Consider the following 72,089-nt stretch of genomic DNA (forward strand, 5'->3'; position numbering starts at 1 on the left):
CAGGGCCCTATTTCATTGCAGTAAGGCGTCTTTACTCTTGTACTCAAATGCTCTTGTAATAAAGGCCAACATATCATTTGCTTTCCTAATTTCTTGCTGTATCTGCATGTTAACATTCAATGATTCATGTACAAGGAAACCCAGGTCCCTCTGAACAGTAACATTTTCCAATCTCTCACCATTTAACAATAATCTGCTTTGCTATTTTTCCTACCTTCACATTGCTCTACATTATATTCCATTTGACATGTACTTGCTCAATCAGTTAGCCTGTCTATATCTCCTTGAAGCCTCCTTGCATGTTCCTCACAACTTACATTCCCACCCAGCTTTGTATCATCAGCAAACTTGCATATATTACATTTGGTCCCTTCATCACATTCATTGATATAGACTGTGAAAAGCTGAGGCCCAAGCACTGATCCTTGTGGTACCGCACTTGTTACAACCTGCCAACCCGAAAAAGACCCGGTTATTGCGACTCTCTGTTTTCTGTCCGTTAACCAATCCACAACCCATGCTAGTATATTGCCGCCAATTCCACGACCCCTGATTTTGTTTAATAACCTTTTGTGTAGCACTTAATCGAATGAATTCTGAAAATCCAAATTCACCACATCTACTGGCTCCCCGTTATCTATTCTGCTACTTACAATATCAAAAAACTTTAACAGATTCGTCAAACATAATTTTCCTTTCATAAATCCGTGTTTTGACTCTGCCCAATCCTATTATAATTTTCTAAGTGCCCTGTTACCATTACCTTAATAATAGATACCAGCATTTTCCCTACAACTGATGTCAGGATAACTGGTCTGCATTTCCCGGTTGTCTCGTTCCCACCTTTCTTAAATAGTGGGGTTAAATTTGCTACATTCCATTCGCTGGGAACCGTTATATAATCTATTGAATTTATTTAATTTATCATCTGCCATATATATTGTTTTTCATTATTATTCATTAATGGGATGTGACCATTGCTGGCAAGGCCAGCATTTATTGCCCATCTCTAGTTTCCCTTCAGAAGGTGGTGGTGAGCCGCCTTCCAGACCCACTGCAGTTTGTGAGGTGAAGGTGCTCCCACATTGCTGTTACGGAGGGAGTTGCTGGATTTTGACCCAGCGGCAATGAAGAAATGGCGATATACTTCCAAGTCAGCATGTTATGTGACTTGGAGGTAAACTTACAGGTGGTGGTTTTCCCATGCTCCTGCTACCCTTGTCCTTCTTGGTGGTAGAGTCCGCGCTTTTGGGAAGTGCTGCCGAAGAAGCCTTGGCAAGTGGTTGCAGTGCACATTTTAGACGCAACACACTGCAGCCACAGTGCGCTGCTGGTGAAGGGAATGACATTTTAAGATGGTGGATGAGGTACCAATCAAGTGGGCTGCTTTGTCCTGGATGAAGTCGACCTTCTTGAGTGTTGTTGGAGCTGCACTCATCCAGTCCCGCGGAGAGTAGTCCATCACAATCCTGACTTGTGCCTTGTGTGTTGTGGAAAGGCTTTGGGGAGTCAGGAGGTGACACAATCTCCGCAGAACACCCAGCCTTGACCTGCTTTTTTAGACACAGTATCTATGTGTTTGGTCCAGTTAAGGTTCTGGTCAATAGCAACCCCCAGAATATTGATCGTGGCGATGGTAATTCCATTTAATGTCAAGCAGATGTGACTCTTGTTTGAGATAGTTATTGCCTGGCACTTGTGTGGTGCGATTTGTACTTGCCACGTATCAGACCAAGTCTGAACATAAGAACATAAGAAGTAGGAGCAGCAATATGTCATACGGCTCCTCGGGCCTCCTCTGCCATTCAATAGGATCATGGCTAATCCGAATCTAGACTCACGTCCACTTCCCTGCCCTCCCCCCATAACCCCTAATTCCCTTGTCTGCTATGAAACTGTCTATCTCTGTTTTAAATTGTTTTAATGTTGCAGCTTCCACAGCTCTCTGGGGTAGCAAATTCCATAGATTTACGACCCTCTGAGTGAAGAAGTTTCTCCTCATCTCAGTTTTGAAAGGGCAGCCCCTTATTCTAAGATTATGCCCCCTAGTTCGAGACTCACCCATCAGCGGAAACATCCTCACCGCATTCACCCGATCAAGACCCCTCACAATCTTATATGTTTCGATAAGATCTCCTCTCATTCTTCTGAACTCCAATGAGTAGAGGCCCAAACTACTCAATCTTTCCTCATATGCCAACCCCCTCATCTGTGGAGTCAACCGAGTGAACCTTCTCTGAACCGCCTCGAGAGCAAGTATATCTTTTCTTAAATATGGAACCCAAAACAGCACGCAGTATTCCAGGTGTGGCCTCACCAATACCCTGTATAACTGCAGAAAGACCTCCCTGTTTTTATACTCCATTCCCCTTGCAATAAAAGCCAAGATTCCATTGGCCTTCCTGATCACCTGCTGCACCTGCCTACTAACTTTTTGTGTTTCATGCACCAGGATCCCCAGATCCCTTTTTAATGTAGCACTTTGCATTTTCTCTCCATTTAGATAATAACTTGCTCTTTGATTTTTTCTGCCAAAGTGCATAATCTCACACTTTCCAATATTATATTCCATCTGCCAAATCTCTGCCCACTCACGTAGCCTGTCTATGTCCTTTTGCAGGTTTTTTATGTCCTCCTCACTCACTGCTTTCCCTCCCATCTTTGTATCGTCGGCAAACTTGGATACATTGCACTTGGTCCCTTGTTCCAAATCGTTAATATAGATCGTAAAGAGTTGGGTTCTCAGCACTGACCCCTGCGGAACACCACTAGTTACTGATTGCCATCCTGAGAATGAACCATTTATCCCAACTCTTTGTTTTCTGTTAGATAGCCAATCTTCCACCCATGCCAGAATATTACCACCAAACCCGTGACTTTTTATCTTCATCAGTAATCTTTTGTGTGGAACCTTGTCAAATGCCTTTTGGAAGTCCAAATACATTACATCCACTGGTTCCCCTTTATCCAACCTGTATGTTACGTCCTCAAATAATTCGAGTTAATTTGTCAAACATGACTTCCCCTTCATAAAACCATGTTGAGTCTGTCCTATTAAATTATGTTTATCCAAATGTTCTGTTACTGTTTCCTTAATAATGGACTCCAACATTTTGCCAACCACAGATGTTAGGCTAACTGGTCTATAGTTTCCAGCTTTTTGTCAACTTCCCTTCTTAAATAAGGGCGTTAAATTAACAGTTTTCCAATCTGCCGGGACCTTTCCTGAGTCCAGGGATTTTTGGAAAATAATCACCCATGCATCCACAATCCCTACCGCCACTGCTCTCAAGACTCTAAGATGTAGGCCATCAGGTCCGGGGGACTTATCCGCCTTAAGACCCATTATTTTCCCGAGTACCATCTCGTTAGTGATTTCAATCGTGTTTAGTGATATCCTGGGGCTGTGATGATTGACATCGAAAAACCACAAGAATCTTCCTTTGTGCTGGGTATGACTCGAGCCAGTGGAGAGTTTCCCCCCCCCTGCTTCCCATTGACTTCAATGTTGCTAGGGCTCCTTGATGCCACACTCAGTCTAATGCAGCCTTGATGTCAAAGGCGGTCACTCTCAGCTCACCTCTGGAATTCAGCTCTTTTGTCCATTTTTGGACAAAGGCTCTAATGCGGTCTGGAGCCAAGTGGACCTGTTGGAACTCAAAGTGAGCATCGGTGAGTAGGTTATTGGTGAATAAGTGCCACGTAATAGCACTTTCGATGACACATTTCATCACATTGCTCATTTCACCAGACTGTCTATGTCCTCCTGACACCTACTACTATCCCACTCAGTGTTTACTATTTTTCCGAGTTTCGTGTCTTCTGCAAACTTTCAATATATGCTATATATATATGTATATGTATAAGTCTATGGCCTAGAAATTGGGTTTCGGCGCCCCAGCATGTTTGCACCGGAAATTTACCGCCCGCCGCAAAGCCAGTTGTGGCCGCCCCTTATTCACTTTCAGCGCCCCAAAGCAGAACCGGGCGCTGGAACAGGGTGTGCCCACCCCGCTTGGGGCGCTGAAAGTGAATTTCAGTGCTCCCGGTCCCGGTGCGCCACCCGACGCGAAGCGGCAGGCTGCTGTACTGCAGGCCTCCCCCTTCTCTTAAGGGGGAGGTGCCTGCAACGGCCGGAGCCCCGTTTGCAGGTGCCGGCAAAAGAGCCCGGCACAACGGAGAAGTGCCGGGCTCCACGGGAACCAGCCGGCAATGCCGCGGTGGGGGGGTGGAGGAGGCCGGGGAAGGAGGTGCGGGCAGGCGGCCGCCGAAAAGCGGCCGGCCGCACCGCCGCTTTAAACAGCGCCACTTAAGCTCCAGCACGGCCCGGTTTACAAAACCTTATTAGCGGCATCCAGGGAAGAGGCGGCCGCTACTGAAGATGGGGATGGGTGCTGTTTCGGCCGGTACCGGGGCACTGCGCACACCGATGTCATCATCGATGCCGGCGCAGCGCTACCGGCTTAAGCCAATTTAAAGACCCACCTAATTTCAGCGGCGGCGCAACTTCAGGTGCAACCCACTCTTGCGCCCCTAAATGGGCGCATACCCAAGGGAATTTCTAGGCCTATATGTCTATATATAATGTCTATATGTCTATATCATTAATATATATCAAAATGTGCTGTGGTCCGAATAGCGACCCCTGGGGTGCACCACTCTACAGTATCCTCCAGTCTGAACAACAACCGTTCACCACTACTCTCTCTTTTATGTCGCTTAGCCAATGTCCGATCCCCAATATCACTGTCCCTTTGGTCCGAACAAGTCTATTCAATTGCACTTCATCAAATGCATTTTAAAGACCATATAGACAACATCAACCACACTACCCTCATCAAACCTCCCTGTTATTCATCACAGACCTCAATCAAGTTTGTCAGACAAACTTTGCCGTTAACGTATCGTGCAGGTTGTCATTTATTAATCCTTGTTTTTTTCAAGTGACACATAATTTTCTCTGGAAATATGGCCTCTCGAAGTTTCTCCACCAATGACGTTAGGCTGGCTGGCCTGTAGCTACTTGGGTTATCCCTCAATCATTTTTTTAGAGAAGGTTTAACATTTGCAACCCTCCAATCGTCTGGTACCAATTCCATATCCGAGGAGGATTGAAATATTCTGGACAGAGCCTGCGCTATTTCCACCATTCCTTCCCTGATCAACCCTCATACATCCCATCCAGACCGGGGAAATGTTCTACTTTACTGTGGTACAAAAAGTGCTGGATTGAAAGTGGTTAACTGAATCTGTTTGTTCAGTGACTGTAATTAATGTCAGTCTCCACGGGGTTAACTGAATCTGTTTGTTCAGTGACTGTAATTAATGTCAGTCTGCACGTGTTAACTGAATTTGTTTGTTCAGTGACTGTAATTAATGTCAGTCTCTATGGACCCTAATTGTATCAGTGCAGGATTTTCCCTCTTCTATTATTAAGGGACTCCTTTCAATGTGTTATCCCATAGTTTCAGTGAGAGCATCGCCTCCGGCAACAACAGGGATCAGCGCGCTGCATCACAGAGCGGCAGCCGGAATCTGAGAACAGTAGATTGGAATGTTACAACAATGGTTCAGAAACTGAGAACAGTAGATTGGAATGTTACAAGAATGGGTTGGAATCTGAGAACAGTAGATTGGAATGTTACAACAATGGGCAGGTTTTTCAGCTGGCAGTTTGACTATCTTTTAGATCATTATAAATATCTATCATTAGCTGATCGGATAAATATGGCACTTCTGCTTATTCAATACATTTACTATCCGCTCCTTGCTGCTGTTGGTGTTCCTGGTAAGTCTCTCTATCCAGCTATTCTATAAACCATGTTTTACTGTATTACTGTGCTTGTCATTTACTCTCCCCTCCTGACGGTGGTTGTTGTTCCAGGTCAGTCTCTCTCTCCAGCTATTAACTATGCAATCCTTTGCTAACTGTATTACTATTCTTCCTTCTGTGCTGCTGTTGGTGTCCTTGGTAAGTCCCTATATACAGAAATTGGAACTGTAAACCACATTTCACTGTATTACTCTTTGTTACTTAAATCTTGGGAAGAGCAAGCCATTTTCTTCGGTCCTCATCCTTAAGATCAAAACCCACCATGGCCTCACCCCTACAATTAGTCCCAGTCCCTGCTCTTTTCCCATAGTCCTGCAATTTGTTCCCCTTCAAGTGTTTGTCCAATTCCCATTTTAAAGTTAATTTATTTCCCTCTGTAACTCTCCCAATCATTCTGTCTCTATTTTTCTTTCTCGGTTTTGTCCTCCCACATCTCGCTCTCCATCTCTTGCTCAAAGACTCATACAATGGCACAGCACAGGAGGAGACCATTCGGCCCATCATGTCTGTGCCAGCTCTTTGAAAGAGCTATCTATATAGCCCTACCCTTTAGCCAGAGCCCTGTAAAACTTCCCCTTCTACTAATTATCCAATTCCCTTTCAAAAGTTACTGTTGAATCTGTTTCCACCACGTTCTCAAACAGTGCATTGCAAATCCAAGCAACTCTGTGTAAAGAAAATTCTCCTCATCTCTCTTCCGGTTCTTTTTCCAATTACCTTAAATATGTGCCCTCTGGTTACCCTCCATTCTGCTACTGGAAACTGACTCACTCTATCAAAAGCCAGCATGGTTTTCAACATCTCTATTGAATCGCCCCTTATGGAAAAGGACATAGATAGACCAGGTGTAAAAGTTCTCAATTGGGGAAGTGCCACTTTTACTAAGCTGAGACGTGATTTTACAAATGTGGACTGGAAACAGCAACTTTAAGGGAAATCAGTGTCAGAGGCAGCCAAAGTTGAGATAGTCAGGGTTCAGAGCAAATTTGTTCCCAATACCTGAAAAGGAAGGGTCTCCCAAACCTAGAGCCCCCTGAATGGCAAGGGGCAGACAGAGTAGGGTAAGGCAAAAAAAGGGATGCTTTAGAGAGATACCAAGAGCTTAATAATATGGAAAGCCAAGAGGAGTATAGAAAGTGTAGGGGTGAAATTTGTAAAAAGGTAACTAGGAAAGCACAGCGAGGGCATCCAAAATATTGGCAAGGAAAACCGAAAGATATTTTACAAATAAATAAAGGACAAAAGGATAACTAAGGAAAGATAGGTCCTTTCAGAGTCCAAAAAGGTAACCAGAGTGTGAAGGCGGAAGACGTGGGCATGGATCTAAATAAATACTTTGTGTCAGTCTTCACAAAAAGAGGGATGATGTAGACATTGTAGTTAAGGAGAAGGAGTGTGAAATATTAGATGAGATAAACATAGTGAGAGATGAAACATTAAGGGGTTTAGCATCTTTGAAAGTAGATAAATCATGAGGCCTGGATGAAATGTATCCCATGCTGTTAAGAGAGGCGAAGGCGGAAATAGCGGAGGCTCAGACCATCATTTTCCAAACCTCTCTGGCTACTGACATGGTCAAGAGGACTGGAGGACTCCTAACATTGTACCGTTGTTTAAAAAGGGAGAAAGAGATAGACCAAGTAATTACAGGCCAGTCAGCCTACATCGGCGTTAAAAAAAATATTGGAATAATTCTAATGGTCAGTATAAATCGGCATTTAGAAAGTCAAGGATTACTCAAGGACAGATGGCATGGATTTATTAAGGGAAGGTCGTGCCTGAGTAAATTGATTGATTTTTTTGAGAACATAACGAGGAGGGTCGATGAGGGTAGAGCATTTGATGTAGTTCACATAGATATTAGCAAAGGTCCCAAATGACAGGTTGGTCAAAAATGTAAAAACCCATGGCATTCAAGGGAACGTGGCAAGTTGGTCCCAAAATAGGCTCAGTATCAGGAAGCAAAGGGTAATGGTCGACGGATGTTTATGTGATTGGAAGGCTGTTTTCAGTGGGCTTCCGCAGGGCTCAGTACTAGGTCACTTTCTTTTTGTGGTATACATCAATAACTTAGACTTCAATGTTGGGGCCACGATTAATAAGTTTGCATATGATACAAAATTGGCTGTGTGGCTGCTAATGAAGAAGAAAGCTGCAGACTGCAGGAAGATATGAATGGATTGGACAGGTGGGCAGAATATTGTCAAATGGAATTCAATCCAGAGAAGTGAGAGATAAGGCATTTGGGGAGGATTAAGAAGACAAGGGAATACACAATAAATGGTAGGGTAATGAGAAATATAGAGCAACAGATAGATATTGGATGTCATGTCCATAGATCCCTGAAGGTATCAGGACAGGTAGATCAATTGGTTCAGAAGGCATACAGGATACTTTGAGTTAAATATCCGAGGCACAGAATAAAAGAGCAGGGAGGTTATGCTAGAACTGTATAAAACAAAAGTTTAACCACAGCTACAGTACTGTGTACTGTTCTGGTCATCACATTGCAGGAAATACATGATTGCACGAGAGAGGGTACAGGAGTGGGGAATTTTAACTACGAGGAAGAATTGGATAGGCTGGGGTTGTTGTTTTCTTTGGAACAGAGCAGGTTGAGGGGAGATTTAATTGAGGTGTATAAAGTTATGAAAGGCCTCGATAGATGTATTTCCCTTCGCAGAGAGGTCAATAACCAGGGGGCATAGATTTAAAGTAACTGGTAGAATCATTAGAGGGCAGACGAGGCGAATGTTTTCACCCAGAGGGAGGTGTGGCTCTGGAACTCACTGCCTGAAAGGTTGGTAAAGGCAGAAAACATCATCACATTTAAAAAGTACTTGGATATTCACTTGACGTGCCGTACTCTACAGGACTACGAACCAAGAGCTGGAAAGTGGGATAAGGGTGGATAGCACTTATGTGACCAGCACAGACTCGATGGGCCGAATGGCCTCCTTCTGTGCCATAAATTTCTATGATTGTATAATTCTATGTTTATGAAACATCTCTGCTCTAAAATGAACATAAACTACATCCATTGATTGCCCTGCTAGTTACATCCACAAAAAACTCTAATAAATTTGTCAAACACGATTTCCCTTTCATAAAACCATGTTGACTCTGCCTAATCATGTTATGATTTTCTAAATGACTTGATGCCACTTCATTAACATTTTCCCGATGACTGATGTCAGGCTAAATGGCCTGAAGGTCCCTGTGTGTTCTCACCCTCCTTTGCGACCTTTCAATCTGCTGGGACCATTCTAGAATCTAGGGACTTTTGGAAGATCAAAACCAATGCATCCACTATCTCTTCAGCCACATCTTCTAGAACCCTAGGATGTAGGCCGTTGGATTCAGGAGATTTTTCGACTTTTAGTCCCATTAGTTGCGATAGTACCTTTTCTTTACTTATTTTAATTTGGTTAGGTTCCTCACACTCATTACACCCTTGGTGGTTCCCCAACATTTTGGCATGCCTTTTCTGTCTTTTTTTTAATTCATTGATGGGATGTGGGCATCGCTGGCTGGCTAGGCCTGCATTTAGTGCCCATCCCTAATTACCCTTGAGAAGATGGTGGTGAGCCACTTTCTTGAACCGCTGCAGTCCATATGGTGGAGGTACACCCTCAATGCTGTTAGGAAGGGAGTTCCAGGATTTTGGCCCAGCGACAGTGAAGGAACGGCGATACAGGTCCAAGTCAGGATGGTGTGTGGCTTGGAGGGGAACTTGTCGGTGGTGATGTACCCATGAATCTGGTGCCCTTTTCCTTCTAAGTGGTAGAGGCCGCGGGTTTGGAAGGTACTGTTGAAGGAGCTTTTTTCGAGTTGCTGCAGTGCATCTTGTAGATGGTACACACTGCAGCCACAGTGCGCCGGTGGTGGAGGGAGACAATGTTGAAGGTGGATGGAGTGCCAATCAAGCGGGCTGCTTTATCCTGAATAATGTCGAGCTTCTTGAGTGTTGTTGGAGCTGCATTCATTCAGACAAGTGGAGATTATTCAATCACACTCCTGACTTGTGCCTTGTAGATGGTGGAAAGGCTTCGGGCAGTCAGGAGGTGAGACACTCGCCGCAGAATCCCCAGCCTCTATCCTGCTCTTGTAGCCAAAATATTTATGCGGCTGGTCCAGTTCAGGTTCTGATCAATGGTAACCCCTAGGATGTTGATAGTGGGGGATTCAGCGATGGTAATGCCATTGAATGTCAAGGGGAGATGGACAGAGTCTCGCTTGTTGGAGATGGTCATTGCCTGGCACTTGTCTGGTGTGAATGTTACTTGCCACTTGTCAGCCCAAGTCTGAATGTTGTCCAGGTCTTGCTGCATATGGACACGGAATGCGTCAGTATCTGAAGAGGCTTGAATGGTGCTGAACAGTGTGCATATCATCAGCGAACATCCCCACTTCTGACCTTATGATGGAGGGAAGGTCATTGAAGAAACAGCTGAAGATGGTTGGGCCTAGGACACTGCCCTGAGGAACTCCTGCAGTGATGTCATGTGATTGAGATGATTGACCTCCAACAACCACAGCCAACTTCCTTTGTGCTAGGTATGATTCCAACCAATGTCTTCTACTGTGAAGACAAATACAAAATAGTTGTTTTACGTATCTTCAATTTTTTTATTCCCCATTATAATTTCTCCTGTCTCAGCCTCTGAGGGAGCAATGTCTACTTTTGCTTCTTTTTTCCTTTTTACATACTTGTAGAAACTCTTATGTTCTGCTTTTATATTTCTTGCTAGTTTTCACTCGTAATCTATTTCTTCCCTTTTTATTAATGATGGTACGTCCGAGCCACGTTTGGTGATGGACATTGAAGTTTCCCCCTCCCGACCCAGAGAATAATTTGTGTCCTTCATGCTTTCGGTGCTCCCATCAACTGGTGTTCATCATGAAGATGAGCTGATTCATCAGCTGATGGAGGGTGGTAGATGGTAATCGGCAGGAAGTTGCCTTGCCCATATATGAGTGGAAGCCATGAGACTTCATTATATCCTTAGGCAATGTTGAGGATACGCAGGGTCTCGCCCACGTGACTGTATAACACTGTGCCCCCACCACTGGTTGGCCTGTGCTGACGGAGGAACAGGACACAGCCTGGGATGGTGATGGAAGATTCGCGAATGTTGACTTATAGTTATGGTTCTGTGTGTATGATGATCACAGAATCACAGAATCACAGAAACCCCACAGTGCAGATAAAGGCCATTTCGGCCCATCGAGCCTGCACCGACACATATCCCACCCGATCCCCGTAACCCCTACACCAACACATATCCCACCCTATCCCCGTAACCCCACGTATTTAATCCCTCTAACACTAAGGGTCAATTTATTATAGCCAATCAACCTAACCTAACCAATCAACCTAATGCGAGAATTCAATGGCAAAGAAATTCGGGACCCCACGTATGAGTACACGTTGAGTACTCACGTGTAGGCCCAGCGAAAGTGCCAGTTTCGTGCATGCACTGCACATGCATGGGAAACTAGAACTTCCGTTCTCTTTAAAGAAAGGGTTCAGATGTGGAAGACATGCGCTGTAGAGGCAGTGCGTGTATATTGAACTTATGTTTTTTTCCCCATGTTTTTCCGGGAGGGTAAGTCTCCAGGAGTTACACATGTAAAAACCTGGAGCAAGTCCTGTTTTTAACAAAGTAAATGGTGAATTAATTTAAATTAAAACATTTTTTCACAGGTTTATTATTTTTAAATACTTTAAAGAAAGGTAAGTTTATTGTTAGCACCGTTATAAAATGTAATTAATTCTTTCAAAAGTTTAAATTATTGTTTAAAATAGTTATTTTATGTAATTTAGAGATATTTTTAAAATGTGATCTTTTGTTAAGTTTATTTGAAGTTTTAGTGTTGTTTTGGTCCTTGTAGTATTTATAGTTCTGACAGCTCGTCTTGTCAATTTTATGAATGGGCATTCCCTGCTACCATTGGCTCTCCATGGCCCACGTGAACCCAGGGGACGTTTTGAACTAACTGCACTCCTGGGATAACAAGCACTGCGTGCCTGCAGTTGGAGCATGCCCAGGATCGGAATCCCATACGAGCCCACAGCTCAATGGCCGGCGCAGTAGGTAAGTGCAGTTGGGAGGCTTGCACCTGTGGGCAGCCTCCTACCCGAATTTCAGGGCCATCCAGAGCGTTTCATGGAGTATTGAGAAGCTTACAGGTTATTAATCTCATTGATTCATATTTTAAACGTTTTGCTTTGATTCCTTGGTACCAACCCCTTGCTCCTTTAAATTTTTCTTCCCCTCGGTCAAACACCATGACAGATTAGTCTGGGTAAGGTCAATCTTTCTAAATATGTTCTTCTTATTCTTGTTCTCGATTCAGGCAGTACAGAAATGAACTGGGAATTGAATTCCAGCTCTGGGGCTGGAGCAGTGTATTCTAGGCATCCCTAGGAACTGAATTCATGGAGAGAGGTGCGAGCAGTGTAAACGCGATGGACCTAGGAATGAAATTCCTGGACTGAGGCGGGAGCAGTGTAATCAAGGCAGCCCTGGGAATCAAATTCCTGGACTGAGGCGGGAGCAGTTTTTTCTAGGTGGCCGCGGGAATGAAATCCCTGGACAGAGGCAGGAGCAGTGTAATCTAGGCAGACTTCGGAATGAAATTCCTGGACTGAGGTGGGAGCAGGGTAATCTAGGCAGCCCTGGGAATGGAATTCCTCGACTGAGGAGGGAGCAGTCTAATCGAGGCGGCCCTGGATATGAAATTCCTGGATTTAGGCGGGAGCAGTGTACTCTAGGGTGCATGGGAATGAAGTTCCTGGATTGAGGCGGGAGTAGTGTAATTTAGGGACCTGGGAATTAAGTTCCTGGATTGAGGCGGGAGCAGTGTAATCAAGGTGGCCCTGGGAATGAAATTCCTGGATTGAGGCAGGAGCAGTGTAATCAAGGCCGCCCTGGGAATTGCATTTTTGGATTTAGAACGGAGCAGTGTAATCTAGGCGGCCCTGGGAATTAAATTCCTGGAGCGAGGCCAGAGCAGTTTAATCTAGGCAGCCCTGGGGATGAAGTTCCTGGATTAATGTGGGAGCTGTGTAATCTAGGTGTCCCTGGGAATGAAATTCTTGGACTGAGGCGGGAGCAGCATAATCTACGCGGGCATGGGAATGAAATTCCTGGACTGAGGCGGGAGAAGCATAATCTAGGCAGACGTGGGAATTAAATTCCTGGACTGAAGTGGGAGCAATGTAATCTCGGCAGACAAGGGAATGAAATTCCTGGATTGAGGCACGGGCAGTGTAATCTAGGCAGCCCTGGGAATTAAATCCCTTCACTCCACTTGGCCAGTGCTGGGACTAGAGTCCTGGCGAATCATATAACTAGGGCTGTAGAGAGGGCTTTAAACTAATTAGTGGGGGGGAGGTTTCTAGAGAGCAAATAATAGAAATGACAACAGAGATGGTCATAGATTTAGGTAGCAGTGGGGGAATTAAAAAACAGAACGTGTCTGGAAGCGACAGAAGGTATGGAGTAAAAAGTAAAGTACTAAAAAGGGAAAAAACAGGAATGTTACAATCCATATTTGAAAGTTCTTTATCTGAATGCACGTAGCATTCGTAACAAAATGATTGAGTTAACAGCACAAATTACGACATATGGGTATGATCTTGTGGCCATTACAGCAACATGGCTGCAGGGTGACCATGACAGGGAATTAAACATACCAGGTTATTTAACAATCAGGAAGGACAGGCAGGAAGGGAGAGGAAGTGGGCTGCTATGTTAATAAAGGAAGGAATCACTATAATACAGAGAAATGATATTGGATCAAAGGAGCAGGATAGTGAAACAGTTTGGCTGGAGAAAAGGAATAATAAGGGGAGAAAAACACCAGTGGGTGTAGTCTATAGGCCTCCGAACAGTTGCAACTCTGTTGGATGGCGTATTAATCAGGAAATAGTTGAGGCTTGTAATAAGTGAACAGCTATAATTATGGGGGATTTTAATTATCATATTAACTGGACAAATCAAATTGGGCAGAGCAGCCTTGAGGATGAGTTCATTGAGTGTATTAGGGATGGGTTTCTTGAGCAGTATGTTAACTGAACCGACCAGGGGCAAACAATCTTAGATTTGGTCCTGTGTAATGAGAGAGGATTAATTAAAAATGTCCTAGTAAAGGATCCCCTTGGAATGAGTGACCATAACATGGTTGAATTCCATATTCAATTAGAGGGTGAGAAGGTTGGTTCTCAAACAAGTGTGCTGAGCTTCAATAAAGGAGACTATGAAGGTATGAGAGCGGAATTGATTAGAGTGGACTGGGAAAATAGATTTAAGGGTAAGACGGTACATGATCAGTGGTGTACATTTAAGGAGTTATTTTACAACATCCAAAAAAAAAATATTCCACTCAGGAAAAAAGGGTGTAAAAGATACGATAGCCATCCGTGGCTAAGTAAAGTAATTAAGGATAGTATCCGACTAAAAACAACGGCATATAAGGTAGCCAAATCTAGTGGGAGGATGGAAGAATGGGAAGTCTTTAAAAGACAGCAAAAAATAACTAAAAGACTGATTAAGAAAGGGAAGATAGATTATGAAAGTAAATTAGCAAAAAATATAAAAATTTATATAGTTAAATAAAAAGAAAAAGGGTGGTTAAAGTAAATATTGGTCCCTGAGAGGATGAGACCGGGAAATTAATGGTGGGAAGCATGGAGATGGCAAAAACACTGAACAATTATTTTGTACCAGTCATTACAGTAGAGGACACTAAGAATATCCCAACACTGGACAAACAGGGGGCTCTAGCGGGGGAGGAACTAAATACGGTTAAAATCACTAAGGAAGTGGTACTTGATAAAATAATGGGACTCAAGGCGGATAAATCCCCTGGACCTGATGGCTTGCATCCTAGGGTCTTGAGGGAAGTGGCGGTAGGGATTGTGGGTGCATTGGTAATAATTTTCCAAAACACACTGGACTCAGCAAAGGTCCCGGCAGATTGGAAAACTGCTAATGTTACACCCTTATTTAAAAAGGGTAGTAGGCAGAAGGCTGGAAACTATAGACCTGTTAGCCTAACATCTGTGGTTGGTAAAATGTTAGAGTACATTATTAAGGAGAGAGTAACGGGACATTTGGATAAACATAATTTAATATTACAAACTCAGCATGGTTTCATGAAGGGGAAGACATTTTTGACAAATTTGCTTGAGTTTTTTGAGGAAGTAACTTACAGGGTGGATAAAGGGGAACTAGTGGACGTAATGTATTTAGACTTCGAAAAGACATTTGACAAGGTGCCACACTGATGAGCTATCAATTACTCATAAAAGACTGAGAGTTAAGAGTGTAACTAAAGGCTTTTATTAACAAAAGAATGAAGGTCTGCCTCGAGTGGTCGACCGGTCTAGAATACAAAGGGCTGGGGAGCAGTCACCTTTATACTAGGACTTGTGGGAGGAGTCAGCCGAGGCATGTCCAGGCATGTACACAGTGGAATACAAACAGTGATTTACCACATTCACCCCTTGTTTAAAATTGAGTCCGGCGAGATGAAGTGTATTAAAAGTTAGTGTATTGGAGTCTCTCTGGAGGTCTTGTCTGTCGCTGTGATCGGCGTGGCGACGGCAGGGGCAGTGGAGCTTCCGGCGTCGAGTCCAGCGTAGGCAGTGGCACAGGCGTGTCGTCCTCGTAGATGTCGAGCGGGTCGCGGGGCCCAGGCCTGCCGTCTGCTGGGGCTGGATATCGGATCGTGGGGGGGGTGGTAGTGAGTAGTGGGTTACTGCGGCCCCCGAGGGTGCAAGGTCTCTTATGGAGACTGTGTCCTCCCGCCCGTCCGGGTATGCAATGTAAGCATACTGGGTGTTGGCGTGGAGGCGGTCGACCCTCTCGACCAGTGGGTCCGTTTTATGGGTCCTCACGTGTCTTCTCAGTAGGACCGGCCCTGGGGACGTCAGCCATGGCGGTAGCGATGTTCCCGATGTGGACTTCCTTGGGAAGACAAACATTTTCTCATGAGGGGTGGCGTTAGTGGCAATGCAGAGCAGTGACCGAATAGAGTGGAGCGCATCGGGGAGCACATCCTGCCAGCGGGAGGTTGGAAGGCCCCTAGACTTTAACGCTAGCAGGACGGCCTTCCAAACTGTCGCATTTTCTCTTTCCACCTGTCCGTTCCCCCGGGGGTTGTAACTGGTGGTCCTGCTTGGGGCAATACCCCTAGTTAGCAGGTACTGACGGAGTTCGTCGCTCATAAACGATGAGACCCGGTCTCTATGGATATAGCTGGGGAAACCGAACAGGGTGAAGAGGTTGTTCAGACATTTAATGACCGTGGCACTGGTCATGTCCGGGCAGGGGATGGCGAACGGGAAACGGGAGTACTCATCAATAATATTGAGGAAGTACACATTGCGGTCAGAGGAGGGGAGAGGCCCTTTAAAATCAATGCTCAGGCGCTTGAAGGGGCGAGTGGCTTTTATCAGGTGGGCCCTGTCTGGTCTATAAAAGTGCGGTTTGCACTCAGCGCAGACTTGGCAATTCCTGGTCATGGTCCTGACCTCCTCAATAGAGTAAGGCAGGTTGCGGGCCTTGATGAGGTGGAAGAACCTGGTGACCCCCGGGTGGCAGAGGTCATTGTGGAGGGCCCGCAGTCTATCGATCTGCGCGCTGGCGCAGGTGCCACGCGATAGCGCATCCAGGGGTTCATTGAGCTTCCCGGGCCGGTACAAGATCTCGTAATTGTAGGTGGAAAGTTCGATTCTCCACCTCAAGATCTTGTCATTTTTGATTTTGCCCCTCTGCTTGTTGTTAAACATGAAAGCAACTGAACGCTGGTCAGTGAGCAGGGTAAATCGTTTTCCGGCCAGGTAGTGCCTCCAATGATGCACAGCCTCCACAATCGCCTGGGCCTCCTTCTCAACAGCGGAGTGTCTGGTCTCCGGGCCTTGGAGGGTTCGTGAAAAGAAGGCCACGGGTCTCCCAGCCTGATTGAGGGTAGCGGCCAGGGCAAAGTCGGACACGTCGCTTTCCACCTGGAAGGGGATGGATTCGTCCACTGCGTGCATGGTGGCTTTGGCAATGTCCTCCCTGATACGGTGGAAGGCTAAGCGGGCCTCTGCCGTCAAGGGAAAAGAGGTGGACTTGATCAGCAGACGGGCCTTGTCCGCATAGTAGGGGACCCACTGGGCGTAATAGGAGAAAAACCCTTGGCACATCTTCAGGGCCTTGAGGCAGTGGGGCAGTGGGAGTTCCATAAGGGGACACATCCGGTCGGGGTCGGGGCCGATGACTCCGTGTTCCACAACACAGCCAAGGATGGCGAGGCGGTTTGTGCGGAATATGCACTTCTCCTTGTTATATGTCAAGTTTAGGAGTTGGGCGGTGCGGAGGAATTTTTCGAGGTTTGCATCATGGTCCTGCAAGTCACGGCCGCAGATGGTCACATTGTCCAGATATGGGAAAGTGGCCTGCAACGCATTTTGATCTACCATCCGGTCCATCTCCCTTTGGAAGACGGAGACCCCGTTGGTGACGCCAAAGGGAACCCTAAGGAAGTGATAGAGGTGGCCGTTTGCCTCAAAGGCAGTGTCCTGGTGGTCCTCAGGGCGGATGGGGAGCTGGTGGTACGCTGATTTTAGGTCAATGGTCGAGAATACGCGGTACTACGCGATCTGGTTGACCATATCAGCTATGCGGGGGAGTGGGTAGGCGTCCAGCAGGGTGTAACGATTTATTGTCTGTCTGTAGTCGATGACCAGGCGCTGCTTCTCGCCAGTCTTAACGACCACAACCTGGGCTCGCCAGGGGCTGGTGCTGCCCTCAATAATCCCTTCCTTCACGAGCCGCTCCACTTCGGTTTTAATGAAAATCCTGTCCCCTGTATCGCCTGCTCTTTGTGGCGATGGGCTTACAGTCGGGGGTGAGGTTAGCAAACAGTGGGGGGGTGGTGACTCTGAGTGTGGAAAGGTTGCACCTGGTGCGCGGCGGGCAATTTGGAAGCTGCTGGCTGTGGACTGTGAGTGGGGGTAGGGGTCCACCGTACGCCATCGTAACACTTTTAAGGTGGCACTGAAAATCTAACCCCAGCAGAACGGCAGCGCAGAGGTCGGGCAGGACCAGGAGTTTAAAATGATCGTACACAGTCCCGTCTACTACGAGTGTCACCATGCAGTAGCCGCCGATGTCCGCCGACTGGGACTCGGAGGCCATAGAAATCCGCTGGTACGCAGGCAGGACTGGGAGAGAGCAACGACGCACCGTGTCGGGGTGGATGAAGCTCTCCGTGCTCCCAGAGTCAAAAAGGCAGATTGTATCGTGACCATTTACCTTAATGTCCATTGTGGAACTGGCTAGCTGGTGCGGTCTCGCTTGGTCCAGTGTAACGGATGCCAGCGTAGGGGTCGGTGTGTCACTGCGGGTATCAGATGAGGCGGTGTTGGGGGCCTGCTGCGTTCCGGCTGTCGTCCAAAATGGCGGCGTCCATGATCCCCATGTGGCTGGAGGTGTCAAAAATGGCTGCTGTACTGGTGGTTCGCACATGGCCGGGGAGGCCCAAGATGGCGGCCCGCATGGCCCACACGCGGCGCTGCTGGGGTTCGGGATGGCTTTGGCCCTGCAGACGCTAGCGTAGTGTCCCTTCTTCCCGCAGCCCGAGCAGGTCGCGTTTTTCGCCGGGCAGCGCGCTCTAGGGTGCTTTGCCTGGCCACAGAAGTAGCATTTCTGGCCTTGGGGCACTGCTGTCTGGCCTTGGGACACTGCTGCGGTAGTTGGGCCGTTGCTGGGGTGTGGCTGGGGTGGCACGGCGCTATGAGACGGTCCTACCGTGTCCCAGGCTGTCATTCCCCGCGGCGTCCACGGTGCAGAGGAGTAGGCATCCATGCCCTGGTAGGCTGCATCCAATGAAAGTGCGAGTTCAAAGGCCTTGTTGAGCTCGAGGTCACTCTGCTCCAACAGTCGCTGTCGGGTGTAGTTGGACCTGTGGCCCGCTACAAAGCGTCCCGGATAAGTTCCTCTGTGTTCACGGCGGCCTTTACATCCTTACACACACAGGCCTGGCCGAGCACAGACAGTGCCTTGAAGGTATTCCACGGTCGATTCCCCAGGTGGTTGTTTACGACTCCCCAGAAGGTGCCTGGCATACACTTCGTTCACTGGGCGCGTGTACTAGTCCTTGAGGAGCTTGATGGCGTCCGCGTACGAGGTCGCGTCTTGGTTGACCGAGTACACTCGGTGGTTCACTTTGGAGGTCAGGACATCCAGTTTGTCCTCGTCCGATTTGACCGTTGCAGCGGAGGCGATCAGGAATTTTTCGAAACACTTAAGCCAGTGAGTAAACTTGGTGGATGAGTGCGCCTCCCGATGATCTAAGTCCAGGCATGCTGGTGTGAGGATCTTCTCCATTATAAAAATGTTGTTAATAAAATTGATGCGCTATCAATTACTCATAAAAGACTGAGAGTTAAGAGAGTAACTAAAGGCTTTTATGAACAAAGGAATGAATGTCTGCCTCGAGTGGTCGACCGGTCCAGAATACAAAAGGGCTGGGGAGCAGTCACCTTTATACTAGGACTCGTGGGAGGAGTCAGCCGAGGCTTGTCCAGGCATGTGCACAGTGGAATACAAACAGTGGTTTACCACACACACGAAAGATTATTGCTCAAGATAAAAAATCACGGGATTGGGGGTAATATTCTGGCGTGGGTGGAGGATTGGCTCTCTAACTAAAAGCAGAGAGTTGGGATAAATGGTTCGTTCTCAGATTGGCAACCAGTAACTAGTGGTGTTCCGCAGGGGTCAGTGCTGGGTCCCCAACTCTTTACAATCTATATTAACGATTTGGAGGTGGGGACCGAGTGTAACATATCAATGTTTGCAGATGATACAAAGATGGGACGGAAAGTAGTGAGCGAGGAGGAGACAAAAAACCTGCAAAGGGACATAGACAGGCTAAGTAAGTGGGCAGAGATTTGGCAGATGGAATACAATACTATGTGAGGTTATGCACTTTGGCAGGAAAAATCATAGAGCAAGTTATTATCTTAATGGCAAGAAACTAGAAAGTACTGTAGTACAAAGGGATCTGGGGGTCCTGGTGCACGAAACTCAAAAAGTTAGTATGCAGGTGCAGCAAGTGATCAAGATGGCCAATGGAATGTTGGCTTTTATTGCTAGCGGAATGGAATATAAAAACAGGGAGGTATTGCTGCAGTTGTACAAGGTATTGGTGAGACCGCACCTGGAATACTTAAGAAAAGACATACTTGCTCTCGAGTCAGTACAAAGAAGGTTCACTCGGTGAATCCCGGGGATGAGGGGATGGTCAGATGAGGAGAGGTTGAGTAGATTGGGACTCTACTCATTGGAGTTCAGAAGAATGAGAGGCGATCTTATTGAAACATATAATATTGTGAAGGGGCTTGCTCAGGTGCATGCGGTGAGGATGTTCCCAATGAAGGGTGAAACTAGAACTAGGGGGCATAATCTTAAAATAAGAGGCTGCTCTTTCAAAACTGAGATGAGGAGAAACTTCTTCACTCAGACGTGGTAGTTTTGTGGAATTTGCAGCCCCAGAAAGCTGTGGAAGCTACATCATTAAAGAAATATAAAACAGAAATAGATAGTTTCCTGGAAGTAAAGGGAATTAAGGGTTACGGGGAGCAGGCAGGAAATTGGACATGTGTCTAGGTTCGGAATGGTCATGGCCCTGTGTGTAGTGGAGTGGGCCCAGGGGCCGTGTAGCTTGGTTCTGCTCCTACTGTGTTCTAATTCTGTGTTAGATTTCAGGAGATGGTTTTATTCCTGTTCCTGGCTGGGGTGGAAATCGCCTTTACAGAAGGTAATTACTGCAGAAGATATAGGGACAGAGTGATCTCCTGGAAGAATTTCGATCGCCTAGATGGGTCGGAGAGGAATTTCCCAGATTTTTTTTCTCCCAAATTGGCCATTGGGTCTTTATCTGGTTTTTCGCCTCTCCCGGGAGATCACATGGTTTGGGTGGATGCAGAGTGATAGAAGATTTGAGGTTAGGATCAGATCAGCCATGATCTTATTGAATGGCGGAGCAGGCTCCAGGGGCCGATTGGCCTACTCCTGCTCCTATTTCTTATATTCTTATGTTCTTATGAGGCGGGAGCAGTGTAAACTAGGCAGCCCTGGAAATGATAATCCTGGACTGAGGAGGGAGCAGCGTAATCTAGGTGCCCCTGGCAATGAAATTCCTGGAATGAGGTGGGAGAAGTGTAACCTAGGCGCCCCTGGGAAAGAAATTCCTGGACTGAGGCAGGTGCAGTGTAATCAAAGCGGCCCTGGGGATGAAATTCCTGGATTGAGGTGGCAGCAGTGTAAGCTCGATGGCCCTGGAATGAAATTCCTGGACTGAGGCGGGAGCGGTGCAATCTAGGCCGAATTGGGAATCAAAATCCTGGATTGAGGCAGGGGCAGTGTAATCAAGGCAGCCCTGGGATTTACATTCCTGGAATGAGGCGGGAGCAGTGCAAACTAGGCAGCCCTGGGAATGAAATTCCTGTACTTAGGACGGAGCAGTTTAATCTGGTTACCCCGGGAATAAAATTCCTGGACAGATTTGGGGGCAGTGTAATCTAGGCGGCCCTGGGAATTAATTACCTGGACTGAGGTGGGAGCAGTGTAATCTAGGCAGCCCTGTGAATGAAATTCCTGGATCTTTGTAGGAGCAGTGTAAGCTCGGTGGCCCTGGGAATGAAATTCCTGGATTGAGTCGGGAGCAATGTCATGTAGTCGAGTCCCATCATTCCATCACTGGGATCATCCCTCAGATCCTGTCGTTTAGGAACATTTATTTATTGTTTATTTTATCCTGATTGCCTGGTATGGAATAAATCAGATCACAAGTGTGGGGATATCCATTTTCTTCAGTACTATGCACAGAGTGATCCTAAAAGGAGTGTATCTAAACAAAGTGCTAAGGTTGTCGCTTTTGGAGAGTAGGAATTAGGAGCAGAGGGTGAAGGAGGAGAGAGCAAAAGGAGCCGTTTGAGATAAAGGTAGGCCAGATAACTCGGAGCCCGGAGCGAGCACAGGAACGAGGTAAGTGATATCAGCACAAGGGAAGGCGCTGAAAAGAAAAGAAATGATGAGTAGATGATGAATTTTGAAGTGTGGAGTTTAGTTCTGTTAAGTTAGTTAATAGTCTATTAAATAGAGACATGGCAGGGCACCTCAGCCCCGTGGAATGCACATCTTGTGCCATGTGGGAACTCCAGGACACTTCCCATGGGTTTCGGAGATTGAGCTGCAGCTGGCGCCAATGTGGTGCATCCTTGAGGCTGAGAGCCCCGTGGATAGCACGTTTCAGGAGGTGGTCACCCCGCAGCATAAGTGTGTGCAGGCAGAGAGGGAATGGGAGACCGTCAGATAGACAAGTTGGACCAGGCAGTAAGTGCAGGAGTCCCCTGAGTGCATCTCACTCTCTAACCGGTATTCGATGGTTCGTCTGGGGAGACCAGCCACAGCCAAGTCCACGGCATCAGGGGTGGCTCAGCTGTACGTGGAGGGAGGAGGATGATCGGGAAAGCAATAGTGATAGATTTGATAGTTTGCGGAAGAAGCAGGCATGTCTCCTGCCGCAGATGTGAATGCAGGTTGATATGTTGCTTCACTGGTGCCAGGGTCAAGGATGTCACTGAGTGACTACAGGACATTCTGAGGGGGGAGGGTGAACAGATTGAGCTCGTGGTCAATATCATTATCATTGACATTTAGAAAGAGGGATGTGATCCTGCAGGCAGATAATAGGGAGCCAGGAAAGCAATTAGAATCAGGACCTCAAAGGTAGTAATCCCCGGATTACTCCTGGTGACACGAGCTAGTGAATACAGAAATAGGAAGATAGAGCAGATGAATGCGTGGCTGGAGAGATGGTGCAGAAGGGACGGCTTTAGATTCGTGGGACATTGGGATCGGTTCTGGGGAGGTGGGACCTGTACAGGCCAGATGGGTTGCACCAGATCGGGAACCAATATACTCACGGTGGGTGGGGGTGGTTGCTATTACGGTTGGGGAAGGTTTAAACTAATCTGCCAGGGGGCTGGGCACCAGGATGTGCCATTAGAAAGGAGAAACAAGGTGCACAAAGGATTGGGAAAGACAGATATCAGTAGGTTATGAATTATTATGCTATTAATTGCGGTCAGGATAATACAAGAAGGCCTAAGATAGGAACAGAAAATGCTGGAAACACTCAGCATGTCAGCAGCATCCATGGAGAGTGAGGAACAGAGTTAACGTTTCTGGTCTGTGACCCTTCGTCAGAACTGGAAAAAGTTAGAGATGTAACAGATTGTTTGCAGGTGCAGAGGCCGGGAAAGGGGGAGAGGAGGAAATAACAAAAGGGACGGTCTGTGATAGGGTGGGAGGCAGGAGTGGTTATATGTTGCCAATGGGGATGGCAAAATCATCAACCGCTGCCTCCTGAGCTGCAGTCAGTGTGGGAGTGGAGCGGAGGATTAAAGTGACAAGCGCTCCACTCCCACTCTGATCTCTCTGTCCTCGGCCTCTTACAACGTAAGCTCGAGGAACAGCTCCTCATCTTTCCAGTCGACACTTTTCAGCCTTCTGGACTCAACACTCAGTTGAACAATTTCAGACCATGACCTCTGCCCCTATTTGTTTAGGCTCCCCCCTTTCCCTGCCTCCGCACCTGCTTCAAACCTGTTACATCTCGATATTTTTCCAGTTATGACGAAGGGTCACAGACCTGAAACGTTAACTCTGTTTCTCTCTCCACAGATGCTGCCTGACCTGCTGAGTATTTCCAGCATTTTCTGTGGTTGTTTCAGATTTCCAGCATCCACAGTATTTTGCTATTGTAAGGTCTAAGATAAAAGAAAAATAAAGACTTACATTTATATAGCGCCTTTCACGACCACCGGACGTCTCAAAGCGCTTCACAACCAATGAATATTTTCGAGTGTAGTCACTGCTGTAATGTGGGCAACGCGGCAGCCAATTTGCACACAGCAAGTGCCCACAAACAGCAATGTGATAATGATCAGATAAACTGTATTGTTATGTTGATTGAGGGATAAATATTGGCCAGGACATCGGGGATAACTCCTTTGCTCTTCTTCGAACTAGTGTAAAGGGATCTTTTACATCCACCTGAGAGAGCAGACCACCATCTAAGTCCTATGGCCATCTCATAAAGCACACATACACATCCCACACTTTGCACACAAAAACGGCTATTCAACTAGGGGAGGCAAATCTGCCAAACACCTGGCTGCACACAACAACGGTTATTCGACTATGGTAGGCAGGTCTGCCAAAAACATGTCTGTATACAATAATGTCTATTCAACTTTGGGAGGCACATTTCTCAAACACATGGCTGCACACAATAACGGTTATTCGACTGTGGTAGGCACATCTGTCAAACACATGCCTGCAAACAATAACGTCCATTCAACTATGGTAGCCACATCTGCCCACACATGCCTTCACACTCACACATACGCTGTCCTTTTTCTTGCAGTCCAAGCTGTCTCATAACAGGCAGGAGCAGCAATGCACTGGAGGAGGATCGGCAGACCGACACCCCCTGAATTAGTTGGAGGACGGAGTGCACAGGATCGTTGCCAACCAGGTCATAGGTGCCGTGGCGGTTGGTGAAGTCGATGCCATTGGGACAGCAACGGTATGTTCATCAGCTTTCACTCCTCTCTCATACCACTACCCCATGACAACACCAGCCATTTACACTTTCAATCCAAATAACTGTCACCAGTCCTTGCTTCCTTCCTGCACCTCTGCCCTCATGCTAAAGCCACTCTTGTACCTACCTGGTTTCAGATATGAACCAGCAGCTGACCAGCCTGTCCCTCAGCCTGCCAGTGGCAGTGATGCACCAGAGGAGGAGGAAGAGTAAGCCGGAGACACACCGGCTGCAGCTCCCAATGGTGAAACATCAGACACTGGGGCAACGCCTTCACTGGGTCTTATGAGGGCGAAGCTCCTGGAACCAGTGGGCTGCAGCAAAGCCATGGGGGAAGGGAAGCTCGGGGGCCATCTCCCTGGTGAGTGAGTAAGCGCATGAGTTCTGCTGCACAGGACTTGGATGAGGACATCGACATTGCGGCCATGAATACCCAAGTCTTGAACAAGCACACTGAGCTAATGGGTGAAATGGCAAGGGTGCCCAATAGCATGGATGCACTGGCTAGGAGTGTGGAGGAGTCCGCCACTAGCAGAGTTGACATCAGTGCACAAACCCTCGCACCCATCGTTGCTTCATTGCAGAGGATGGTTGAATTGCAGGGAGACCGTGGTGAACCAGAGCCATTTGTAATGGGTGAGGAGGCACGATGCATTGCAGCACCTGCCGACGCAATGCAATGCTCTAGTGCTGCAATTCTTTCATTGGCTCATGCCATCCAGTCTCAGACTGCTCTCATGCAGCCTCAGAGTGATGTCATGCAAACACTGACTGCTGACTTCCTCGCTGGGTTGCTCACAGACCCCCGGGAAACTCACAGTACCGCAGCAGGCCAGCAATCTGTGCTCGAGCAGATTAATCCAACTGCTGAGGTTCAGCCCCGGGGAAGAGCCAGTGTGTCAGTCGAGCAGGAACGTGTTGTCCTCTCTCAGGATGACAGCATTCCTGCTCCCACAACTGACATAGACAGCGCTGCTCTAAGCAAGACCCGGCGGACAGGGAAAGGCCAGCTCAAGGAATCGTCTTGTGGAAAGGCAATCCTGAAGAAGAACGCCGCCTCCATGGGGTAGGCTTCGGCTTAAGAAGTGAGCTGGTTGAACGTCGGAGACTCCCCTTGTGCAAGAAACGAGCGCCTCCTGACTCTGTGGCTCAAGCTAGCCCATAAACAGGGCACTACATTCATTAGTGTGCACACCCCAACACTGGAAGCCACAGAGGTGACCAAAGAGTAATTCTACTCCAGCCTCCAACAATCCCTGTCCCGAGACTCAACGGGTCGCAAGCTGAACCTCCTTGGCAACTTTAACGCCAGAGTTGGAAAGGACACACACCTCTGGGGAGGTGTGATCAGCAGAGAGGGGTTAGATAAAACCAACTCCAATGGTACCCTTCTCCCGACTAATTGCTTAGTACTTTACCTTGTCACAACCAACGGATTGTTCCGTCAGAGAGACAAGTACAAGGTTTCATGGCAACACCCTCGCTCCAAGCACTGGCATCTGCTGGACTACGACATTGTCTGAGCGAGTGTCTGAAAGGACGTCAGCATCACCCGCAACCTGATTGGAGCTAAACACTGCTCAACAAACCACTGCCTAAACCGCTCTGTCACCTCTATCAATGTAGCCCCAAAACAGCGGCAGCAACAGAAGCAATGCCGCGGAAAAATCAACGTTGGAGCACTCAAAGAACATGCTAAGAAAGCCCTATTCAACCTATGCCTCAAAACCAACCTGCCGACTCCCAGTGATTCAAAGACACAGAGGCCTAGAAATTCAGTTTGGGCCCGCCAGTTCGCTTGCGTCCAGAAGTTACCGCTGCACGCGGAGCCACTTGCGCCCGCCGGAAATTCAGTTTCAGCGCCCCAAGTCGAAGCCGGCCGCTATTCAACGGTGTGGCCGCCCCCGCTTGGGGCGCTGAAACTGAATTTCGGCACGCTAGGTGCCGCAGCGCCACCCGCTGTGGAGCGGCAGGCTGCGGTACTGCAGGCCTTCCTCCCTCTCTTAAGGGGGAGGTGCCTGCAAAAGCGAGATCGCCGCTCGCTAGTGCCGGCAAATGAGCCCGGCACCACGGAGAAGTTCCGGGCTCCCGGAAAACAGCCGGCAATGCCGCGGGGGTGGGGGGTGGAGGAGGCCGGGGAAGGAGGTGCGGGCAGGCGGCCGCTGAAAAAGCGGCCGGCCGCACCTCCGCCTTAACTCGCCCCACTAAGGCTGCAGGGCGGCCCCGTTTTCAGATCACTGTTTGCGGCCGCTGCGGAAGAGGCGGCCGCAACTAAATATGGCGGTCGGGTCGGTAGCGGGGCAGTAGCGGGGCACCGCACACCGATGACGTCATCGGTGGCGGCGCAGCGCTACTGGCTTATGCCGCCATTACCGCAGCGCTGAACATCAGCGCAATCTCAGCAAGTGGCGCAAAAGCCCTCTTTGGGCGAAAACTGGGCGCAAAGCCTACTGAATTTCTAGCCCTGTCCACAGCACCTGTTCTGCATTCAAGGCCTACATAATCAGCACCTGCGAGGAGACGCTCCATCACTCGACCAGGAAACACCAAGACTGGTTCGACGAGAACGACCAGGAGATCCAGGAGCTAATAAACTGCAAGCACAAGGCATTCCTGATCTGGAAACTGTAACAGAACTCGAGAGCAAGAAAGCAGCTCCACAGACGCCTGAATGCCGAGGCCCAACAAAAATCTTGCGACCTAAAGAACAGATGGCAGTTAGAGAAAGCGAAGGAGATCCAGCAGCTAGCCGACAACCACGATGTGCATGGATTCTTTAGCACCTACAGCACAAGAACCCAAAGTCCTACCCCACTGTGGGCCAGGAATGGAGAGGTACTCATCAAGGACAGAGAAGCAGTCAGTGCCCGCTGGAAGGAACTCTTCGAAGAGCTCCTTAACTGAGACTCTCTCTTCGACAAGAGTGTCCTCAACACCATCCCGCAGCAGGCTACCCACCCCATGTCAGCACAACCCCAACCCAGCATGTGGATGAAAAGGCCATTCGATAACTGAAGAATAACAAGGCCTCAGGAGCAGATGGAATCCCCGCCGCAGTACTTAAACATGGCAGAGAATCACTATTGGCGCGAAGACATGAACTCATTTCTCTTATTTGGCAGCAGGAGTGCATGCCAGGGGATCTCCGAGACGCCGTAATCGTGACCATTTTCAAGAAAGGTGCCAAGTCCATTTGCGGTAATTACAGAGGAGTCTCCCTGCTGTCTGTCACAGGGAAAGTCATCACAAGAATCCACCTGAATCTTCTTTTCCCAGTCGCTGAAAAGCTTCTCCGAGAGTCGCAACGCTGATTACGCCCACTAAGGGGCACAATGGACATGTTCTTCACCACGCGATAACTAGAATAGAAATGCAGGGAAAAGCACCAACCACTCTACATGGCCTTCTTTGACCTCACAAATGCCTTCGACGCAGTCAAACCTGAGGGATTATGGAGTATCCTCCTCAATTTCGGTTTCTCTTAAATGTTTGTCACCATCCTCCTCCTGCTTCATGACGCCATGCAAGCCGTGATGCTGACCAACGTATCCAACACAGACCCAATTCACGTACGGACCGGGTTCTAGTAAGGTTGTGTCATCTCACCAACGGTTTTCTCGATCTTCCTGGCTGCAGTGCTCCATCTCGCCCTCTGTAAGCTCCCCGCTGGAGTGGAGCCAATCTATAGACAAACGGTAAACAGTTCAAGCTCCGTCGCCTCCAGTCCAGATACAAGGTCATCCCATTCTCTGTCATCGAATTACAGTATACAGACTATGCTTGTGCCTGCGCACACACTGAGCTCGAACTCCAAACCTTCGTCCAAACCTTCACTGAACTGAACGAGAGCATGGGCCTTACACTAAATATCCGTAAGATAAAGGTCCTCTACCGTCCTGCCCCTGCCACACATTACTGCTCCCCGATTATCAAAACCATGATGATGCCTTGGACAACGTGAAGCACTTTCCATACCTCGGGAGTCTACTGTCAACAAGGGCAGGCGTCGATAACGAAGTTCAACACCGCCTTCAGTGTGCCAGTGCAGCCTTCGGTCGCCTGAGGAAGAGAGTGTTTGAAGACGAGGACCTCAAACCTATCACCAAGCTCATGGTCTACAGAGCAGTAGTGATACTCGCCCTCCAGTATGCTTCAGAGGCATGGACCATATACAGCAGTCACCTCAAAGCACTGGAGAGGTACCACCAATGATGCCTCCGCAAGATCCTGCAAATCCACTGGCAGCATGGCTGCACCAACTTCAGTGTTAACGCTTAGGAAAACAAATCCAGTATGGAAGCATTGACCACGCACGATCAGCTCCGATGGACGGACCATCTCGTCCGCATACCCGATACGAGATTCCTAAAACAAGCGCTCCGCTCGGAGCTCCGGCATGGCAAGAGAGCCTCAGGTGGGCAGAGAAAATGCTTCAAGGACACCCTCAAAGCCGCCTTGAAAAACTGTAACATCCCGATCGACACCTGGGAATCCCTGGCCCAAGACCACACAAAGTGATGGACGAGCATCCGTGAAGGCGCTGAACATCTCGAGTTTCTTTGCCAGGAGCTAGTGGAAGCCAAGCGCAAATAATGGAAGGAGTGCACGTCAACCCAAGCACCACCCAACCCATCCCTTCAACCACAGTCTGCCCAACCAGTGACAGAGAATGTAGTTCCCGCATCGGACTCATCAGTCACCTGAGAACTCAATTTAGTGTGGAAGCAAGTCATTTCGGTTGCGAGGGACTGCCGAAGAAGCAGACTGCCACTTCCCCATTGCACATTGCACAGCCTGGAACAAAGCCAGCCCAGACTGCTGCCGCCCATGCAGAGTTGGTGCAGTCTGCAGCCGGGCCCTCCAGGCCCAGAGATAGTCGAGGGCGACCTTCAAAGCAACGTTTGGCTCCAGCATTCAACAGCTTTCCACCAGCTTTGCTGCAGCCACTGGGGCCACATTACGGAGGAGCAGTACGGTGAGAAAGACGAAAGTGCGCAGGGGATGGAGGTCAACTCCGAGGCCCAACAGTAGAATCTATAAATACGTCGGGGGAATGCCTGTAGGAAAGTTCAAGATTGCTATTATGCTTGTTTACTGTTTTACCGTTTATCTCCATGTTGTGAGAACGAGTTTTGTAGTTCATGAATTGTTTGGTTTGTTTCTAATTGTTTGTACTGAATAAATGAAACAGAGTTTGCAATATAAATCATTTTTTTAATTTTTACTTTACAGCTTTCCTGATTGCACTCATTGCAGCTTTGCCTGGCAATAGGGGGTGTGGGATGCTTTCATTGATACGCTCCTTCATCCTAGAAGTCATCTTCTGTGTAAACGGTTAGAATCGATGTCTTATGAGACATTCACAGGCGGCCCTTCCAGGGGCAACATTGTGCGCCTCCCTCCCACGTAGGTCTTGCTGATCCTCCTCTTCATCCTCCTCAGGTCGTGCACCAATCCTTGGTGGCAATGGCTGGGTCTTCATGATTGCAATGTCATGAAGCATGCACATACAACAATCAAGAGGGAGACTCGCTCGGGAGAGTTCTGCAGCGCTCCTCCTGAGTGGTCCAGACATGGGACCCGTTGTTTCAAGACACCGATCATCTGCTCTATGAGGATCCTGGTGGCGCTATGGCTCTCATTGTATTGCAACTCAGCAGTGGTGCCGAGGAGCCATTCACACTGTGGTTGGAAGAGGTTCGCGATACCGGTCTGGTGCAGAATAAAGAAATATCGTGGCTGCTGCAAGGATAACGGGCATTGAGGCTGAGTATGAGGTGTTTGTTGTTACAGACCAACTAGCCATTCAGAGAGTGGAAGCCCATTTCATTTCGGAACACCTCTGCTCTCACATGCACTGCCCGCAATGCCACATGCTTGCAGTCAATGGTGCCCTGAACCATGGGGAAGTCCAGTATCCTTGCAAAGGCACATGCACGTTTGCGCCCTTTGTCCCGAGTCATGGGGAGAGATGTATGGGTGTCTCCTCTTCTACAAAGCCTTTGACACCTCCTGGATGCATCAATGAAGAGCGAACTGCGAGATATTCGGAGCCGCTGACTTAGAAATTCAGAGCCACTGTCACCTTCACTGCCACTGACAGAGATGTCGTGGTCCTGAGCTGAGTCTGCAGGTCTGGTTGCAGGAGGTGGCAGAGCTCAGTGACCACTTACTTGCTGAGGCACAGCCTTTGCAAGCACTGCTCTCAGACAAATGGAAATAAGAGGAGAATTGCTCGCTGAATAACCTGGGAGGGTATGGCCTCCTGTGCAGAGACCTGTTGGCTCTCCTCCTTCTGGCCACGTTTGCACTCTCTCTCTGTGTCTCTGCTGTCTCCGAAGGTGACGCTGGACGATGACGTCGTCCCGAATTAGTGCAGCCCTCATCGAAGCTTCTAAATATCGTTAGAAGGAAGGTGAAATACAAATGAACCTCCAACATGGTGCTCAGGACCCAAAACTCGTTCGGTCAGTGTCGAATCTCTCCAGACGTCTCTCTCACTCTCAGCCTGCGTGGACCTAAATATTGTTCCAACAAGAAAACGCAGGACGCTGCCGCCTTTAACTAGCACTCCCCCAGCCCCTTGAAATTTCAATCTGCTATCTGCACTGACATTTGTATCAGATCAGAAGAACGCTTTCTTGGTTTCGGAGACTTTTCACCTGATGGCGAAAGGTCATCGACCTGAAACGTTAACTCGGTTTCTCTCTCTCTCCACAGATGCTGCCTGACCCGCTGAGTATTCCCACCATTTTCTGCTCTCATTTCAGATTTCCAGTATCCGCAGTATTTTGCTTTTGTTTTCACCTGATGCTCAGTATGGTTACTTAGAGTCACAGGAACAAACCCTGGCAGATCAGATCCACTTCTTTAAATGCCTGAAATATCCGCTAATCATTCAGTTCCAGTCAGTGTCTACTTCCCCACCCTCTCCAGTTCTGCATTAGTGGCACTGCTTCTGATGGTTAAAGTAGGATTACAAGGATAATTTACATTCTCAAAAAATCTTCAATCAGCTAGATATTAATACATTTATTTCTAATCATTTTTTTGAATGTGCAATTGGATCCCATGCCCGTCTGTCACAGTTCAGTGGATCTGTCAGTGAGATCCAGAGTGATTCTCTATTGCCTCCTGCTCTACTTCAGGATAAACAATCCCAGTTGATTGTAACTGAACTACTGAGGATAAGAAAATCCTTTGATATCATTTTGTCTAATATTCTCTGCACATGTTGGAAACAACAGGTGAAAAAGTACAAGGATAAATCTCATCCATTTGTGTTCAGATACTTTACAACAGCATTCGGCGGCACTTTGCCTGTGGGATAAATCGTCTGACATCGATGCTGATAAATGCATTTAGTGGGACATTACCTGGTCAATCATCACTATATACTTTAATTCAGAGTCCATTATCTGCAAAGTTACTTGGCAAATCTTCCTTTAAATGAGCTACAATTTGTGTACTTCAGCAAAAATGCAGAAATCTCAATCTTCAAAACAGATCTGATAGCCCAATTATCTATATAACTGCAGTGCACTTGTATTTATTATCTTAGCACTTGCCTATTACATCAGTACATTTTACATATAATTGCCTGTAATTATTGCATGCCAAGCTTGCAGTTTCTGTATTTTGCAGTTGCATTCATTTTCTTTTCTAAATATAATGGATATTCTAACCTGGAGCAGGAATCCAAGCGGGATTCCCTCTCCCTAACACAGGGGCACAGAAGCGAACTGCACCGCTCCAAATGCTGAAGGATCCCGGGACACGAAGGCTTCCTGAGAGGTTCTGGTCCTTTGTGTCCCGGGTACCTCGGGCGGTGCTTTCGTCTGCTAGGCTAAAGATAGATAGATCATTTAATCTCTCCTTGACCAAACATCTGTTACTTTCATGTTGTATTTATTCCCATTTAATTTATTGATTCCACAATGTATTCCAGATTATTTTAACAATAAACCCTGTATTCAGCTCCACAGGTAATAGAATTAGATGATAACATTGAATGTCACTAATGAGTTGCAGATTTCACCCTGAGTTCCATCAAACTGCTGCTCTTGCTCCCAGCCTGATGTATTAATTCCCTGTTGATTTCCCTTCCTCACAGTGAACTTAGTGGCGATTGTGATCCTGTCTCGGGGAAAGTGCGGACTCTCCAAATGTGTCACTCGCTACCTGGTGGCCATGGCAGCGGCGGATCTACTGCTCGTTATCCTCGACCTGATATTGAGGCACATTCCGATTGTTTATTGGGAACAGTTTGATTTCCTGTGGTCCATCCCCGTGTGTAATATCCACGCCGTCCTGCTGTTCGCAGCCACAGACTGTTCTGTCTGGTTCACCGTCACTTTCACCTTTGATCGATTTGTGGCCATTTGTTGCCAGAAGCTGAAAACTACATATTGCACCGAGAAAACGGCGGCTGTGGTTCTGGGAACAGTGACTGTGCTGAGTGGTTTAAAAAACATCATCTGGTATTTTATATTCAGTGGTTCGTATAAGATTGGGAACAACCCCTGGTTTTGTATTCTCTCATTGGATGCTTTGCTTTCACGGGTCTGGACAACAATCGAGCTCCTTCATTATATTGTCACCCCGGGGGTCCCATTTGTGGTGATTCTGCTGCTCAATGCTGTCACCGTCAGACACATTTTAGTGTCCAGCAGAGCCCGCAGGAGACTCCGGGGCACCAGCAGTGGGGGGAGTCCCAGAGACCCAGAGATGGAGAGCCGTAGGAAATCCATCATTTTACTGCTTGTCATCTCCGGCAATTTCATCCTGTTATGGGCAGCGTTTATGGTGAATTTTATAGGGATCCAGATGTTATATTTGGGGGATTATTCTTTACGTCTACCTTTTTATGTAGAGGAACTAGGATTCATGCTGCAGCTGCTGAGTTGCTGCACAAACACTGGCATTTATGCCGTGACCCAGACTAAGTTCAGAGAGCAGTTGAAGAATGTGGGGAAATATCCCTTTACCCTGATTGTAAAATTCATTAAAGGATGAGAAGAAGCGGAGACTTTGCAGCCTGAGTGTTGAGAGTTCCCTGGGCCTAATATTGTGGGACCCCGCACAACGATGGCATCTCTGGAGACCGGCACAATGATGGCGCCTCTGCAGACTCGCACAAAGATGGCGGCGCCAGCAAAATGATTGTGGCTCTGGGGCCCAGCAGAAAGATGGCGGCCCGGTGGCACAGCATAAAAGTGGTCCCTCTAGTGACCTGCACAAAGTTGGCGGCTCAGGCGCCCCACACAAAGATGGCTGCCCTCGGGCCCCGCACAAAAATGGCGGCTATGGGGATACGCACAATGATAGCGGCTCTGGGGCCTTGCACAAAATGGCGGCTCAGGCAACCCGCTCAAACTTGGCGTCTCTGCCGACCCGCACAAAGATCGCGGCTCTGGCACCCCGCAACATCATAGCTGCACTGGGACCCCAGTCAAAGATGGCGGCTGTCATTCGGGAGCCTTTCCCTGGAGGCGGGAAGCGAGAGTCCGGAGGGTTGCAGCAGCTGGAGCCTTGGTTACTGTGAGATCGGGTGGAGAGGCAGAGCAGCCAAGCCCGGCACAGCCCACAGGAGCGCGAGCAGCCCCGCCCGGGGAGGAGGAGGCCTGGCACCAGGGCTTTATTAATCATTATAACCCTTTATAATGCTTTTAAATCATTACACCTCTTTTCACATATTTATAAGGCTTTATAATTCATTATGACCATTAATAAAACATAACGCATTTTAAATCATTATGTCAACTAATAAATCATTTTTATAATTCATTCTTGGGATGTGGGCACCACTGGCAAGGCCAGCATTTATTGCCCATCCCTAATTGCCCTTGAGAAGGTGGTGGTGAACGGCCTGAGACAAGCGAGAGTCTTGATGGGCCATTTCAGGGTCTAGTAAGAGTCAACCACATTGGAGTGTGTCTGGAGTCATCTTTCAGCCAGACATAGAAACATTGAAGATAGGAGCAGGAGTAGGCCTTTCGGCCCCTCGAGCCTGCTCCGCCAATTTAATGAGATCATGGCTGATCATCCAAATTCAGTACCATGACCCTGCTTTCTCCCCATATCCGTTGATCTCTTTAGCCTTAAGAAATATATCTAACTCCTTCTTGAATATATTTAATGAATTGGCCACAACTGCCTTCTATGGTAGACAATTCTACAGATTCACCACTCTCTGGGTGAAGAAATTCCTTCTCATCTCTGTCCTAAATGGCTTACCCCTTATCATTAGACTGTGACCCCGGATTCAGGACTCCCCGCCATCGGGAACATCCTTCCTCCATCTAGCCTATCTAGTCCTTTTAGAAATGTATAAGTTTCAATGAGATCCCCTTTCATTCTTCTAATCTCCAGCGAATATAAGCCCAATCGACCCAATCTCTCCTCATACATGATTCCTGCCATCGCAGGTATCAGTCTGCTGATTCTTCGCTGCACTCCCACCATCGCAAGAACATCCTTCCTCAGATAAAGCAACCAAAACTGCACACAATACTCAATGTGTGGTCTCTCCAAGGCCCTGCACAATTACAGCAAGACATCCTTCCTCCTGTACTCGAATCCTCTCGCTATGAAGGACAACATACCATTTGGCTTCTTAACCGCCTGCTGCACCTGCATACTTACCTTCAGCGACTGGTGCACAAGGACACCCAGGTCTCGTTGCAATTCCACTTCTCCAATCTAATGCCGTTCAGATAATAATCTGCATTACTGTTTTTGCCACCAAAGTGGAAAACCTCGCATTTATCCACATTATACTGCATCTGCAATGCATCTGCCCAATCACCCAACCTGTCCAAATCATATTGGACTTTCTCAGCAGCCTCCTCACAGCACACACACACACAAAGCTTTATGTCGTCTGCAAACTTGGAGATATTACATCTAGTTCCCTCGTCTAGATCTTTAATATATATTGTGAATAGCTGGTGTCCTAGCACCGATCCCTGCGGTAGCCCACTTGTCACTGCCTGCCACTCGGAAAAAGACCAGTTTATTCCAACTCTTTGCTTCCTGTCTGCCAACAGTTCTCTATCCAAGTCAGTACCGTACCCCCAATCCCATGTGCCTTAACATTACAAGATAATCTCTTATGCGGGACCTTATCAAAAGCCTTCTGAAAGTCCAAGTAAACCACATCCACTTGTTATTCCTTATCTATTCTACCAGTTACATCCTCAAAAAATTCCAGTATAGCAGTGAAGCATGATTTACCTTTTATAAATCCATGTTGACTTTATCCGATCCTGTTACTGTTTTCCAAGTGCTCTGTTATTACATCTTTTATAATGGGCTCTAGCATTTTCCCCACTACCGATGTCAGGCTTACCGGTCTATAATTCTCCATTTTCTCACTACCAGCTTTTATGAAAAGTGGGGTTACATTAGCTATCCTCCAATCCAAATCAAATCAAAATCAAATCAACTTTTATTGTCATTGTTAGTGCAAAAGTGCAATACAACGAAATGTAGGCTTGCTGCTCCCGAGAGTGTACATTTAGATTAAGACATTTAAACATTCAACATACATTTGGCTTGGACTACATTAACATAAACATAACCATAATAAAGTGCATTGGCAGATGTGCAGGTGTTGTATCCGTGTGTTAATGGAGACACGGAATGCAGGAGTTGGTTTCACAGGTGTTTACTGAACAATGTCTGGTGGTGAACGAACATATACAAGACACTATACAGGCATATATAGCCCGAGTGGCCATTACCAGCACTACAGTACACAGGGGGCTCTTAAAGGCACATACACCACAATTCCTCCCCTTTTAGACAACCAGTACATAACATGTTAAGTAATCATTAAGTAACATTTTACAAGAGCAACAATCTACACATTTGTGGCAGTTAATCAATTATAAGCCAGTCTCTCTGGAGGCTTCCTGACTCGGTCCGGATAACGCCTCGGTGGTGTAGTAGTTTTTGGTGGTGTAGTAGGTTCTTTTTGCAAGGTCGATTCGGCTTGAATGCCAGTGTTGGGTTCATCTGCTTCCAGTATCATCGGATCAGAGGTAGATACTATGGGTATCTCTGCTTCTTCATTAGGCGTATAGAGTTTTGGTGTAGGTTGTCCCGTTTCGGATGACTCTATGATCTGGTCAGCATGGCACCTTATTATGCTTTCTCCAATGTCCATGGTATACATCAGCGGTCCTAGTCGTGTGCAAATAGTTCCAGGCTGCCATTTCTCGGTATGGTAGTCCCGGGCCAAAACTTGTTGACCTATCTGGAAGGTTCTATTTGGCCTTTCATTCATGCCTTGAAATTGCCGGTTCTCCACGTCCCTTCTGATGTTTTGCTTGATCAAATCCAGCCGGCATCTTAGGCTTCTATTGAAGAACATTATGGCGGGAGTTTGGTTTGTAACCACATGTGTTGCATTCCTGTATGCAAACAAGAAGTTATCTACCTTATGCTGTAGATTTATGTCTTCATTACCCATGGCCTTTATGGCCTTCTTGAAGGTCTGGACAAACCTTTCAGCCAATCCATTGGTGGCGGGATGGTATGGGGCGGACGTGTAGTGCTTAACCCCATTGATTTTTAAGATCTTCCTGAATTCCTCAGACACAAATTGCGGCCCATTATCAGAACAGATCTGTTCAGGCAGCCCATTCCTGGCAAATATGGTCCTTAATACTGTGATGATTTTCTCCGTGGTGGTGGAGGACATCTTTATTACCTCCGGCCACTTGGAGTGTGCATCAACCGCGATTAAGAACATTGAGTCCATAAATTTACCAGCAAAGTCGATGTGTACCCTTTGCCATGGAGATGAAGGACACTCCCATGGATGTAGAGGGGCTTGTGGTGGGGCGTTTTGGACCTTCTGGCATCCTAGGCAGCTCTTGGTCATTTGTTCGATGTCTCCATCGATACCTGGCCACCACACAAACGCTCTGGCTAGGTTCTTCATTTTCACTCCACCCAGATGCGCCTCGTAAAGCACCTTTAGCACTTTATCCTGGAGGTTGGGTGGAATCACCACTCTGGATCCACACACCAAGGTTCCTCGGCACACTGACAGCTGTTCTCTTCTTTGCAAGAATGCTGGCAACAGTGGTTCGCCATGTGCTGGCCATCCCTTCACCGTTAAATCGTAGACTCGTGAGAGAGTCGGGACATTTCTCGTTTCCCTTTCAATGGCAGCATTTGCTACTGGTAGAAATTCCACTATGGTTGAGTGGAACATCTCCACTGGGTTCACTGTATGTGCCTCTTCTACCGTTCGCAACGGTAGGCACGATAAACCGTCAGCATTCTCATGCTGTTTTGATCCTTTGTATTCTATGTCATATTGGTGTGCCCCTAGGAGAAGGGACCACCTCTGTAGCCTTTGCGCTGTCATAATGGGAACACACTTTTTAGGTTGAATGTGGAGACGAGGGGTTGATGGTCAGTCAACAATGTAAATTTTTGTCCATGTAGGTAATGGTTGAATTTCTTCACTCCCCATACCAGGCTGAGTGCTTCCCTGTCGATCTGGGCATAGTTACGCTCAGCTGAGTTCAATGAGCGTGACACAAAAGCTATTGGCCGCTCCGAGCCATCACGGAATCTATGCGATAACACCGCTCCTATGCCATAAGGCGATGCATCGCACGCCAGTCTGATTGGCAGTGATGGGTTGTAATGAGCCAAAACTTCCTTGGACGTGATGAAGCCTTTGCATTTATGGAAGGCACGTTTACAGTCTTCGCTCCATTTCCAAATTACTCCCGTTTGTAGCAGTTCGTTAAGAGGGTGCAGAAGAGTTTACAAGTTCGGTAAAAATTTATGATAGTAATTTATCAATCCCAGGAACGACCTTAATAGTGAGACATTTTCAGTTGCTGGCGTTTTTATGACCGCTTCAATGTTTTCAGGTGACTTATGTAACCCTTCCTCGTTAATTATGTGGCCACAATATGATATTTGTTTCTGGAAAAATTCGCACTTGGGGCGATTTGCTCGTAGGCCCTGTTCTCTCAGCCTAGTGAGCACCTGCTCCAAATTGGCAAGGTGCTCGTTGTCGTTTTCTCCTGTTAAAAGGATGTCGTCTATGTAGCATTGAGTCCCCGGAATCCCTTGGAGGACTTGCTCCATAGTTCTTTGCCAGATAGCTGGAGCTGATGCTACTCCGAAAACCAGTCGATTGTACTGGTACAGGCCTTTGTGTGTATTTATCGTGAGATGCTTTTTAGAGGCCTCTTCAAACTCCATCTGTAGATATGCCTGTGCCAAGTCAATTTTGGTGAAACGTTTCCCTCCGGATAGTGAGGCGAAAATATCTTCTATCCTCAGAAGAGGATACTGTACCGTGTGAAGGACCGGATTTACAGTCACCTTGAAGTCCCCACAGATGCGAATTTTTCTCTGTTCTTCAGGTTTATCATTATTCAACATTTTCTTCATGACCGGGACGATGGGTGTTGCCCACTCGCTCCAATCTATCTTGGATAATACGCCTGCCTTTTCCAAATTCTCCAGCTCTGCCTCGACTGCAGGACGAATTGCGTATGGCACCGGCCTTGCCTTAAAAAACTTGGGAATTGCCGCATCTTCCACTTTTATTGAGGCGGTGACGCCTTTCAAGGTTCCTAGTTCCTGTTGAAATACTCCCTTGGCGTTGGCCAAGATGTCTTTTAAACGTTCAGGTATGACGTCATCGTCATTTTTTTTCTTACTGTTCATTTTTAGTGCCTGAATGGAGTGCCAGTCTAAACGTATCTTCCTGATCCATTCACATCCCAACAGCGGTGGACCACCATCTTGCAGAACGTTTAAATACAACTTCTGTATTTCCTTGGCGTTGTATACAACAGGCACCCTTATTTTCCCTTTTGGGTATACTTTCTGCCCCGTATATGTTTTCTTATAATGGATGTGTCTTTCAAAGGTATATGCGGAAATAGCCGCTCGTAATCCCGTCAACATATGACGGTCAGAGCTGATCCTTTATCTAGCTCCATTTTAACTGGGGACCCCGCTATCGTGAGGGCAACCCAAATGGTCTGATAATCTTCTGTGGCAATTACATTATGTAATTTGAGACAGCTTAGTCTCTTGTTTCCAGAGTCACTATCACTCTTCTGGTCTTTGGAGTTACTGTCCGTCATCAATTGTCCCTTTCTATACTTTTCCTTATTGATTTTTTTCCTGTCCGTGGGTTTTTTGTTTCCAGATCGGCATACATGTGCAATGTGTCCAATCTTTCCGCATTGCCTGCATGCTTTGTCCTTGAACCAGCAGTCCCTCTGGTCATGGTTGGATCTGCCGCAGTGATAACATCTCTCAAAACCCTGTGTCATTTCATGGGTGTCGAAGTCCTGTGGCTTTTGCTGTATCTCTGCAGCTCCTCTTGCAGCTGCTTCGTATGATACAGCCACACTGAAAGCCTTGTCCATTGTCAAATCTTTCTCAGAAAGTAGCCTTTTCTGTGTTCCTTCACTTAGGGGACCGCAGACGAATTTGTCTCGCCAGTCCTGCCCCGAATTGGCAGTGCTTTGACAGTTTCCTTAATTCGGTGAGGTAATCAGCGTTACTTTCATTCTTGTGCTGATCCCTCCTGAAGAAATTGAATCGTTCCGCTATCTGCAGCGGTGTTGGGTTTAAGTGCTCCTGTAGGGTATCAACAATCTCCTTAAAATTCTTGTCCTTCGGTTTGGCTGGAGTGGTTAAGTTTCATAACAGCCCGTATGTCCTTGCGCCCATTAGATTTAGAAGTACTGATGCCTTTTTATCATCCTCTATTTTATTTGCTGTGCAATACACCTCCACTCTTTCCACATATGTGGCCCAATCCTCTATATCGCTATCGAAAGCAATAATATTGCCAGTCTTAGGTATCTTGAAAAAAAAATGGCAACTCCCGCGCTTTCCTTTCTTCCCCGCAGAAAAAAATGGCGCCTCCCGTGCTTTCCCGCCGCTGCCACTGCTGACAATGCTGTTCTCCGCGGTTTTTATTTACATAGGTATTTATAATAGGTGGAGACTCATTCCCGCCGGACTCTTTGGGAATTTTCCCTCCCTCTGCTTGGTCCGAACGCCAACCTGCTTTGCAGCGCCGGCCATCTCCCGAGTGCTCCACCCTCCGTTTCTGTTTGCCTCCACCTTCGCTGCTCGGCCCCGCTGCAGAGCCAGCCGATGGAGCCCCAGCCCGCCGCCCAGGAAAGATTATTGCAGTTCCTGCCACCAGCTTGACCAGCTGGTGAAACCACATTTTTTCTTTGACTTTCGCCTGAGGAATCGATCTCCTTGAGGTGCTGCGAATTGCAGGTAAGTCCGTTTCCAATTCGTCACCACTGTTGTATCCATGTGTTAATGGAGACATGGAATGCAGGAGTTGGTTTCACAGGCGATTACTGAACAAAGTCTGGAGGTGAACTAACAGATACAAGACACTATACAGGCTTATATAGCCCGAGTGGCCATTACCGGCACTACAGTACACAGGGGGCTCTTAAAGGCACATACTCCACAGCAGGCTTTAGAGTTTATTTGTGGAGTTCAGTAGGATGACAGCCCTGGGAAAGAAGATGTTCCTAAATCTGGTCGTACGGGTGCGAATGCATCTGTAGCGTCTCCCCGATGGCAGGAGGGCGAACAGACTGTGGCTGGGGTGGGTAGGGTCTTTGATGATGGACCGTGACCTCCGTAAACAGCGTTTCTGGTTTATGTGCTCTATGGTCGGTAGCCAGGTGCCGGTAATGCGTTAGGCAGTTTTGACTACCCGCTGCAAGGCTTTCCAGTCATAGTCGCTACAGCTGCCATACTATACTGTGATACAATTCGTCAGGATGCTCTCTATTGTGCAGCAGTAAAGGTTAGAGTGGATCAGGGGTGACAGGTTACATCCCGTCAACCTCCTTAGGAAATATAGGCGCTGCTGGGTCTTCTTCACCAGAGAGGAGGTATTGAGGGACCAGGAGAGGTCTTCCGTGATGTGGACTCCGAGGAACTTAAAGCTGTCCACCCTTTCCACCACAGCCCTATTGATGTGGATGGGGGTGTGACTTCCGCCTTGAGACTTCCTGAAGTCCATAATGATTTCTTTGGTTTTCTTGATGTTAAGGGCCAGGTTGTTATCAGCGCACCACTTCACCAGTTGCTGGACCTCCTCCCTGTAGGCTGACTCATCGTTGTTGGTGATCTGGCCTACTACCGTGGTATCATCCGCAAACTTGATGATGTTGTTGGAACCATGAACAGCCACACAGTCGTGGGTGAAGAGGGAGTAGAGGAGGGGGCTCAGCACACATCCTTTTGGTGCCCCCGTGTTCAGGGTCGGGGTGGGAGGTGTGGTTACCTAATTTGACAGGCTGGGGTCTGTTTGTTAGGAAGTCCAGGGTCCCGTTGCAGAGGGAAGTTTTCAGGCCAAGAGTGTGGAGTTTGGTGGCCAGCATGTTGTGGACGATAGTGTTGAATGCTGAGCTTTAGTCTATGAACAGCATTCCGATGTAGGTCTCCTTACAATCTAAGTGATTCGGTGCCGAGTGTGGAGCAGTTGTGATTGCATCCTCCGTTGATCTGTTTGCACGATAGGCAAACTGGTGTTGGTCAAGAGAGGCGGGAACACTGGCTTTGATGTGAGCCAGGAACAGTCTCTCGAAACACTTCATTATGATGGGTGTGAGTGCGACAGGTCGATAGTCGTTCAGGCACGTCACAGCCGTTTGTTTTGGCACAGGAATAATGGTAGCGGTCTTGAAGCATGTAGGGACTACTGCCTGGGCCAATGACAGATTGAAGATGGCGGTGAAGACATCAGCCAGCTGATCAGCACAACCTTGAGTACCCGTCCAGGGATACTATCCGGTCCAGCAGCCTTTCGTGTGTTCACTCCGCGTAGAACACCCCTTACATCGGCGGTCGACAGAGTGATCACCTGGTCTTCCAGGGGTGGCAAGGCTTTTGCAGCCGGCTCCCTGTTGTCCCTGTCATCCATGGGAACTGTTCCAGACTCTATAAAATTTTGGAAGATGACCAGCAATGCATCTACTATTTCTAGGGACACTTCCTTAAGTACCCTTTGATGTAGATTATCAGGCCCTGGGGATTTATCGGCCTTCAATCCCGTCAATTTCCCTAACACCATTTCCCTACGAATACTGATTCATTCAGTTCCTCCCGCTCAGTAGAACCCATGTTCCCTGACATCTCTGGGAGGTTATTTGCATCCTCCTTTGTGAAGACAGAACCAAAGTGTGTATTAATGGCCTGCCATTTCTTTGTTCCCCATTATAAATTCCCTTGATTCTGACTGCAAGGGACCTATACTAGACTTCATCAATATTTTTCTCGTTACATATCAATAGAACCTTTTACAGTCAGTTTTTATGTTCCCTGAAAGCTTACTCTCATACTCTATTTTCCCGCTCTTGATTAATCCCTTTGTCCTCCTTTGCTGGATCCTAAACTGCTTCCAATCCTCAGGTATGCTGCTTTTCTGGATAATTTATATGTCCTCTTCTTGGATCTTATGCTATCCATAATATCCCTTGTTAGCCACGGTTGAGACACATGTTTTGTTTTATTTTAATGCCAAACAGGGATGAACAAATGCTGTAGTTCATCCATGCGATCTATAATATTTGTCGTTGCCTATTCATGGTCAACCTGTTAAGTAACGTTCCCCAATCCATCCTAGCCAACTCGCGCCTTATACACTCGTAGTTTCTCTTATTAAATTCAAGACCCTCGTCTCTGAGTCAACTACTTCACTCTCCATCTTACTGAAGAATTCTATCTTATTATGATCGCTCCGACCCAAGTGGCCTCGCACAACAAATTGCCAATTAATCCTTTCTCACTACATAATATCCAGTCTAAGATGGCCTGATCTCTAGTTTTTTCCTCGACATATTGGTCCAGGAAACCATCCCGTATACACTCCAGGAATTTCTCCTGCACAGTATTGTTACTGATTTGGTTAGCCCAATCTATATGTAGATTAAAGTCACCCATGGTAACTGCTGTGCCCTTATTGCAAGCATCTCTAATTTCCCGTTTAATGCCATCCCCAACATCAGCATTGTTGTTTGGGGGGTCTATATACAAATCCCACTAAAGTTTTCTGCCGCATGGTATTTCTCAGCTCGACCCATACAGATTCCACATCATCAGAGCTAATATCCTTCCTTACTATTGTGTAATTCTACTCTTTAAGCAGCAATGCTAACCTACCTCCTTTTCCTTTTTGTCTGTCTTTCCTGAATATTGAATAACCCTGGATGTTGTGTTCCCAGACTTGGTCAACCTGGAACCATGTCTCTGTAAACCCAATTATATCATATCAATTTACATCTATTTGCGCAGCTAATTCATCCACCTTATTACGAATGCTCCTCGCATTAAAACACAAAGCCTTCAGGCTTGTGCTTTATTAACACTCCTTTAAGAATTATTATTTACTGTGGCCATGTTTGATTTAAACTCATGATTTCTCTGACTGCCACTTTTGCTTTTCTCCTTCCTGTCTTTTGCTTCTCTCCTTGCTTCCCTTCCTCTGCCTCCCTGCACAGGTTCCCAACCCCTGCCATTTTAGTTTCAACTCTCCCCAACAGCACTAGCGAACACTCCCCCTAGGACATCGGTCCCGGTCCTGCCCAGGTGCAAACCGTCGAGTTTGTACTGGTCCCACCTCCCCCAGAACCGGTTCCAATGACCCAGGAATTGAAGTCCCTCCCCTGTGCACCATTCCTCTAGCCACGTATTCATCAGAAATATCCTTCTATTTCTACTCTGATTAGCATCTGGCACTGGTAGCAATCCTGAGATTACAACATTTGCAGTCATATTTTTTAATTTACCTCCTAATTCCCTATTTTCAGTTTTTAGGACATCATCCCGGTTTTTGCCTACATCGTTGGTATGTATATGCACCACGACAACTGGCTGTTCACCCTCCCCCTCCAGAATGCACTGCCGCTGCTCCGATACATCCTTAACCCTTGCACCAGGGAGGAAACATACCATCCTGGAGTCTCGTTTGCAGCCGCAGAATCGCCTATCTATTACCCTTACAATAGAATCCCCCATCACTATAGCTCTCCTGCTCTTTTTCCTCCCGTCCTGTGCAGCAGGACCACCATTGGTGCCAGGAAGTTGGCTGCTGCTGCCTTCCCACGATAAGCCATCTCCCTCAACAACATCCAAATTAGTATATCTGGTTGAGAGCGGGATGGCCACAGGGGACCCGTGCATTACCTGCCTGCGCCTACTATTCTGCCTGGCGGTCAACCATTCCCTTCCTGCCTGTGCAGACGTTAACTGCGGTGTGACCAACTGATTAAATGTGATATGCACGACGCCCTCAGCATCATGAATGCTCCAGTATGTATCCCTTCGCAGCTCCAGCGCTGCAGTGCACTCTGCCAGTAGCGGCAACTGGATACACTTTCCACACACATAGTCGTCAGGTACCTGGTAAGGACGGCAGATTTCCATCCCTAAAATGCCATGGGTGAACTGGATGGGTTTTTATGACAATGCAGTACCTTCATAGTCACCATTACTGACTCTAGCTTTTTATTCCAGATTTGTTTAATTAACTGAATTTAAAAATCCCAACTTGTAGGATTTGAACTTAGGATCATGCATCCAGGCATCTTGTTTTCTAGACCAGCAACATAACCACTGTGCTAACGTACACATCAAATATATTGCCATTCCTTCATCGTCACTGGGTCAAAAGCCTGAAATTCCTTACGTTACAGTAATGTGGGAGCACCTTCACCACAGGGACTGCAGCGGCTCAAGATGGAGCCCCGACATTTTCAAATGGGTAACTAGGGATGGATAGTTATACTGGCCTTGACAGTGTCACCCATATCCTGAGCAGAAATGCATTGAATTATAAAATCATTGATTTTAATTCTATTTTATTATTTCTTTGATTGAATCAAGAGAAGGCCTATGTTCAGATTGGGGCTTCGAGTACGTTAAACAAATTGACAACACAACTTGGATCACCAATTCTGTGGTTGTATGATTGATACTACTCACACTTTTCCAATTCCACTATCCTTACAAATGGCGCTTGCTAAATTATCACATATTACCAAAATTGAAGCCCATGGCATTAAAGTGGGTGGTGTTGGGTGTATCAGTATGTAAGAGAGAATTACAGTGAGGGGTGTAGAAGCGTGTTACAGTGAGGGGGTTGGGTTATATCTGAGTGTTAAAGTAAATGGTGTGGGGTAAAGTAGTGTTACAGTGAGGGGTGTGATGTTTATCTGAGAGTGTTACAGTGAGGGGTGTGAGGTATATCAGTGTTACAGTCATGGTTGTTTGGTATATCAGAGTGTTACATTCGGGTGTGGGTTTATATCAGTGTGTTACAGTGAGGGGTGTCGGGTATATCACAGTATTAAATGAATGGCATGGGTTTATAAGATTGTTACAGTGAGGGGTGTGGGGTATATCAGAGAGTGCTACAGTGAATGGTGTGGGGTATATCAGTGTTACAGTCAGGGGTATTTGGAATATATGAGTGTTACAGTGAGGGGTGTGGGGTATATCAGATTGTTACAGTGAGGGGTGTGGGGTATATCAGAGTGTTAAAGTGAGGGGTGTGGTGTATATCAGTGTGTTACAGTGAGGGATGTGGGGTATATCAGATAGTGTTACAGTGAGAGGTTTGTGGTATTTAAGATAGTGGGGTGTATCTGAGTATTTAAGTGAGGGGTGCTGGGAATATCAGAATGTCGTGAGGTATACCAGATTGTTGGAGTGAGGGTTGTGTGGTATACCAGAGTGTTAGAGGGAGGGCTGTGGGGTATAGCAGCGTGTTGCAGTGTGGGATGTTTATTATATCGGTGTATTACATTGAGGTTTGTGGGGTATATCAGAGCGTTACATTGAGGGGAGTGGGGTATATCAGAGCAGAGAGTGTCAAAGCGAGGTGAGGTGGGTATATCAGTCTGTTACAGTGAAAGGTTTGGGTTACGTAAGATGATTAAAGTGAGGGGTGTATCAGAGTGTTAAAGTGAATGGTGTGGGGTTTATCAGTGTTAAAGTGAGGTGAGTGTTCCATTACTCTCTATTTAACCCATGAGTACCTGCCTGTTCCAATGAAAGTTCAACGAGCTGATGCTACCTGACCAGCTGAGTGTTTCCAGCATTTTCTGTTTTTACTTCAGAGTTCAGCATCTGCAGTATTTTGCTTTGGTGCACCTGCCTAGAATTGTTTGAATGGACACTATTGCAGGAGCTTTAATAACATAATAAACAGGAGCCCTGCACAAAGATTGCAGCACACGCGAACCGCACAAAGGTGGTGGCAGCCGCGCCTTTCACAAAGCTGGCGTCTCCGGCCAACCCGCCCATCAAAAAGATGGAAGCTTTGGTGCCCCGCACAAAGATGGCAGCTCTGGGGCTCCGCACAAAGATGGCGGCAAACCCATGCAGCACAAAGAATGCAGCTTTAGTGTCCTGCACAAAGATGGCACCATGATGGGTCCCGCGCAAAAAAAGCTGGCTCCGCAGCCCCGCACAAATATGGCAGAACTGGAGACCCGCACAAAAGTGTTGACTCCAGGGCCCTGCCCAAAGTTGGCAGCACCCACGCCCCCACAAACATGGCGGCTCCAGCGCCCCGCATAAAGATGGCGGCTCTGGGTCCCAACACAAAGATGGCAGATCTGGCGCCTCCCCCACAAAGATGGCAGTACCCGCACCCAGCACAAAGATGCCAACTCTGGAGACCTGCACATCGATGGCGGCTCTAAGAAATAGGCGCAGGAGTAGGCATTTGTCTCTTTGAACCTCTCCGCCATTCAATATGATCATGGCTGATCTTCTGCCTCAACTCCACTTTCCTGTACTATCCCCATATCCCTTAATTCCCTCAATAGTCAAAAATCCTTTATTCTCCATCTTGAATATACTCAACGCCTGAGCCTCCACAGCCAAAGAGTCACCACCCTCTGAGTGAAGAAATTTCTCCTCATCTCAATCCTAAATGGCCGACCCCATTTTCTGAGAATGTGACCCCTTGTTCTGGACTCCCCAGCTAGGAGAAACATCCTCCCTGCATTTGCCCTGTCAAGCCCTGTAAGCATTTTGTATGATTCAATGAGATCACCTCTCATTCTTCTTAACTCTAGAGTATATAGGCCTGGTCTATTCAATCTGTCTTCACAGGACAATCCCCCCATCCCAGGAACCAGTCTGGTAAACCTTCGTTGTACTCACCCTTTGAAAAGTATACCCTTCCTTAGGTAAGGAGACCAAAACTGTATATGGTACACCAGGTGTGGTCTCACCAGGGCCCTATATAATTGCAGGAAGATATATTTATTTTTGATGGCACAGAGTAGAAGGAGATTTTCCGTATACCTAACAGTTGCTGCAAAATGAGAGATTACAAAATGCTGAGGTACTGAGGGATCTGGGGGTCCTTGTACATGAATCACAAAAAGTTAACATGCAGGTACAGGAAATAATTAGGAAGGCAAATGGAGTGTTGGCCTTTATTGCAAAGGGAATGGAGTTTAACAGTAGGGAAGACCTGTTACAACTGTACAGGGCCTTGGTGAGACCACGCCTGGAGTACTGCATACCATTTTGGTTTCCTTATTTAAGGAAGGATATACTTGCATTTAGTCAGTTCAGAGAAGGTTCACGAGGTTGATTCCGGAGATGAAGCGGCTGACTTATGAAGAAAGGTTGAGCAGGTTGGGCCTATACTTATTGGAGTTTAGAAGAATGAGAGAGGATCTTATTGAAACATATAAGAATCTGAAGGGTCTTAACAGGTTAGATGCAGGGAGGATGTTTCCCCTCCTGGGGGAATCTAGAAATGGGGGCATAGTTTCAGAATAAGGGGTCACCCATTTAAATCGGCAATTAGGAGGAATTTCTATTATCAGAGGGTCGTAAAACTTCCCTCTACACTGTCGCTTCACACACTCCCAGGGCAGGCACAGCACGGGTTAGATATAGAGTAAAATCCCACTGCACTTTCCCGTCAGCTGTTGTTTTATGGGTAGCATTGTGGGATCATTAATCTGTAGCTCACAATGCAGTACTGACACAGCGAATGTTTGATGGGACATTGTAGAGATGCTTTAACCTGTATCCAACCCATGCTCTACCTAGAACGGCCGCAGCTGATTGGAAGTTCGTAACACCGCTATTCATGACAGGAGGGAGAGAGAAAATAGGGAACTACAAGCTACTTAACTTGGCATCCGTCATTGGGAAAATGCTGCAATCCATTATTAAGGGAGTAGTAGCAGGACATTTAGAAAATCATAATACCCCTCACTGTAACACAATCATATAACCCACACTCCTCACAGTAACGCTCTGGTATAACCCACACCTCTCACTGTAACACTCTGAAATACCCCACACTCCTCACTGTAACACTCTGATATAACCCACACATCTCACTGAAACACTCTGATATAGAACACAAAACCCCTCACTTTAACATTCTGATATAACCATACCCCTCACCCTAACACTGATATACGCCACACCCTCAATGTAACAGTCTGATATACCCCACACCTCTCACTGTATCACTCTGACATACACCACAACCCTAATTGGAAAACGAATGATATATGCCACACCCCTCACTGTAACACACTGATATACTGCACACCCCTCACGTAACACTGATACACCGCACAGCCCTCAATGTAACCCTCTGATATACCCCACACTGCCTCACTGTAACACTCTGATATACGCCACCGCCTCACTGCAAAACTCTGATATACCCCAAACGCCTCATTGGAAACGTCTGATATATCCCACATTCCTCAAGTGTAACACTCTCATATACATCAGGCACCTCCCAGTAACACTCTGATATACACCACACATCTCCCAATAACACTCTGATATAACCCACACTCGTCATTGTAACACTGATATACCCCACATCCCTCACTGTAATACGCTGATATACCCCACACCCCTCCCAGTAACACACTGATAAACGCCCAACAACTTACTGTAAGACTAAATAAGCCCCACACACCTCACTGTAACACACTGATATAACTGTCACCCCCAATGTAACACACTGATATATCAGACTCCAATCAATTTAACTCTCTGATCTACCCCACACCCCTCACTGTAACAGTGGTATACCCACACCATACAAAGTAACAATGATATAACCCAAACCCCTCACTGTAACTCTCTGACTTACCCAGCATCCATCATTATAACACTCTGATATACACCACACCCCTCCCTCTAACAGTCTGATGTACACCACATCGCTCACTTTAGCACTCTGATATACCCTACACCCCTCACTGTATCACTCTGATAGAGCCCACACCCCTCATTGTAAAACTCTGATACACCCCACACCACTCATTGTAAAACTCTGATACACCCCACACCCCTCAATGTATCACTGATATACCGCACACCCCTCACTGTATCACTCTGATATACCCCACACCCCTCACTGTAACACTCTGATATAACCCACACCACTCATTGTAAAACTCTGATACACCCCACACCCCTCAATGTATCACTGATATACCGCACACCCCTCACTGTATCACTCTGATAGAGCCTACACCCCTCACTGTATCACTCTGATAGAGCCCACACCCCTCATTGTAAAACTCTGATACACCCCACACCCCTCAATGTATCACTGATATACCGCACACCCCTCACTGTAACACTCTGATATACCGCACACCCCTCACTGTATCACTCTGATATACCCCACACCCCTCACTGTAACACTCTGATATAAACCACACCACTCACTGTAACACCCTGATATACCGCAAACAACTCTCAGTAACACACGGATATTCCCCACACTCCTCACTTTACCACTCTGAGATAAAACATGCTTCTTGTTTTAATATTCCGTTAAACCCAACATAAATGTTTAAAAAATGTTAATTACCTCAAATCCCTCACTGTAACACTCTGTTAAACCCCAACTCCTCAAAGTAACACGATGATATATACCAGAACCATATCCCACATGGTAACACATTTTGAAACAACACACCGATCACTGTAATACAATGATATTCATCATACCAATCACTGTAATACTCTGATGTTTCCTATAACCCTATTGCAACTCCGTGTTAAATACACCAATACTCTTACTGGAACACTGTCCGATATTCCGCACAAACCTCACTGAAGCAATCTGATATAAATATCAGCCATCACTGCAACACTCAGATATACGCCTCAACAATTAATGTTGCAGTCTGATATAACCTTCATCCATCAATATAACACACTGATACAAACTTCATCCCTCACTGTAATATTCTTATGTACCCCACACCCCTCTGTCAAACTCTGATATACCACACACTCCTCACTGTAACACTGATATAGCCCAAACCCCACTGTAACAATGAAATACCCCACACCCCTCAATGCAACACACTGATGTACACCACACCTCTCACTGCAACACTGATATACTCCGAACCCATCACAGTAAAACTGATATACCCCACACCTTTCACTGTAACACTCTGATTTACATCACACCCCAAATTGTAAAACTAATGATATAAGCCGCACCCCTCACTGTAACACTCTGATAAACCCCACAACACTCATTAACTCTGATATACCCCACAGCCCTCACTGTAACACTCTGCTATACACCCACACCCCTCACTGCAAGACTCTGATTTATCCCACATCCCTCAGTGTAACACCGATATACCCCACACCTCTCGCTGTAACACTGATATACACCACACCTCTCACTGTTACATGGGTATACCCCACACACTTCAATGTAACACTCCGATATTCCCCCACGGCCCTCACTGTAAAAAACTGAAATAACACAAACCCCTCACTGTATCACTTTCATATACCCCACACACCTCACTGTAACACTCTAATATACGCCACATAATTCAATGTAACACCCCGATAAAGCCCAAGCCACTCTCAGTAACAGTCTGATATACCCCTCAACCCTCCCTGTAACAGTCTGATATAACCCACAACGCTCACTGGAAAATTCTGATATACCACACACACCTCAATTTAACACTCAGATACACCCCACAACCCACACTTTATCTGACAGGGTTAAAGAGACATTGCAATGTGAGGTAACAGTGAAAGGGTTTGATAGGATAGACGTCGAGATGTTTCCACTTGTGTAGGTGTCTGAAGCCAGGTTTAGAAATATAACATAGTCACTAATAAAGCCAGTAAAGAATTCATGAAGAACTTCGCCACACAGGGTGGTTCCAATCAGGAACTTGGAGCAGTTGAGGCGAATAGCATCGATGCATTTAAGGGGGGAGCTGGATAAGTCTCTGAGGGAGAAAGGAATTGAGGGATACACATGCAGGATTATATTCAGTCGGGTGGCTGGAGGCTCGTATGGAGCAGTTGGTACAGTCTCAGTGCAGGGGTTGCATTCTGTCTGGATGTCACTGCCCAGAACGCTTGGTGTTCAGAAGCTGAGTGCTGCAGTGGAATCAAACACTGAGACGGTTTGTATCACTGGTATCCATTGCGGGTATTCTTATTGATCATTAATTGAGAGATTAAATTGCTCACTTTGTTACTTTCTACCTCACCTGTTCTAAATACATTTTATCAGAGATATTTTTTTCTGACACACAAGTACTTAGTCATAGGGGGAATCATTTGGTTTCTTTGCTCCTCTCGTTAGCGCCCTCGCAAACCAACTAACGCCCGGGTGCGGCGATGTTTCCACCACTCGAGAAATTGACCAGACATTTTGAGGTGGCGCTAAACACTACCACTACGATCTCCTGCGCCCGCAGAGCGTGTCTTCAGTCGAGCATGCAGCAGAACGGATTCTGAGTGGCGCCCCCTGCCTTTCCGCCTGCCGCTAGCAATGACATGTAGAGGGGAAGGTTTTGCAGTTGGGAAGGGACTGGGGAGTGTTATTTAAAGGCGGCCACTTCCTCGCTTAATATTGTCGCCCACATTTTTGCACCACGCATTCCGAGAGTGCGAGAGAGATTTCTGGAGAGATTCAACGCTGTGCGAATGAGTTTTGGGTACTGAGCAGCACTTTGCAGGTTCATTTTGATTTGACCTTCCTTGCATTAATATAGAAGAGACATTGGGGATTTTACTCTGAGCTCTTTCCCTGGGCGTGTCCTTTGTTCTTTCCAGCAGAATTGAATTACAGTTCTCTCCAGGCCGAGAGTCAGGGCTGCAATGGACATAGAAACATAGCCATAGAAGATAAGAGCAGGAGTAGGCCATTCGGTCCCTTGAGCCAGCTCTATCATTCAATGAGATCATGGCTGAACATTCAAACTCAGTATCCTGTCCCTGCCTTCTCCCCATATCCCTTGATCCCTTCAGCCTTAAGAAGCATATCGACATATCTAACTCCTTCTTGAATATATTTACGGAATTGGCCTCAACTGCCTTCTGTGGTAGAGAATTCCACAGGTTCACCACAGTCTCGGTGATGAAATTCCTCCTCATCTCTGTCCTAAATGGCTTACCCTTTATGTTTAGACTGTGACCCCTGGTTATGGACTCACCCGCCATTGGGAACATCCTTCCTACATCTAGTCTGTCTAGTCCTGTCAGAATTTTGTAAGTTTCAATGAGATCCCATCTCATTCTTCCAAACTCCAGCGAGTATAAGCACAATTGACCCAATCACTCTTCATACATCATTCCTGCCATCCCAGGTATCAGGCTGGTGAATCTTCGCTGCACTCCCTCCATGGCAAGAACATCCTTCCTCAGGTAAGGCGGCCAAAACTGCACACAATACTCAAGGTGTGGTCTCACCAAGGCCCTGTACAACTGCAGCAAGTCATCCTTGCTCCTGTACTGAAATCCTCTCGCTATGAAGGCCAACATACTATTTGCCTTCTTAACCGCCTGCTGCACCTGCATGCTTACCTTCAGCGGCTGGTGCACAAGGAAACACTGGTCTCGTTGCACTTCCCTTTTCCCAATCTATTGCAGTTGAGATAATAATCTGCCTTCATGTTTTTGCCAGCAAAGTGGATAAACTCGCATTTATCCACATTATACTGCGTCTGCCAGGCATCTGCCCAATCACACAAACTGTCCAAATCATACTGCAATTTCTCGGCATCCACCTCACAGCGCACACACCCACCCAGCTTTCTGTCGTCTGCAAACTTGGAGATTTTACATCTAGTTCCCTTGTCTAGATCATTAATATACATTGTGAATAGCTGGGGTCCTATTGTGGCAAAACCACCAATGGACTCCTGTACAAATGCATAACTGTCTGTACCCCAATGTTACAGCATCTATATTTGTTTGCTGAGTGTAAATAAGCTTTCTGCAAAAGTCCTGAAACAACGCAATGACATCATCACGTTGGTCACGTGATGCCAGGAGCGGCGGGGAACGTGATGAGGTCATGACGTCAGAGAGTGGGAGGTCCCTTGGTCAGACCTCGTGTAACAAGCTGGTGTAAAGACCTGTTTGCTGTTGCTCCTGCATGCTCTTGTTTTGTTCGCTTGTTTAATTAAATTCGGTTGATTTATTGAACTGACTCGACCTCAGTGCTTCAGTTAGGGATTGGTCGATTCCTACATTGGTGATCCCGAAGCTTCGTGGACGATTTTCACGGAGGAAAGCTCGAGAACAAGATGGATGTGAATGCAGCGAGTTTGAAGCTTCTCAATTTTGGGAACAAGAGGCAGCCTCCTGGTTCGTGTAAGCGGAGGCTCAGTTCCAACTTCAGAACATCGTGCTGGATCAGACAAGTTATCTTTACGTGGTCTCCGCACTGGAATCATCAGCCTGCTGGAGACCCCGCCCGTTGTTAACAAGTATGAAATGCTTAAGGCGCACCTTATGCAAATATTCGGTCTCACGAAGGCAGAGAGTGCGCGACGCTTGCGCGCACTCCCTGTGTTAGGCGATGCTAAGCCTTCCGAGTTGATGAGCCAAATGCTCACACTCCTCGGGTCTGAGCCGCAGTGTTTTCTGTTTCGGGAACTGTTCCTGAGCCAGCTCCCCGAGCAGGTGCAAGCAGCCCTCACCAGGTCGGAGGCTACGGACAGTGTAGCGCTCGCGGCCGAAGCCGACACCATTTCCGTGGTGATGCAGCAGTACTGTCCCACCTCGAAGCATCCCGTCTCGAAGAACCCCGCCTTGGTGTCTCCACAGTCCGGCCTCTGCTACTACCACGCCCATTTTGGTCCGAAAGCCAGATACTGCCGACCCCCATGTAGTTTCGTGCCACCGGCACCGAGAAAGCAGCATAACCAATTGGGCGAATGGAAGAGAGACCCTGAGGTTGGTTTCGCATCCACGTTGACAGTTGGTGATTCCGGGAAGCTGTTGTATATCACCGACTCCATTTCGGACCGGCGGTTCTTGTGCAACACGGGCGCCCAGTGCAGCATCCTCCCCGCTTCGCTACTCGATTTCAGTTCAGGGAGGCGTGGTTCTCCACTACAGGCCGCCAATGGCAGTGCTATCTGTGCATTCGGGAAGCGGTGGAACCAGTTGTGTCTCGGCGGGCAACTTTTCCACAGGGAGCTTATAACTGCCAAAATACCACTGGCAATCCTTGGCGCTGAATTTTTCTGCACTAATGACCTACTGGTCGATGTACGTAATCGCTGCCTGATTCATGCCACCTCATGGGCCCCCATCCCCTGTTTTTGGGGCTCACGCACGGCCCACGAGGTTGACTGCACCGAGTTGACACCCGACGATTTCACCCACCTGCTTAGGGAATTTCCGGAACTCACTCGACCCACCTTCTCGGCGACGACCACCAAACATGGAGTTGAACAACACATCGTGATGACCGGCCCCCCTGGTTTACGCCCGGGATCGGTGATTGGAGGCCAGTAAACTTGAGGCCGCGAAGGCGGACTTCGCCACTATGGAGTGGTTGGGCATCGTTCGCCGGTCAGATAGTCCCTCGTCGTCTCTGCTGCATATTTTGCCAAAGCCCAGCGGTGGGTGGCGGCACTGCGGGGATTATCGGCGCCTCAATGAGGTCACAACTCTGGACTGGTATCCGATACCATACAGACAAGTTTTTTCCGCTCATTTAGCAGGCAATTCGTTGTTCTCCAAGATCGACCTCGTCCGGTGGTACCACCAAGTGCCCGTCCACCCCCAGGACGTCGAGAAGACGGCGGTCATTACCCCTTTTTGGACCCTTCGAATTCCTAAGAATGCCTTTCGAACTCAAAAATGCGGCGCAGGCGTTCCAGCGCCTCGTGGCTTTGGTGCTGCGGGATCTCAAATTCCTTTTCAAGTACCTCGATGACATCCTTGTCACCAGCGCATCAAAGGAGGAACATTACGACACCTGCACATCCTCTTCTGCTGCCTCCAGGAACATGGCCTTATAATTAACCCAAACAAGTGTCAATTCGGACTGAGGCAGATCGATTTTCTGGGACACCACATCACCGCAGAAGGGGCGCTGCCACTCCAGGTGAAAGTGGCATCCATTGCTGCGTTCCCGCGGCCACAATCTGTCAAAGCGCTCCAAGAATTCCTTCGAATGGTAAATTTTTACCATCGATTTGTCCCCCGGGCCGCACAGCTCATGCGGCCGCTCTACGAGGCACTCCGAGGGAAGCTGGGGAAAGAACCTTTGATATGGACGCCGGTGAAGGATCCCGCTTTTGGGGACATGAAGGAGGCCCTCGCCAATTCGACGATGTTGGGGCACCCGCTGCCTGGCACCACCATCGCGCTCATGACATATGTGTCGGACTACGCCATCGGCGCCGTGCAAGAGCAATGGTTCGACGGGATATGGCAACCACTGGCATTTTTTAGCCACCAGTTGTGCAGTAACGAACGTAGCTACAGCACATTCGACCGGGAGCTGTTGGTGTTGTTCCTGGCCATCTGCCACTTTCGCCTTTTCTTGGAAGGATGCCAATTCAACGCCTTTGTAGATCACAAGTCCCTGACGTTTGCCATGGCCAAGACGACTGTGCCATGGTCGGCCCATCAGCAACGACAACTCACCTTTATTTCTGAGTTTAAGACCGATATCCGGCACAATGCCGGCAAGGACAACGTGGTTGCCGACTGCCTCTCGCGTGCAACCATCCAGGCCGTCCAGCTGGAGCTTGATTATTCACTCATGGCGGCTGACCAAATGACTGACCTGGAAACGCAGGCTTTCCACTCCGATACTTCCTGCCTGCGGCCAGCGGATGTGCTTTTCCACTCGGCCGGCACCTTCTTGCTCTGCGATGTCTCCCTGGGGGACACACACCCGATCATTCCATTGTCCTGTCGCAGGAAAGTATTCGATATCATTCACGGGCTTGTGCACCCGGGCGTGCATGCTTCACAGAAATTGTTAGCATCCAAGTTTGTCTGGAGGGGAATGAGAAAAGATGTGCGTGACTGGGCCAACACCTGTGTCATGTGCCAGAGGGCGAAGGTGCAGCACCACGTCAAAGATCCTGTCACCGTTTTCGAGGTACTGGAGCGGCGATTCGATCATGTTCATGTCGACCTCGTGGACCCACTACCGCAATCACAAGGATTCACACATCTTCTGACAATCGTCGACCATACCACCAGATGGCCGGAGGCCATTCCTTTGACATCCACCACCTCCGCAGATGTCGCCCGCGCTTTTCTTTTTTCCTGTGCTGCATGTTTCGGTGTTCCATCAGACATTTCATCGGACCGTGGGCCGCAGTTCTCGTCTGCTTTGTGGAATGCCGTGGCTTCGGGTTTGGGCATCAAGCTCCATCGGACCATGGCTTACCATCCGCAGGCCAATGGGTTATGCAAATGCTTTCATTGCTCTTTGAAGGCGTCACTGCAGGCTAACCTCCAAGGGACCGCATGGATGGTTAAGCTGCCATGGGTGATGATCGGGTTGCGCACAGCACCTAAACAGGAGCTGCAGGCATCGGCCACTGAACTGGTTTATGGCCAGCCGCTCAGGGTTCCCGGCGAGTTTCTTCTGTCACTGACGCGTCCGTGTTCAGCAGCTGAACAACTGGAGGCTCACCGGGACGCAGCGCACTCATTCCGGCCCATTCCGACTTCACAGCACGGACTGCCTGCGTCACATGTTCTGCCAGCGCTTATGAGGGCTAAATTCATTTTTGTCCGGCAGGATGCCCACCGTAGTCCGCTCATGCCTCCATATACGGGCCCTTTCCAGGTACTGCAGGCAGAGTTTTCGAGTGGATGTCGGAAATGAACCCGACCACATTTCCGTGGACCGCCTCAAGGCTGCACACCTGGACCTCGAGCAGCCAGTTGAAGCAGCGCAACTGCCGCATCGTGGGTGGCCGCCGCGCCTGGCCCATCGGCCCCGCAACCCAGCTCATCTCCTGCACCATCCATTCCTCTCTGGGAATATCGGAGTCGCTGCGTTAGGATTGTCCGACCTCCTCTGCGATTGAGTTTTGCGATTAAAGACACTTCTGGGGGAGCACACGTGGCAAAACCACCAATGGACTCCTGTACAAATGCATAACTGTCTTTAACCGAATGTTACAGCATCTATGTTTGTTTGCTGAGTGTAAATAAGCTTTCTGTAAAAGACATGAAACAACGCCATGACGTCATCACGTTGGTCAGGTGATGCCCCGAACGGCGGGAAACGTGATGACGTCATGACGTCAGAGAGTGGGAGATCCCTTGGTCAGATCTCCTGTAACAAGCTGCTGTAAAGACCTGTTTGCTGTTGCTCCTGCATGCTTTTGTTTTGTTCGCTTGTTTAATTAAATTCGGTTGATTTATTGAACTGACTCGACCTCAGTGCTTCAGTTAGGCATCGGTCGATTCCTACACTAGCACCGATTCCTGCGGTACCTCACTCGTCACTGCCTGCCACTCTTAAAAAGACCTGTTTATTCAAATTATTTGCATCCATTCTGCTAACCAGTTCTCTATCCATGTCAGTACCTTGCCCCCAATCCCTTGTGCTTTAACTTTACACGCTAATCTCTTAAGCGGTACCTTATCAAAAGCCTTCTGAAAGTCCAAATACACCACATCCACTAGTTCTCCCTTATCTATTCTACGAGTTACATCCTCAAATAATTCCAGTGGATTAGTCAAGCACCATTTACCTTTTGTAAATCCATGTTGACTTTTTCTGATCCTGTCACTGTTTTCCAAGTGCTCTGCTATTATATCTTTTATAATGAACTCTAGCATTTTCCCCACTACCGATGTCAGGATTACTGGTCTATAATTCCCCGTTTTCTATAAAGCACCTTTTTTGAATAGTGGGGTAACATTAGCTACCCTCCAATCCATGGGAACGTTTCCAAATTCTATAGAATTTTGGATGATGACCAGCAATGCATCTACTATTTCTAGGACCACTTCCTTATGTACCCTAGGATGTAGATCATCTGGCCTTGGGGATTTATTGGCCTTCAATCCCGTCAATTTCCCTAACACCATTTCCCTACAAATACTGATTTCATTCAGTTCCTCACTCTCATTGGACCGTATATTCCCCGACATCTCCGGGAGGTTATTTGTGTCCTCCTTTGTGAAAACAGAACCAAAGTATGTATTTAATTGGTCTGTCATTTCCTTGTTCCCCATTATAATTTCCCCTGATTCTGACTGCAAGTGACCTATGCTTGATTTCACCAATCTATTTCTCTTCACATATCTATAGCAGCTTTTACAGTCAGTTTTTATGTTCCCTGAAAGTTTAATTTCATACTCTATTACCCCCCCCTTATTTAATCCCTTTGTCCTCCTTTGCTGAATCCTAAACTGTTCCCAATCCTTAGGTTTGCTGGTTGTTCTGGCCAAGTTATATGTCCTCTCCTTGGATCTTACACTATCCCTAATTTTCCTTGTTATTCACGGTAGAGTCACCTTTTTTGTTTTACTTTTATGCCAAACAGTGATGAACAAATTCTGTAGTTCATCCACGCAATCTTTAAATGTTTGCCATTGCCTATCCACCGCCAAACCTTTAAGTGTTGCTCCCCAATCCATCCTACCCAACTTGTGCCTCATTCCATCATAGTTTCATTTATTTAAATTCAGGACGCTAGTCTCTGAGTCAAATACTTCACTCTCCATCTTACTGAAGAATTCCATCATATTATGATCGCTCAGCCCCAAGGGGCTTTGCACAACAATATTGCTAATTAGTCCTTTCATTACATAATACCCAGGCTAAGATGGCCTGATCACTAGTTGGTTCCTCGACATATTGATCCAGGAAACTATCCCGTATACACTCCAGGAATTCGTCCTCCACAGTATTGTTACTAATTCAGTTAGCTCAATCTATATGCAGATTAAAGTCACCCATGATAACTGCTGTGCCCTTATTGCACGCATCTCTAATTAGGGCTGTAGAGAGGGCTTTAAACTAATTAGTGGGGGGGAGGTTTTAAGAGAGCGAAAAATAAAAATGACAGCGGAGAAGGCAATAGAGCAAGGTAGCAGTGGGGGAATTAAAAACCAGAGCATGTCAGGAAGGGACAGAATGTATAATGGTAAAGTAGTAAAGGGGATAAAAGCAGGAATAAATTGTCAGAAAACATATTTGAAAGTTATTTATCTGAATGCACGCAACTTTCGTAACAAAATAGATGAGTTGACGGTACAAATAACTACACATGGGTATGATCTGGTGGCCATTACGGAAACATGGCTGCAAGATGATCACGACTGGGAACTAAATATACAAGGGTATTTGACAATTAGGAAGGACAGACAGAAAGGAAAGGGAGGTGGGGTTGCTATGTTAATTAAGATGGAATCACTGCAATAGTCAGAAATGATATTGGGTCAAAGGATCAGGATAGTGAAACAGTTTGGGTGGAGATAAGGAATAATAAGGGGAAAAAGTCACTAGTGGGCGTAGTCTATAGGCCTCCTAACAGTTGCAACTCTGTTGGTCGGTGTATAACTCAGGAAATAGTTGTGGCTTGTAATAAGGGAACAGCTATAATCATGGGGGATCCTAACTTTGATATTGACTGGACTAATCACATTGGGCATGGCAGCCTTGAGGAAGAGTTCATAGAGTGTATTAGGGACGGGTTCCTTGAGCAGTATGTAACTGAACCAACCAGGGGGCAGGCAATCTTAGATCTGGTCCTATGTAATGAGACAGGAATAATAAAAAATGTCCTAGTAAAGAATCCCCTTGGAATGAGTGACCATAATATGGTTAAATTCCAAATTCAGTTTGAGGGTGAGAGAGTTGGATCTCAAACCAGTGCACTGAGCTTAAATAAAGGAGACTATGAAGGTATGAGAGTAGGATTGACTAAAGTGGGCTGGGAAAACAGATTAAAGTGTAAGACGGTTGAAGAGCAGTGGTCTACATTCAAGGAGATATTTCACATCTTTCAAGATAAATATATTCCACTGAGGAAAAAGGGGAGTAAAAGAAAAGACAGCCATCCGTGGCTTAGTAAACTAATAAAGGATAGTATCCGACTGAATACAAGGGCATATAAAGTAGCCAAATCTAGTGGGATGATAGAAGATCGGGAAGCATTTAAAAGCCAGCAAACAATAACTAAATGATTAATTCAGAAAGGGAAGATAGATTATGAAATTAAGCTAGCAAAAAATATATAAACAGATAGCAAGAGTTTCTACAGCTATATAAAAATCAAAAGGGTGGCTAAAGTGAACGTTGGTCCCTTAGAGGATGGGCACGGGAAACTAGTGGTGGAAACATGGAGATGGCAATGACGCTGACCAAATGTTTTGTATCAGTCTTTACAGTAAAAGACACTAAATATATCCCAACACTGGACAAATAGGAGACAATGGGGGTGGGGGAGGAGCTAAACACGATTAAAATCACTGAGGAAATGGTACTCGGTAAAATAATGGGACTTAAGGCGGATAAATCCCCCGGACATGATGGCCTGCATCCTAGGGTCTTGAGAGAAGTGGCGGGAGGGATTGTGGATGCATTGGTGATTATTTTCCAAAACTTCCTGGACTCAGGAAAGGTCCCGGCAGATTGGAAAACTGCTAATGTATCACCCTTATTTAAGAAGGGTAGTAGACAAAAAGCCGGAAACTATAGACCAGTTATCCTAACATCTGTGGTTGGCAAAATGTTGGAGTCCATTATAAAGGAAACAGTAACAGAGCATTTGGATAAACATAATTTAATAGGACAGAGTCAGCATGGTTTTATGAAGGGGAAGTCATGTTTGACAAATGTGCTCGGTTTCTTTGAGGACGTAACATACAGGGTGGATAAAGGGGAACCAGTGGATGAAGTGTATTTGGACTTCCAGACGGCATTTGACAAGGTTCCACACAAAAGATTACGGATCAAGATAAAAAATTACGGGATTTAGGGTTAATATACTGGCATGGGTGGAAGATTGGCTATCTAACAGAAAACAAAGAGTTGGGATAAACGGTTCATTCTCGGGCTGGCAATCAGTAACCAGTGGTGTTCTTGTGGTCAGTGCTGGGACCCCAACTCTTCACAATCTATATTAACGATTTGGAGGAAGGGACCGAGTGCAACATTTCCAAGTTTGCCGAGGATACAAAGATGGGAGGGAAAGCAGTGAGTGAGGAGGACATAAAAAACCTGCAAAAGGACATAGACAGGCTAAGTGAGTGGGCAGAGATTTGGCAGGTGCAATATAATGTTGGAAAGTGTGAAGTTATGCGCTTTGGCAGAAAAAATCAAAAAGCAAGTTATTTTCTAAATGGAGAGAAACTGCAAAGTGCTACAGTACAAAGGGATCTGGGGATCCTGGTGCATGATACACAGAAGGTTAGTAAGCAGGTGCAGCAGGTGATCAGGAAGGCCAATGAAATCTTGGCTTTTAATGCAAGAGGGATGGTGTATAAAAACAGGGAAGTCTTGCTTCAGTTATACAGGGTATTGGTGAGGCCACACCGAGAATAATGCGTGCAGTTTTGGTTTCCATATTTAAGAAAAGATGTACTTGCTCTCGAGGCGGTTCAGAGAAGGTTCACTCGGTTGATTCCGGAGATGATGGGGTTGACGTATGACGAAAGGTTGAGTAGATTGGGGCTCTACTCATTGGCGTTCAGAAGAATGAGAGGCGATCTTATCAAAACAAATACGATTGTGAGAGGGCTTGATCGGGTGGATGCGATGAGGATGTTTCCACTGATGGGATGACTAGAACTAGGGGGCATAATCTTAGAATAAGGGGCTGCCCTGTCAAATCTGAGATGAGGAGATACTTCTTCACTCACAGGGTAGTAAAGCTATGGAATGTGCTACTCCAGAGAGCTGTGGAAGCTGCAACATTAAATAATTTTAAAATGGAGATAGACAGTTTCCTGGCAGATAAGGGAATTAGGGATTACGGGGAGAGGGCAGGGAAGTGGACGTGAGTCTAGATTTGGATCAGCCATGAACCTGCTGAATGGTGGATCAGGACCGAGGGGCCGTATGGCCTACTCCTGCTCCTACTTCACTTGTACTTATGCTCTTATGTTCCTGCTTAATGCCATCCCCAACCTCTGCATTACTGTTTGAGCAGTGAGTGGGTGGAGAACAAGATCGACCATTCGCTTTAAGAACTGGCCGGCGCCAGTGTAACTGTGTTACATTGCTGACTGACAACACATGAACTTCACAAGCACTCTGAGGTAACACCTTGCTCCTCAGCGTTAGCGCCTTAAGACAGGTATGCAACGCCTGATTAACGCTCCAATGAACTTTAGAGACGGTAGAAGGCAGTTTGCTGTCGGAGGCACAGAAGGAGGCCATTAGCCACATACTTCTCAAACACTAGGTGACTTATCACTCAGAGTGCAGAGACGCAGACATCAGCTCCACAATCTCAAACTGTATCAATTCCATTAGTGCAGAATCAGCTAGACATTAAATCCCAGTACAGAAATCTCACAGTATCAGACTGAGATACAGTCTGAATTCCATTAATGCAGATTGAGCTACACATTACATCCAAGTCCAGAAATCTCTCAGTATCTGACTGAGATACAGTATCAATTCCATTAGTGCAGACGGAGCTAAACATTACATCCCAGTCCAGAAATCTCTCAGTATCAGACTGAGATACAGTATCAATTCCATTAGTGCAGACTGAGCTACACATTACATCCCAGTCCAGAAATTTCTCAGTATCAGACTGAGATACATTATCAATTCCGTTAATGCAGACTGAGCTACACATTACATCCCAGTCCAGAAATCTCAGTATCAGACTGAGATACAGTATCAATTCCATTAGTGCAGACTGAGCTACACATTACATCCCAGTCCAGAAATCTCATAGTATCAGGGTGAGATACAGTATCAATTCCATTAGTGCAGACTGAGCTACACATTACATCCCAGTCCAGAAATCTCACAGAATCAGACTGAGATACAGTATCAATTCCATTAGTGCAGACTGAGCTAAACATTACACCACAGTCCAGAAATTTCTCAGTATCAGACTGAGATACATTATCAATTCCGTTAATGCAGACTGAGCTACACATTACATCCCAGTCCAGAAAACTCACAGTATCAGACTGAGATACAGTATCAATTCCATTAGTGCAGACTGAGCTACACATTACATCACAGTCCAGAAATTTCTCAGTATCAGACTGAGATACATTATCAATTCCGTTAATGCAGACTGAGCTACACATTACATCCCAGTTCAGAAATCTCTCAGTATCAGACTGAGATACAATATCAATTCCATTAGTGCAGACTGAATTACACATTACATCGCAGTCCAGAAATCTCACTGTATCAGTCTGAGATACAGTATCAATTCCATTAGTGCAGACTGAGCTACACATTATATCCCATCCAGAAATTTCTCAGTATCAGACTGGGATACAGTATCAATGCCATTAGTGCAATCTGAGCTACAAGTTATATCCCAGTCCAGAAATCTCACAGTATCAGTCTGAGATGCAGTATCAATTCCATTAGAGGAGACTGAGCTACACATTATATCCCAGTCCAGAAATCTCAGTATCAGACTGAGATACCGTATCAATTCCATTAGTGCTGACTGAGCTAATCGTTACATCCCAGTCCAGAATTATATCCGTTTTAGACAGAGATACAGTATCAATTCAATTAGCGCAGAATGAACTACACATATTTCCTAATGAATCTATATATATAAACAGATCGTTCTTTCTGTCTGTCTGTCCTTCTGTCTGTCCTTCTGTCTGTCCTCGGGTGTGCGTCTGTCCAGCTATGCGCTCGAAAGTTACAGAGCGTACCTACTCGTGCGTTATGTCGAAAGAAAGCTCAATATTCCAAAACGAAGGTAAGCGTATTTAAGTTTTGGCCGGACAAAAATTGCGCGCGCGGTATCTGAAAAACCTTCAAAGTTCCGCTCATTAGCATCTCATTATCCGCTCAGTAGCGACAGAGTGACCTCGAGGTCGACCAATCATACGCCAGGTTCCTGGCGCGTGCAGCCGGGCCTTCCTGCGGTCGAGTGACGGGACAATTGACCAATCCTATGCTTTGGTGACCTGACAGTTGACCAATCGGTGCGTGTGTGGGCGGGCCTTATCGTTCTGAGCCGAGGTGAGTAGCCGCCATCTTGCTTCCATTCTATTTCCTGCTTTCTGCGTCTTCTTTTCAAATATACATTTCCAGCAAAATAAAATTGCTTTTATTAAATTGTTTAAAAAAAAACTTCATTCATTTGTAAATGTTTTCCCTAACCTGAAGATTCTTTTTCGTACCTTTCCCCGTTTTTGTTAGGACTCAAAGCATGGGCCTTTCTTGCCCAGCCGTGCCCGAGCTAGGTAATTGTCCCACGGCTTCTGCAAAGCTCCTCACCCGCCCCCCCCCGCCTCCCCCGTGTCACGTTACCCGGGGCAACGGATTTCAGCCACGAGGGTCAGGGTGCGCGCGCAGCAGGAGCAGCTGAGATTAGGCGTCTCTCTCTGTTCCCTGCTCGTGTTGGGCGGGGGGGCGCGGATCTCGGGCAGGGCTTGGTGAGTGGGAAGGTGCGCGTGCAGCAGGAGCAGCTGAGATACGGCGTCTCTCTCTGTTCCCCGCTCGGCTCGGGCGGGGGGGCGGGTCTCTCGGGAGTGCGGATCTCGGGCGGGGCTTGGTGAGTGGGAAGGTGCGCGCGCAGCAGGAGCAGCTGAGATGCGGCGTCTCTCTCTGTTCCCCGCTCGGCTCGGGCGGGGGGGCGGGGCTCTCGGGAGTGCGGATCTCGGGCGGGACGTGGTGAGCGGGAAGTGTTACCCCGGCAACCGGGCCCGCCGGCCTTCTCTCACAGCCGCAATCGGCGGACTTGCAGCCAGCTCGGGAGGGCGGGACTCTGGAGAGCGGGAGGGCGGGGGGCTGGTGCTCGGGAGATCGGGCCTCTAGAGTTCGGTGCTTGGTTGGGGGGCGCAAGCCTCGGGAGATCGGGGGGGGTGGGGGGCGAGCCTCGGGAGATCGTGGGGGCGGGTCTCCGGAGATTCGGGGGGCGGGGCTCAGGAGATCGGGGGGGTGGGGCTCGGGAGTACAGGGGGGCGGGGCTCGGGTGATGGGGAGTGCGGAGATCAGGGGGCTCGGGTACTCTCCCCCTCCCCTCCCCTTCCCCCCTCCCCTCTTCCCCCTCCCCTTCCCCACTCTCACCCCTCCCCTTCACCCTCCCCCCTTCCCTTCCCCCCTCCTCACCCCTCCCCTTCCCCCCCCTCCCCTTCCCCCTCCACTTCCCCCCTTCTTCCACCCTCCCCTTCCCCCCTCTTCCCCCCTCCCCTTCCCCCCTCTTCGCTCCTCCCCCCCAACCCCTCCACCCCCTCCCCCCTCCCCCCCTCTTCCCCCCTCCCCTTCCCCCCTCCCCTCCCCCTCCCACCTCCCCTTCCCGTCCCCCCTTCCCCCTTCTTCCCCCTCCCCCATCTTCCCCCCTCCCCCTCCCCCTCCCCCCTCTTCTCCCTCCCCTTCCCCCCTCTTCACCCTCCCCTTCCGCCCCTCTTCACCCTCCCCTTCCCCCTCCCCTTCCCCCCTCTCCTTCCCCCCTCCCCTTCCCCCCTCTCCTTCCCCCTCCCCTTCCCCCCCTCTTCCCCCCCTTCCCCCCTCTCCTTCCGCCCTCCCCTTCCCCCCTCTTCCCCCCTCCCCTTCCCCCCTCTTCGCTCCTCCCCCCCAACCCCTCCACCCCCTCCCCCTCCCCCCTCCCCCCCTCTTCCCCCTCCCCTTCCCCCCTCCCCTCCCCCTCCCACCTCCCCTTCCCGTCCCCCCTTCCCCCTTCTTCCCCCTCCCCCTCCCCCCTCTTCCCCCCTCCCCCTCTCTTCCCCCCTCCCCCTCCCCCTCCCCCCTCTTCCCCCTCCCCCTTCATCCCCCTCCCCTTCCCCCCTCTTCCCCCCTCCTCTTTCCCCCTCTTACCCCCCTCTTCCCCCCTCCCCTTCCCCCCTCCCCTTCCCCCCAGTCGCTCTCTCTCTTCCCCCCAGTCGCTCTCTCTCTTCCCCCCAGTCGCTCTCTCTCTTCCCGCCAGTCGCTCTCTCTCTCTTCCAACAACAACATGCCCTCGAAAAAGCCTCGGCATCGCCGGGCACATCAGCTGGTAATAAATAATTGAGAAACTTCTCTACAATTGTTTCAGAGTGGTTAGAATCTGGAACTTGCTGCCACTTGCAGCATTTAAGGCGAATGGCATCGAAGCATTTCAGGGGACAAAGGAAAATAGGAGCAGGATTAAACCATTCAGACCCTTGAGCACGCAAAGCATCTAATTAGATCGTGGCTGCTCTGGGACTTAACTCCATATACCAGCCTTTGGGCCAATCCCTTCATACCTTTGGTTAACAGAAAGCTATCATTCTCCGAGTTAAAATTAACAATTGATCTAGCATCAATTGTCGTTCGTGGAAGAGAATTCCAATCTTCCACCACCCTTAGTGTGTAGAAGTGTTTCCTAATTTCACTGCTGAAATATCTGGCTCAAATTTTTAGACTATGTTCCCTAGTCCGAGAATCCCCAACCAGCGGAAATCGTTTCTAACTACTCGAATGCTCCTCTTAATATCTTGAAAAAAGATATCAGATCACCCCTTAACCTTCTAAATTCTAGGGAATAAAACCCTAATTTGTGTACTTTCTCCCTGTATCTTAACCCTTGAAGTCAGGATGTCATTCTGGTAAACCTACGCTGCACTGCCCCCAATCCCAATATATCCTTCCTAAGTTGTGGTGCTCAGAACTGCTCACAGTACTCCAGGTGTGGTCTAACCAGGACTTTGTATAGCTGCAGCATAACTTCTTCTCCCTTGTATTCTAGTCCTTTAGATATAAAGTCCAGTATTCCAAATAGCCGTATTTATTATTTTCTGTACCTGTTCATGGCATTTTAATGATCGATGTACCTGGACTCCCTGTCTCTTTGGACATCCACTGTTTTTAGTCATTTACCATGTAGAAAGTACCCTGTTCTATCCTTTTTAGGCCCAAAGTGGATAACCTCACATTTGCCTAAATTGAAATCCATTTACCAAAGTTTTGCCCATTCACTTGATCTGTCAATATCCCCTTTCATCTACACTGCATAGAATGCCGTCTGTCTTTTTGTCATCAGCAAATTTGGATATATGAATTTCTGTGCATTCATCTGAGCCGTTAATAAATACTGTGAATAGTAGAGACCCCTGCGGGATACCACCTTTCACCTCCTGCCAATTTGAGTACAACCCATTATCCCTATTGCCTGTCACCTGCTGCACAGCCATTTTCCTAAGCAGGTCATTAATTTGCCCTCGATTGCGTGGGCTGCCACCTTAGTTAACAGTCTCATATATGCGAATTGATGAAATGCCTCTGGACATCCATATAATTGACATTCTTACAGATCACCCCTGTCCACTACATTAGTCACCACTTCAAAAAATTCATTCAGTTTTGTCAGGCAAGACCTGCGTTTCACAAATACAGGGGATAAGGCCCTTGAGGTGAGGTACCTGTGAAGCAGCCTCGGTCTGTGGAGCCTGATCCTCAGTGACAGTCTGTACCTGCGAAGAGTGAGTGGGGAGAAAGGAGAAATCAATGTAAATTCAATCACTGATATTCACAGAGTTACAGTTCAATGTGGGGCTGCATTTCACCAACAGGCCTCTAGGGGGGTGGCGGATGTTTTAGGCATTGGCCACACCTGCTGGCAGCAAAGAGTATTACACGTCAAAGTTCCGTGAGTGACACAGCACAGGAGGAGGTCATTCGGCCCATCGTGCCTGTGACGTCTATTTCAAATTAGACCCAGTCCCCCGCTATTTCGCATTGCCCTACAAATTTCCCCCTTTCAAGTATTTATCCAATTCCCTTTTGAAAGTTGCTATTGAATCTACTTCTACCACCCTTTCAGGCATTTCATTCCAGATCACAACAACTCGCTGTGTAAAAAAACATGCTCCTCATCTCCCCCTCTTGTTCTTTAAATCTGTGTCCTCTCTTTAGCGACCCTGCTGCCAGCAGAAATTGTTCCTAATCATTTACTCTACCTAAACCTTTGCAACCTCCCCCCAACGCCCATCCTGAGGAAAAATATTTTGAAATCTCGCTCATAGAATCATAGAAAGTTACAGGATGGAAGGAGGCCATTTTGGCCCATCGTGTCCACACCGGCCAACAAAGAGTTATCCAGCCTAATCGGAGTCCCCGGCTCTTGGTCCATATCCCTTAAGGTTACAGCATCCCAAGTGCTTTTTAAATGTGGTTAGGGTTCCTACCTCTATCACCCTTTCAGGCAGTGCGTTCCAGACCCCCACAACCCTCTGGGTAAAGACATTTCCCCTCATTTCCCCTCTAAACCTTCCACCAATTACTTTTAATCTGTTATCCCTCTGCTAAAGGAAATACGTCCATTCTATCCACTTTTCTATGCCCCTCATAATTATATACACGTCAATAAAGTCTCCCCTCAGCATTCTCTGTTCCAAGGAAAACAGACCCAAGCTATCCAGTCCTTCATCATAGCTAAGATGCTCTACTCCTGGCAACATCCTTGTAAATCTCCTCTCAACCCTCTCCAGTGCAATCACTTCTTTTCTGTAATGTGGTGACCAGAACTGCACGCAGAACTCTAGCTGAGGCCTAACTAGTGTTTTATACAATTGAAGCATTAGCCCCCTGCTCTTGTATTCTATGCCACGGCTAATAAAGGCAAGTATTCAGTATGCCTTCTTAATTAGCTTATCTACCTGGCCTGCCACCTTCAGTGATCTGTGGACATGCACTCCAAGGTCCCTTTGTTCCTCTACACTACTCAGTGTCCTACCATTTAATGTGCATTCCCTTTCCTAGTTGCCCCCCCCCCCAAATGCATGACTTCACATTTCTCCGGATTGAATTCAATTTGCCACTGTTCTGCCCACCTGACCAATTTATTGATATTTTTCTGCAGTCTACAGCTTCCTTCTGCAGTATCAACCACACAGCCGATTTTAGCATCATCTGCAAACTTCTTAATCATACCCAATATATTTAAGTCAAGATCGTGAATGTACACCACAAAAAGCAAGGGTACTTAGTACTGAGACCTGTGGAACCCAAGTGGAAACAGCCTTCCAGTCACAAAAACACCCATCAACCATTACCCTCTGCTTCCTGTCTCCGAGCCAGTTTTGAATACAACTTGACACTTTGAACTGGATCCCATGGGCTTTTAACTTCATGTACAGTCTGCAATGAGGAACCTTATCATAAGCTTTTACTAAAGTCCATATACATTACATCAAATGCACTACCCTCGTCTACCCTCATTGTTACATCCTCAAAAAATTCAATCAAGCTTGTCAGACCCGACCTTCCCTTAACAAATCCATGCTGACTATCATTGATTAATCCGTGTCTTTCTAATTGAAGATTTATCCTGTCCTTCAGAATTGTTTCCAATGATTTTCCCACCACAGAGGTTAGGCTGACTGGCCTTTAATTACTCGGTCTATTCTTTTCTCCATTTCTAGACAAGGGTATCACAGTAGCGGTCCGCTTGCACACACCTGAAGCCAGAGAGGATTGAAAAACGATGGTCAGGGCCTGTGCTATTTCCTCTTTTGCTTCACGTAACAGCCTGAGATACATTTCATCTGGGCCTGGGAATTTATCCACTTTTAAAACTGCTAAACCCTTTAATACTTCCTCTCTCTGTTTCTTTTTTCTAATATTTCACACTCCCCACCCTTGATAGAAATGTCTGCTTCGCCCCTCTCCTTTCTGAAAACAGACGCAAAATATTCAATAAGAACCCTACCGATGTCTCCCGCCTCCACACAAGATTAGCCTCATGATCTCTAATAGGCCCTATACTTTCTTTACTTATCCTCTTACTCTTAATATTTTAAAATAACTTCTATAGGTTTTCCTTGATTTTACTTGCCAAGAATTTTTCATGCTCTCTCTTTGCTTTCCTAATATCCTTTTTAATTGCACCCTGCACTTTCTGTTCTCCTCTAAAGATTCTGGAGTACTTGCCCTCGGCATCTGTCATATGCCTCCCTTTTTTTCTTTTTCCTACCCTGTATGTCTCTAGACATCCAGGGGGTTCTACATTTGTTAGTCCCACCTTTCTTCTTTAAAGGCACATGTTTGTTCTGAACCCCCCGGATCTCCTCCTTGAATGCCTCCCACGGCTCTGGCACTTATTTACCTTCAAGTAGCTGTTTCCAGTCCACTATGGCTAAACCCCCCTCTGAGCGCAGCAAAATTTGCTTTCCACAATTTAGAATTGTTATTCCTGGTCTATCCTTGTTCTTTTCCATAACTACATTAAATCTAACAGAATAATGGTCACTAGCACCAAAATGTTCCCCCACTTATATGCCTTCCACGTGCGCAGCTTCATTCCATAAAACTAAGTCCAGAACCGCCTCCTCCCTTGTTGGGCTTGCTACATACTAGCTAAAAATGTTCTAATGGATGCATTTTCGGAAATCCGCACATTCTATACCCTTCACACTAATCTTATCCCAGTTAATATTTGGGTAGTTGAAATCCCCTACTATTTCTGCCGTTTAATTTTTTGCACTTCTCAGAATGCGATGCCATGCAATAGCTCATTGCAACGCTGTGGCCAAAATACAACAGGAACTGCCTGACTCTTTCTGAACTGTGTTTTTTCCCTTAAATTCATCGTTGAACTGCAAAAAATGGATTTGAATCAGGTGTTGGATTTGTAGGCTAGGGTTAATAGTTGTGTGCAATGTAATATAAATTAGGCTCCAGTTTTGAGTTTAAAAGCTGAAGACCCTGAAGGTGACTTTAAAGCAGACTGTAAAAGCTTCCACAAGTATGTAAAAAGAAAAAGATTAGTGAAGATAAATGTAGGTCCCTTACAGTCAGAAACGGGAGAATTTATAATGGGGAACAAAGAAATGGTTGAGCATTGAAACAAATACTTTGGTTCTGTCTTTATGGAAGAGGAAACAAATAACTTCACATAAATGCTAGGGAACCAAGGGTGTAGTGTGAAGGAGGAATTAAAGGAAATTAGTATTAGTAAAAAAATAGTGCTGGACAAATTAATGGGACTGAAAGCCGGTAAATCCCCAGGGCTTGATAATCAGCATCCCAGAGCATTAAGAGGTAGCCATGGAAATAATGGATGCGTTGGTTGTCATATTCCAAAATTCAATAGATTATGGAACATTTCCTGCAGATTGGAGTGTGGCAAATGTAAGCAAA

At 47.2% G+C, this 72,089-nt stretch overlaps 2 protein-coding genes across 2 annotated transcripts; one reads left to right on the forward strand and one right to left on the reverse strand.

Annotated features, from left to right (window-relative positions):
• The first annotated feature begins 5,484 nt into the window (after positions 1-5,484).
• LOC147101991 (putative G protein-coupled receptor 139) lies at positions 5,485-33,755 on the forward strand. Its single transcript, XM_085965064.1, has 2 exons — positions 5,485-5,788; positions 32,622-33,755. The coding sequence occupies exons 1-2, from the start codon at positions 5,566-5,568 to the stop codon at positions 33,521-33,523; spliced, it is 1,125 nt and encodes a 374-aa protein (XP_085821190.1). The 5' UTR covers positions 5,485-5,565; the 3' UTR covers positions 33,524-33,755.
• Positions 33,756-44,068: 10,313 nt separating this feature from the next.
• On the reverse strand, positions 44,069-44,968 carry LOC147101992 (uncharacterized). The gene has a single exon (XM_085965089.1). It carries the CDS (start codon positions 44,966-44,968, stop codon positions 44,069-44,071), a length of 900 nt encoding a protein of 299 aa, XP_085821215.1.
• Between the last annotated feature and the right edge of the window lie 27,121 nt (positions 44,969-72,089).

This window comes from Somniosus microcephalus, chromosome 22, assembly GCF_052327205.1.
Source record: "Somniosus microcephalus isolate GS21.2 chromosome 22, FLI_Smic_1.0, whole genome shotgun sequence".
In the NCBI taxonomy this organism is placed as follows: domain Eukaryota; kingdom Metazoa; phylum Chordata; class Chondrichthyes; order Squaliformes; family Somniosidae; genus Somniosus; species Somniosus microcephalus.

Bases quoted from the DNA above. Each gene is read 5' to 3' on its own strand.
- LOC147101991 (XM_085965064.1), top strand. From the start codon at position 5,566: ATGGTTCAGAAACTGAGAACAGTAGATTGGAATGTTACAAGAATGGGT. The intron at 5,789-32,621 runs GTAAGTCTCTCT...CCTTCCTCACAG, and splicing joins TGCTGCTGTTGGTGTTCCTG to TGAACTTAGTGGCGATTGTG.
- LOC147101992 (XM_085965089.1), bottom strand. From the start codon at position 44,968: ATGGAAATCTGCCGTCCTTACCAGGTACCTGACGACTATGTGTGTGGA.